The 72,089-nt window shown below is 37.4% G+C and overlaps 1 protein-coding gene across 1 annotated transcript; it reads right to left on the reverse strand.

Annotated features, from left to right (window-relative positions):
• Positions 1-16,427: 16,427 nt before the first annotated feature.
• On the reverse strand, positions 16,428-43,561 carry LOC145983689 (uncharacterized). Its single transcript, XM_083116744.1, has 5 exons — positions 43,446-43,561; positions 33,465-33,566; positions 22,645-22,840; positions 18,071-18,301; positions 16,428-16,502 (listed from the first exon to the last, which is right to left on the reverse strand). Exons 1-5 carry the CDS (start codon positions 43,493-43,495, stop codon positions 16,428-16,430), a joined length of 654 nt encoding a protein of 217 aa, XP_082972870.1. The 5' UTR covers positions 43,496-43,561.
• Between the last annotated feature and the right edge of the window lie 28,528 nt (positions 43,562-72,089).

The raw sequence follows: 72,089 nt of genomic DNA on the forward strand, positions 1-72,089 counted from the left end.
AATGTCTTCATTTTCGAATCACTATATCTTATAAAGCAATCAGAGAACACTGACTGATCTGATCACCAATCGACTGTATGAATTGTCACACTTACCTCTGAAATCTCATTAACCGATTCTTTGTACAGATCAATCGAAAAATTGAATCCGCGTATTTATATCCTCATAATATTGTAGAACGTTCCCCAGATAAAATGATTCGTTAATATTGCCAGTAGTTGACTCCTTTTCTCATTCAAGAACGTACCCTCTCCCACCTTCCAGAGATTAGAAATTACAACGAATTGCCCTACGTGTGGCGCTACCTTTGTTGTGCAGCTTCCAAATGCTGACAAGTCTCTACATAGTCCTCAAGTGCGCTGAGACAACAACGAAAGCGCAAGAAAAGTGTACGTGCAATATTATCAACAACAGGGTTACAGAATATTCTCCGTCTTGCCTCGATACTTGTCTATCTCCTTAAATCATCGTCACATTATTCAAAAAGCCAAAAACCTAATTTTATCTAGTGTAAAATAAAAAAATCCTGGGGGGGCTCGAACCACCTCAACCCCAGCTTTTATACGTGCTATTAACAATAAAAGGGTTATAGAACATTCTCCATTTTGTGTCGATAATTATTTCTCCCAAATTATCATGACATTATTCAAGAAGCCAAAATCCTAATTTTATCTAGTGTAAACAGAAAAAAATCCTGAAGGGGGGCTCAAGCCTCCTGATTCCCACCTTGGATACGTGCTATTGACAATAATAGGGTTATAGAACACTCTCCATCTTGTCTCGATAATTATTTCTCTCACATTTATAAATTTATTATCTTCACATTATTCAAGACGCCAAAAATCTAATTTTATCTAGTGTAAATTTAAAAATTTCCTGTGGGGGGGTGGGGGGCTCGAGCCACCTCATCTACACCTTGGCTACGTGCTATTAATAATAACAGGGGTATAAAACATACTCCGTCTTGCCTCGATAATTATCTCTCTCCTTACATTATTTTCAAGCCCGACCCTGTGGCCGAGTGGTTAGCACATCACGCTGCGACACCAAGGGTCCCGGGTTCGAATCCCGGTCGGGCTTGGTTGTTTGTGAACGTCCATTCATCAATTTCATCATTTCATCACTCATCCCCATCTTCGCAAATTAGCCAAGAGGCACAAAACGCGAAGTAAAATAAACTAAATCAAATCAAAAAAATCAAATCAAATCAAACATTATTTTCACATTATTTAAGAAGCCAAAAACCTAATTTTATCTAACGTGAACTGAAACATTTCCTGGGGAGAGGGTCGAGCCCCCTGTGCCCCATCTTGGATGCATGCTTTTATCAATAACAGGGTTACGGAACATTCTCCGTCTTGCCTCGATAATTATTTATTTCCTTAAATTATTGTCACATTATTTTATTTCACACCACAAGAAACCAAAAACCTCATTTTATCTAGTGTAAACCTAAAACTTTCAGGGGGGGCTCGAGCCCCTTAAGCCCCCCCTCTGGATACGTGCCTGTCTGATTAATTGCCATTCTCTTCATAATCAATTAAATACATGGATAATCTAATAGTAAAAATAATATAATTAATAATAAAGTTTGATCTTAAAGAAATGAATGTCCCTCACTGGATGATATATGAAGAAAATTTAATTGTGTGGTGTTGGTGGAGGCACAATTCAATTTTCAATCTGGATAGGTTTACGAGATCGCTGTAAGGGAAATGTAGGATATGCTGTCCCAAAATGGGACATTAAGTCAAAATGTAGGACACAAAACATTCTCAATAAATAATACATATTTCTATAGAACATGTTAGACAGTAGTTGAAAATGACACTTTTCAGATTTCGAAAAATGAATTCTTAATGATTTTTCAAATGCAAGATTTCAAAACTTGTAATCATGCTAATCAATGCTCCTCTTACTACATGATTTGAGTGGTACCTCTCAGAGGAGACAATTTTTTTCGAAATTTCAGTTTTAGTCAAACTATATTATATTAGAATGGACAGTCAAACTCTTTGAAATTGTAAGGACCAGTACCAAACATTTTGCAGACTTTATGAACATATAATTTCTCTCGTGAGTCTGTTGTGCTGATGGTAATTAAAGTACTCTCTCAACATTTGAATTATGACCTGAAATGGCAAACAAATATTCAGCAATTACCGTAATTTAAAATGGTTTGAGAAGTTTCATCTTGATTAGTTTATACTTTCATAACAGGGTGTCTACCAAAATAACACATCCAGAATTCTTGACATTTTCTGGACTTTTCTAGACCTTTTCCCCAATTTTCTTAGTGTTTATTTATTTGACCCCTACTTAGGTAAAGTTGGAAATTAGTAATTAAGAAAATAAACATTTATTTAATGAAAATCCCTACCAAAGGGCCAGTTAAGATAAAAACTAAAGCTGAATTTAAGAAGAGAATTAGACCTACTTTCTCATATTAATGCATCCTGAACTGTGTTTGGCAGACAAGCAAGGCTTTGGCATCTGGACTCGCAGCCAGTATAATCTTATGTGAGGCTTGTGCCAGTTGTCCCTATATGTTTGTGACTGTCCCTTCATCCATTTTATCTTACCACCATTCATCCTCATCTTTGCGATTAGCCAAAGGGACAGAAAAAAGTGAAGTAAAATAAACTAAATCAACCAATCAGTTATTATGATAGCAAAAATTCTTGACCACAAGAATAATTTACTGCTTTTTTATTGACTTCTTGAGCTACTTGTCGATTTCTTTACTTTTTCTTGACTTCCACGTCTTTCTAGACTGTAGGACACCCTAAATAACTTTGTTCTTTATACTCCTGCTTTACAATCAAATTATATTGAATATTGATAAGAATGGGCTACACCTTGTTCCATCAGTCTAAACCCTAAGTCAAAAAATTCTGCTTAGGCAATGAACAGTGACGCTATCAGAAAGTGGTCCTCAAACTTTGTTCATTAATTGCTTTCATTTTCCCGTTTGTTTAATAGGACATTTTTATCTTCTTGTGCAATGAATGAATCAAAATAAATTTCACTATTGAGTTTGGAAGCACAGTCCATAGACTTGTAACTTGCATGATTTTTTTCTGTTACGTATTTTCCTAATTAATATTATGTGACGCTCAAAATGCAAGACATTTATGATAATTCTCAAATTCCTCCCGGACGCTGGACATAAGGCTAAAATGTAGGACATGTCCGGGAAAAACAGGACGTCTGGTAACCATAAATCTGGAGTCACATTCTACTACTGCCAGTCAGTGCTCTGGTGGTACTATCTGGACCATAAGTTCACCAGGTGTTCCGACACTTTACCTTTTGTGGCTTGTATGTGCATTATTGCTGGTCAGTGAAATGTGGATGCGGTCACGATTGTTGACTCTGGGAAGCTCAAGGGTTGATTAATTGTATAATAGGTAAAGTTCTCTAGTTTAGTTCAGTTACATTGGCATGCTGTGCAATGCAACTCCATGACCTTTTCCCTCTGATGAGAAATCTCAGACCCAAAAGGATAAGTCTTTCCTTTCGTTTTTCTTGGAAAGCAACAAAAATGAGGCAACTGTCTGGCCTGGTTCTTCGAGAGGAGTGAGATGAGATGAAATTCCAAGTATTCGATCATTCCCCTGTTCATTGCAACACATACACACACACACACACACACACACATAGCTGCCATGCATAGGACTGTCTCTTCTTCAGTTTCATATCATTTTTTTACAATTAACATTTTCATATTCTATGGAAGAACAATTTCAAAGTCTTGAAGTCAAGATAATTGAAGGAACAGTACACAGCAAATAGGAGAAAACATGACTTTGGATTTTTTTATAAGCATTATTATTATTGATCATTTATGATAGTGATTCAAATTCTTTATTCAATATCAAGTGATCTTACATTAATGATAAGAAACCTTTACACCAAACCAAAGCATTGTTTACATTCCTTCTCATGCAGGGAATGGCAATACCATATTTCATGCCTGTAGAATAAGAGAACATGCACACAGATATAAACCAAATCTTCAAGAAGAAAACTATTGATTAGAAATTTGATTTTGTTCAAAAGTTCATTAACATTAGCAGCAAGAATAATGAACATATTTGAAAAATGCTTATGCAATTTAATTCTTGCAGTAAATGTTAAATCTTCCTTTCTTTATTTGATTTATTTTATTTTACTTCGCGTTTTGTGCCTCTTGGCTAATTTGCGAAGATGGGGATGAGTGATGAAAGGATGAAATTGATGAATGGACATTCACAAACAACCATGCCCGAGCAGGATTCGAACCCAAGACCCTTGGCCACAGCCCGATGTACTAACCACTCAGCCACAGGGTCCGACTAAATGTTAAATCTTAAAGGACATTTTGACATTTTTTTCATGTCACGATATCCAGAAATTTCTAGAAGTTCAGAAGGTTCATTTCTGTCTTAGTGACCACTGTACCAAATATCGCATCAAGTTTTGCATTTATAGAAATGTTACAGGGAAAAAATTCGGACATTGCAATGAAAATTATTAACTAGCATTACAAGCATATTAAATTCTAATCCTGGAACTCAAAACAATGCCTCTAGCAAACAATTTGGGGCGTGACCCACTGCTGGAGGCTAAGTTGGGCTCGAAACTTTATTTTCTCTGTTTTGAAAACCTATTATATTTAAATTACTAAAACGTATTACTAACAATTTAAATTCAACTCTACATTTAAACTACATTTAAACTCAACATTTCAGTTATTCACGGTCTATTATTTCATTTTACTGGCACCTCTGATGTTTAACTCAATGGAATTGGATATCTGTCATTTTCGTTTTGGTCGCAGCAATGAGATCTTAACTATCTGTGTCACATACATGTAGACTTAAAGTGTCATTTGTTATTTTAGACTGTACTCAGATTTATTATTTACGTTAACCACCATTGAACCCTACTTACCCCAGCTTATGTGAAAAAGGCAGCCCTGACCGCCACATTAGTTTAGTGGGTAATTTTGTTTTCTAAATTTCAGCATGTGTGTTTAGTTAGATATTAGACTAGAGTAAATTAGTCTTTTAAATTACATATTTACTTTTCTAGAATGAAGTATGTGTCATTTGTTTAAGCAAACATAAAATAGAGCTTCTTAAGTAATACTCAGTAAGAACTTAGACAGTGACCACAGGCCACTAGTAGATGTGAGGAGATGGAAAGAAAAAGATAGAAGGGAGGAACAAGAGAGAAGGATAAGAGTGTGGAAATTGAAGGATAAGATTACTAAAAGAGAAATATCAATAAATATTGCAGACAAAAGTGCCAAGAGATGAACCCAAAGGAGTAGAAGCAGAATCGACAAGATTTAAAACAGAATTAGTAGAGGCAGCTGAAAGGTATTTGGAAGGACAAGCAAGAAAACTAAGAAGAAAGAAACACCATGGTGGAATGAAAGAACTAGAGAGGCAGAGAAAACAAAAATGATGCATTTAGAAAATGGTTTAAAGTTAAATCACAAAATGCATGAAAAGAGCACATGGAAAAGAAGAAGGAGGTAAGAACAGTAGTAAAGGAGCAGGGAAGAAAGTGGATGGAAGAATGGGCCAAAGTGCTAGAAGATGTACCGTGGATAGGAACAAGAAAGTATTTTATGGATTAGTGAGAGAGAGGAGAAGAGAAAGAGGAGACAACTGTAAGCTAAGGGATGAAAAGGGAAACGTTGGAGAATAGGATGAAGAAATAAGGAGAATGTGGAGAAATCATTTCAAGAAATTGCTGAATGTGAAAAAAGGAAATAAACACGAAGAAGTGAAGGAAAAAGAAAAGAGGATGGGAAAAGTAATTCTCACATGGAAAGAAGTGGAGGAAGCTCTGAAGAGAATTAAGTAGTAGATGAAGTGGAGTACCTGGAGTAGATGAAGTGCCAGTGGAAATCATACTAGGAGCAGGAGTGATTGGTGTGCAGTGGCTGTACAGAGTGTTGAAAACAGTGTGGCAAGAGAGAGAAGTGCCAAGAGATTGGACAAAGGGACTAATAGTTCCCATATTCAAGAAGGGTGACAGAAAGGCATGTATACTGCTTTTCCGGATTCTCTGGAGTAGCGACGCGCAGAGGGGAAAGCTTGTGGGTGGGGTCAGACTAGGTGGAGAAGGGTGCGGGATGAAAGCAACGAAGTGCTGCGCGGTGTAATGACCGTAAACCAAAACGCTTTCTGCTGCAATTTCTTCTTTTATTCTTAACAATGGCCAGTGTATTGTTTTACACAAATACCAAATAATATTGCACGTTTATTTGTCTTTTGATGCTACGAAGAACAGAAAAAAAATTAAAACAAATTTAAACATACATTTTGAAAAAAACATGCAAATAACCACAAGCTATGAAACATCGTGTATCAAAATGAGTTTTAAACAAGTATGAAAAACATGTTTCAAACACTTTGTTTCAAACATTTGTAAAAAAAACAAAGCCATGTGTTTTAAACTTTTCAAACAAGTTGTTCTCGAACACATTCAACACTATGAGGTGCTCTCCTGAATGCAGAGTTCCCCTAGACTTCCGAGCTGACATGTGTACTACGGAACTACTGAACCGCGAATGAGCCCCCTCCCGTGGATGCCTCTCCCCTCTGCACGTTCATTGGAAGAGGCGCACACCCTTCCACATGCGCACAGAACACCTTCGCGTTCTCTTACTCCAGAGAATCCGGGAAAGGAATATAGGAACTAAAGAGGAATAACACTTATGTGCAACTCAGCAAAGGTGTATGAGAAAATATTAGAGAAAAGAATAAGGGAAGTAACAGAGCTGAACATGAGAGAGGAACAGTATAGATTTAGAAGAGACAGATCAACAGTAGACCTGATACTTACTATTAGGCAAATGCAGGAAAGGCACTACGAGTACGGAAATGACTTTATTATGGCATTCCTATATATAGAAAAGGCATACGATAGAATGGACGAACAAAAATTTGGAAGGATCTAAGAGAGAAAGGAGTTGAGGAAGAGATAGTATGCAGAGTGCAGAGCACTTACAAGGCCAACCAGAGTTGTGTGCAGACACCAGTGGGTAGAAGTAATGGAATAAAACAGGGAAGTGCTCTTTCCCCACTGCTCTTCATAATCACAATGGTTTGATTGATTGATTAATTTGGTGTTTTAAGTCCACTTTATGCACAGTAAGGCTAATTGGGACTGGACCTACAGTTTAAAGTGGGATCTGAACCACTTTTGCCTCCACTGGGTATCGAACCCGGGACCCCTTGATTACAAAGTGACGAAGCTACCACTGCACCATCGGGGAGGCCCTATATATAATTACAATGGATGTGTTAACAAAGAGGTGGGGAAGAAGATAGGAGAGGAGGAGATGAAGACCCTGTTGTTTGCTGATGACTTAGTAATATGGGGGAACAGGGAAGAAGAAGTACAGAGACAGCTTGATAGTTGGAATGAGGAAATCAGAAGAGCAGGAATGAAATTCAGTGCAGAAAAGAGTGAGGTGCTAATAACAACATGAAACAAAGCCAGAAATGAACCTAGAATATAGATGGACACGGAAAAGTTGAGGGTAGTGGAGAGGTTCAAATATCTAGGAAGCATAATTGAGAGAAGTGGAAGAATAGATGAGGAAGTAAACAGAAGAGGGCAAATGGGTGGTGGACTATATCAAAGCATTTGAAGATTAATATGGAACAGGGATGTACCTATGATGTGCAAAAAGGTTATATATAACACATACTATGTGCTGATAATTATGTATGGAGCAGAGACTTGGACAATGACAGAGAGAGAGACAAAAGAAAGATGCAGGCAGCAGAGATGAAATTTTTAAGGAGTATATTGGGGAAGACTAGAAGGGATAGAATAAGGAATGAGGAGATCCAACAAACAGTGTGTGTGGTGAAGCTTCAGGACAGGATAGATCAGGCACAGATGAGATGGTTCAGACACATGAAGAGGATGGATGCAGAAAGACTACCAGTAAGAGCTTACATGCACAAGGAGTGGGAATATGGCCAAGGGGGAGACCAAGATGTCCATGGAAAGAGCAGATATCGGAGGGTGTTGGGAGGAGAGAACAAGATTGGAACACTGTGGAAAGAGAGGAGTGGTGGAAGACCAGGAAAAAATGGAGAGGCTGACCTAGCCAGAGGCAGAAAATGGCAAAGGATGATGATGAAGTTGTCAATATTAGCAAAAATAGTATGATTTTAAAATGGGTGCACACCACTAGAAGTATTTCTGCCAGCTCCCATACCTATGGGCCCCATGAAGTATCCTTCAAGGTGGGTCCTGGACTGAAAAAGTGTGACAATCACTGCTCTAGCAGGTTTAATCCTGAAACAGAACTGCCAGAAAATGAATTATCATGCTACCTAAATTTTAGGCACTGTCATCAAAGAAATAGTAATGAATTTACAGAACTTTATATGTTGAAAACATTTGAAGTTCTACAACAGGAAAAAAATCATTCATGCAAAACTACACCTTCTTGACTAAAACATGGAAATTTATTTTTATTAGAGCACTGCAGTTATACTGTGAAAGAGAGTGGTCCTAAAGTATGACTGTCATACAACAGATGAGTACATGGTTTGTATAGAATGTAGACAATCAGTATTTATAGAACATATGATTCAACTAAATTCTCAGCAATACAAGGAAGAAGAAGAAATATCCCCACCCAACACATGGCATACATGGCAAAATGGTTAGGATAAATTACATCATTTATGATTAATACTTACACAGAATCTGGGCTCATACCAAATTGAGAAAGGTTTCCAGTCTAGAGCAGTTATTGTCAGTTGTCTCACAAGCAGCACATGCAATTCAGTCTAATAGAAAGGGAGAAAAAAAATTACATTTATGATTGGGATGGCACCAATTAATAAGTATACACAATATTATTATCGAATAAGTGCATATCAGTATGCAACTTTTATTATCAAAATCACTGACAAGTTTACCAAACAAATATATTTTCTCTAAATATTGTGAAATTTGCACCAACAATTGAGGCATTGAATGATAGAAGGGGCATTTTATCTCTTCTCTCACTCCACAGGCTGAACACTGACTCTCCCCACATTCAGATCTTGGCCAATACATGGTTGTGGAGCCAAGCCACAATGACACTCTTAGTGAAAATATCAATAGAACATGAAAAGATGTTGCCAGGCACATGCATTCCACCATAAAGCACAATTTTCATACGTTTAATCTCTTACCACATTCAATGCTTCAATTTAATCACACACATTGTAATTATTTTTGTGAAATGATGCATTTCGAAAATGGTTTCAACTTGAATCACAAAATTTACAAAAAGAGTACATGGAAAAGAAGAAAGAGCAGTAGTAAAGGAGAAAGGAAGAACGTGGATGGAAGGATGGGCCAAAGTGCAAGAAGAACATGTAGATGGGAAAAAGAAAGTATTATAAGATTTAGTGAGAGAAAGGAGAAAAGAAAGAGAAGACAGCTCTAAGTTAAGGGATGAAAGTAAAGGATGAAGAAATAAGAAGAACGTGGAGAAATCATTTCGAGAAATTGCTGAAATGTGAAAGAAGGAAATGAACATGAAGAAGTGGAGGAAAAATTGAATTTCACATGGAAAGAAGTAGAGGAAGCACTGAAGAGAATGCAGAGAGGTAGATCACTTGGAATAGATGAAATGCCAGGGAAAATGATACTAGGAGCAGGAGTGATTGGTGTGCAGTGGCTGTACAGAGTGATGAAAATAGTGTTGCAAGAGAGAGAAGTGTCAAGCGATTGAACTAAGGGACCAATATTTCCCATATTCAAGAAGGGAGACAGAAAGGAATATAAGAACTATAGAGAAATAGCACTAATGTGCCACTCAGCAAAGGTGTATGAGAAAATATTAGAGAAAAGAATGAGGGAAGTAACAGAGCTGAACGTGAGAGATTAACAGTATGAATTTGGAAGAGGCAGATCAACAGTCGATCTGATATTCACCATAAGGCAATTACAGTAAAGGCACTACGAGTGTGGAAATGATTTGATTATGGCATTCCTAGATGTGGAAAGGCATATGATAGAATGGACAGATAAAGGATTTGGAAGGCTCTAAGAGAGAAAGGAGTTGAGGAAGAGATAGTGTGTAGAGTGCAGAGAACTTACAAGGCCAAGCACAGCTATGTGAAGACACTAGTGGGAAGAATGAAGTGGTTCAGTATAAGTAATGGAATAATACAGGGAAGTGCTTTTTCTCTACTGCTTCTCATAATTGCAATGGATGCAAGTAACTAAGAGGTGGGGGAAGAAGATAGGAGAGGAAGAGATGAAGGCCCTGCTGTTCGGTGATGACTTAGTAATATGGGGAAACAGTGAAGAAGAATTTTAGACACAGCTTCATAGTAGGAATGAGGAAATTAGAAGAGCAGGAATGGAATTCAGTGCAGAAAAGAGTGAGGTACTAATAACAACAAGAAACAGAGCCAGAAATGTAGCAAGAACAAAGGTAGACACAGAAGAGTTGAGGGTAATGGAGAGTTTCAAATATAATTGAGAGAAGTGGAAGAATATATGAGGAGATAAACAGAAAAGGACAAATGGGTGGTGGACTTTATCAAAGCATCTGAAGATTAATATGGAAAAGGGATGTACCTATGACATGCAAGAAGGTGATATATAACACATACTATGTGCCAACAATTACATACATTGGACAATGACACAGACAGTTAAATGAAAGATGCAGGTAGTGGAGATGACATTTTAGGGAGAATATTGGGGAAGACTATAGGGCATAGAATAAGGAATGAGGAGATCCAACAGACAGTGGGTGTGGTGAAGCTTCAGGATAGGGTAGATTACCAGCAAGAGCTTAAAATGAACAAGGAGTGTGAATAAGGCCAAGATGTTGGTGGAAAGAACAGATAGTGGAGGAGATGAGGACAAGATTGGAACACCATGGAAATAGAGGAGTGGTGGAAGACGAGGAAAAAATGGAGAGGCTTGACTTCTATGCCAACCCAGCCAGAGGCAGGAAACAGTGAATGATGATAATGATAATGCCTATACTCGTTTAGTACATAATTTGTACTTTTTCTGATGAGTGAAATGGTAAAATGTCTAATCTCAGAAATGCAGCAAGTTAATGAAATAATGTATGTACACACACAGATGATGTTACTCACATAACACAAAATACATGTATAAATGATAAACAGCTGTTATGTTACATGCACAGTTACGTTCTTGGCATTATAAATTTGAAAGCAGAATTACCTCATCTATTTAAATATCTTCATTATTTCTGAAGTGTCATCTAATACTGACAAACACTAGAGTAAAAGTATTATTGCCAAATAACTCTCTTTAAAGTAATTAAATTAAGCTTCTATATAATATAGAACTACTGAGCACAGTATGGATTACTGATGAGACAGTGCTATGTCCAATCCACCCATCCAATTTCTAGCAACATTTCTTCTCCTACCATATCCAATCTGCCTCAACTTGTCAAAACCTCAACTTTTACTAGCTTCAAACTTCACCTCACCACTTTGCTGGAAACCTGATTGTTCATGAGGATCAGCAAACAAGTAATCACCATCAAAACCTGTGGAATATTCCTTCATAGAAAGAACCCTCATGAACAAAACAATGAGAATGAAGGGGTAACAAATGTGATGGGACACTCTGATTTCAGTATTGACCTAACAGTTTTGAAGAGCATATCAACTAGCAAGTAGTGTGACATAATCACTTGCTGGACAGTGTATATTGATGAGCAGGACACTTGTGATGGGTGAAATATAATGCCAAAATTGCAGCTCATTGGAGGAAAAATAAAGAGAAGACATATGTAAAGCAGACTGCAGAAAAAAAACCAAAATCTCCTTCATGTTCTACCACACTATAATTTCTTTGTAAGTTTTCCACTATTCCAACTTGAACCTTCACATTTAGTTCAGTGCCACCTAGTGATAAGTCTTTCTGTGTGATGATTATCATGACACGAAAAAACCAGTGTTGCAGTGCAATAATCATTTCAAAACAAGTTTAAGAAAAACTCATCATCTACGGACTCTATTCTAAGTGGTGTAATCATTTCACTGAAGGTAGGAGCATTTGCAAGTGTATGTCCAAAAAATGTTGATGTAACATTGAAATAAGTGCAGAAAGTATCAGGAGACCAAGTAAATAAAAACAAAAGACAGAGCATGTAGGGTGATTGTATTTCCCCAATCAACAATTTGGTATATTCTCAGAAGTGACTCTCACAGTGACTGTACAAATTACAGATGGTGTGAACCCTCTGACTCAAAGTGATTTTGCCAGGTTTGCAACTTCAATGAGGTGCAAGTTTTTCTCAGTGGGAGTGTTCCATGTCACTGGATCTTTCAGCCAAGAACTCCAGACTTCACGCCAATCATTTTCTTCTTAGGTGAATGACTTGGTGTTTGCCCCACTCCTCAGTACTACCTTAGAGGATAAAGAGCTGAAACTGTCACACAAGTGGATAGTGGAGAATGAACGGTCTGAATTTGACTATCACGGCATGTTTAGGATTACCTGTGGTAACTTTTGATTGTCATCAGAAGTAAATTCTCTGACACACAAGTTTCATTTCGTACCTCTTTTCACTTAAATAATTACAAAAGTCTGTAACAAGAAATGTTTAGAGTAACCCTGCACTTACTGGAGTGCACATGGCTGCAAGTGTTACATTTACAATTTCATTATAAGCTTCTAGAGTCACTACTTACGTCAGTGATGTCAGTTGGTTTATAGAGACCAACAAAAGGGTTATTTTCAACATTAGCTGGTAGGGGATCTTTGAAGAAATAGATGTCATCGAGTCTTCTCTTCATATATCCTGGACATGGATGAAACAATATGATCCGCATCTTGCTTAGCCGATTCCAGTCAGCTTTAGGATTTACATTCTGAAAGGAATATATAATTGTATTTAAAGATATCTGTTTGGTGGTTACGCGGAGATAAGAAATTAACTCTGATAGACTTACTTTTCATTTTTTCGCGTAAATTTCTTTCGCGATCGTTTCGCCACCTGTCTGGTGGCTTCGTCAGGCATGTACTGTCTTGCTGCGGGCAGCGTGGTTCCTTCTTCTTCTTCCGTTTGTGCTCGTGGCAGTGCTAGTTGACACAGTCATGCAAAATCCACATTGGAAAGGTTTTCAAAGGAAACTTATGCAATAGTGACCACGTTTGCCAACCTCAACACTAACCCCGGGGTCCTCAATAAAACCTGGCTTCCCGCTATCAGGAATATGCGCACCCACCCAACCTGCTCTTCCCCCACCACAAGAAACCAAGCACGGACCTCAAGCATTCGCAAAAAAGCCAACCTACACTTGTGAACAAGTGCTGCTCCATGAAAGCAGACGATGAGAGCGGGAACCAACGATTACAGCGGCAAAATCCCGTTGCACGGTAAAAGAAGAAAACACTACGGCCACACGGGAATGGCAGAAAGTGAAAGGACTGCGTCAACTAGAGCCACCACAAGCAAAGCAGAAGAAAAAGAAACCACACCAACTGCAGCAAGAAAGTAAATGCCTGACGAAGCCACCAGACGGGTGGCAAAATCGATTGCGAAAGAAATTCACGTGGAAAAATGAAAAGTAAGTTTATCAGAGATAAGAAATATATAAGTCAAACTCAACATAAGACTACTCAAGTTGTAAATACCTTGTACTTATTATCAAGTACACAAAAAATAGATAAATAAATAACTTCTTGAATATTTTATATTTCTAGCAAAGTGTGATTCAATTCAATGAATCAAGTTAGAATTATTTCTACAGCCTGGATTTTTAAGTACCAAAAACTGCCAAGTAAAATGACTGCAAGTAAAATGACACTGAAAATGTTTTAAAAAGGCATGCTAATAGGCACTAAAAATAGAAAAAGAGTGTATAATAGAAATGAACACTAAATAGTGTGAATAATGAAAAGTCGAAAATTCAAAATCTCTCATCCAATTTGAAAAAGAAAGAAGTGGTTGCAATTAAAGGCAGCATGATGAATCTATGGCAAAGATTCTTATAAGGAAAGGAGACTGAGACTACCTTACCATACTTCTAATTTGATTACTCACAATTTCATTGGCATTTAATAAAATTAAATTAAAATTCTATGTTTTAGTATAATTGCACAGCCTTCCAACCCTGACAGAGGGCTCTCACCATATTATTTGGAGATCACGTGGAAAGTATAGCTTCCATGAGAGCAGATATATTTATATACATTTTGGGGTCAGACTCATGGATTTCCATACCAGAATGAACAGCATCACATGCAATTTCAGACATGGTTGCATATTATTATTACATTGTAAAAGAAAAAAGAACATTATGCTGTTATCAATATTAGATTTCATTCTAATAAGAATGATTTATGATTAATGGAGTTCTATCATATTATTTTGTACTAATCATAGCAAGGTGGATGTACCTTATTCTTCATTCTCAAACACAGAATCAGAATGAGGTGACAGACTCCACAGAACTAAAACTTGCTGGACATAAATAATTATTCACCATTAAAATAACAAAATTTCTGTCCATAGACTGTCATAATAGGTGGCACTGAGTTTGGGGTTAAATGAAATCAAATCCTACTTAATGGGATTCTGCAAACTACTTTGATTTCAACTAGCACACTACTTCATATGCAAACTATTAAAAGGTAGTGCATAATGTACTACTGTGATGAATTTCTTAAGGAGGTATAGATAGTCCTGTTCTCATTTAGTCTGTCAACTCTTAATAGTTCAATCCCTTAATGTATTCAGTGCTCCTTCTTCTCTATTTTTAAATAAAATGTAGTGCTCTTTCCTCATTCCCTCCAGGCACCTACTCTGGGAGACACCTATACTTCCTCTAATTTTATGAAAGTCAATTTACATGTCAATATTCATCATTAGGGCCAGACTTTATGTCCTATAAAACTGTAAAATATGTATGTTATTATGTTATAAAAATTGAAAAATTATGTCATAAAAAATAAAAATATGTCAGAGACATACACAAAACTTGTTGTGTCTGCAAGTGCTAAATCTTCTTCAATGTTTTCCAGAGTTGATTCACTGTCCCCACTGAGGACACCGGCGATGTTGGTCAAGGTGCTGTATCCAGGATTATTGTTCAAGATATGTCTGAGTTTGTTTCTTACAAGTTCTGCAGTTTATTCCTTTGCTCTTGATAACTTAGTTTTCACTTCTTCAATGCTTTCAAGGGAATCATGTACACTGAGACCATTTGTCTCCAGCCGTTCAATAAACTAGCACCAGGAACCCAGAATTTACAGATTGATTGAATGATTTGGTTTACATTACTTCACTTTTCATCCACTTTTGGCTAATTGCAAATATGAGGATGGGCACTGATATGATGAAATTGATGAAGGGACACTCACAAACACCCATGCCCAGGCAAACCCAGCACCCCTGGCATCATAACACACTGTGCTAACCACTTCGCTATGGAGGCCAGGCAAAAATTTACAGAAATGTAAACTATATCTTCTTTCACTCTTGAATCTTGAACTTATTGTTGAACAACACTAACAGATGCAGCACTCTCAGTTTCAAAACCACCAACTACACCAGCAAGAATGTGAAGATTGGAGGAGTTATACTGAATTGCTTGAAGCCATGTTCCCCACCATGTGCCAGGCAGATGATGTGGACAATTTTCGGATGAAGAACCATTAAGGCTTTTACTGCCTTCAGCATATACCTAGCAGCATCTGTTACAAGTAGAAGAATCCTGTCATGCAGAATAACTTCTGTATATAGTAGCTGCATTGAGTTTTCAATACAGTCAGTGATTGTTGAGTGGTTCACAATCTCCAACTGTTCAACATGCACAAGGAATATTTATCCAGCCTGTTCCACTTCCAGAATACCCAGCTCATCATTAACTATGTAATGTCCACAACAGTCTTGTCATTTCGTCAACTGATAACTATGCATCTTTTTCTTCACTTTATCTTGAGTGTTATATGTAGATTCACTTTATATATTTCTCACATAGGCTTGCTAAGTGTGGCCTCATGAGGGATTTCCTTGTCACAGAAGAACTCTTGAAGAATAGGCTCTTCCAGCTTCCAGAGATGGATACCAGACACAATAAATGCCTTGCTCAGATCTTTGGAGAAAGAGGTCAGTCGATTGCTCTGGCCCAGCACCACATTTTGAAGTAGTGCCTGAACTGCATTGTTTTTCTCTCTTAACAACTTTCTTTGTTGTTTCGGCACGTCTAAATGTTGCAATACTGAAGACATCTTCAAATATCCTACCCCCTTTTCACACAACTTACAAAAGAGAATCTTGTTTTCTGTTGAGAACATATCACACCCTCAATCTCACAACAAGAGATTCCTTTACAGAAGGCATTCTATTCACTCACACTGCTACACACTGATATGTGCCTGGCTCAAACGACAAGTGATCTTCAAACTCCCATACTCGATTGCTGATAGAGTGAGGGCTGTAATGTACCAAATTTATCTGTACTTGTGACTAATTGCTGTGAGAAGTGGAAAAAAGGTAAATAAATTAGAACAATTGAAACTTGTTTACTTCCTGCCTGGTGGTTCTTGCGCCTGCACAACAATGATGAAAAACATTTCGCATCAATAATGTTCGCATGGCTATTAATTGTCAATGGGATAAAAAAAAAGGTTTGTATTACTGTTCTGTACTAATTGGTAAGAAAATACTGCATCTGTTCTCAATTCTTTCATCTCTAATTTCCTTATCCTTCCATTGATAATATAATTTATCCATTGCACTAAAGTAACAAAGGAAAAAAATATGAAATAACCAATTATATGAAAGACAATTACGAAATTATACAGAAATATGTCTTATTATGAGAAAATTGAAGAATTATGTTGTAAAAATATAAAATTGGTAAAGCATGTCAAAATATGCATTATTAAGTTTATCTATTTTGGCTGATTCTTATTTGATACATAAAGATCCCACCCCAGTATTTGATCTGATGCCAAATAAATAATATGTTATAACATCAAGTTCCGGGCCCACCTTTTCTCTGAAACACTTGTCCATCTGTGAGACTTTTAGTATATTAGTCAAGTGACTAAATATTATGTACATACCAACGCCCTTGCTTGTAAGATTGTTTCTTTTTCATAGATAAAATTTAATTATGAAATGCACATTTGCCACACAATATTGGTAAAGAATATAATAAAGTTATTGACATAATTTCCAAGTTTGTTTATTAGATTTTGAAAAGCGTAATTCAAAATGTTTGCGAACTCAAGATACCCAGACTACAAAAAGGTAATAGCTGGTGTGGATGATTAAAATTCAATCAATAATGCCACTCGTATCAGCCAATACAAATTTATCAGTATTGGTTGAGCTTTAATGAGAATGTATATAACTGTTAGAGGCCAATAAAATCTGAACTCTGCTAGAAGGTTCTTCCCAGAATGTAAACATGTTGTTACACCTGTTGAATGACAACACTTCAAGTCATTTTACATGTTTTGTGTATTCTTACTTTTAGGACTTTTAACCACTGTGTTAATTTTAAAATACCAATGTTTCAGAGGCTGCATCTGCCTCCATCTTCAGGGTAGCGTGTAGTCTGTTAAATCATATGGTGTCTATAAATGTTTGCCCTGGAGGATTATTCTCGGTGCCAAGGCTCCAACTCGGCTGTCAGTCACAAGAACCTCTATGTTGCCCTGGCAACCTACATACAAAAATAGGTCTTGACGTGGCCACCTGACAAAGTGGAGCCTGGGCCACTGATAATCCTCCATGGCAACTTCATGTACATAGAGGTCCTTGTGACCGACAGATGAGGTGGAACCTTGGCCACAGAGAATAATCCTCCAGGGCAACCATTTATAGACACCATATGATTTGACAGACTACACGTTACCCTGCAGACGGAGGCAGATTCAGCCTCCAAAACATTGGTATTTTAAAATTAACACAGTGGTTAAAAGTCCAAAAATTAAAAATGAATAAATCACCACTGATCAGCTACAAAGAAGAATATTTTGTGTAGTATACAATGAAATAAAAACAAGTGAAGCTGTGTATACATAAACTTACCTCAGATGCACTAACTTTGATACACTGACAACCATCCTGTTCATAAAATGGTGATTCCATGAGGACTTTCTTTGGAATACTCAGTCTCCATCGGGATGGTCGAAATACATACATAGAGTCCACACCAGGATAAAGCTCATGATCCACATACACCTTCTGTGGCTCGTACACTTTCACAAACACCTTTATCCAATGTGTGAATCTGTTCCTGAAGACAAATTCTGAAATACGCTGTAAGAATAAAATATACACATTTTATAAAATCAATATTATTTATCCAGGGAGAACATGCATGGCAATATCTTATTCGAGGAGGCGCATATGGTCAAAATGACTGCACTTGAATATTTAGGTCTATTGGGTTTGTTTAGTCATATTTCAACATTAGTTTGCTTGTATTTTTTTGATTCCTTCTTTCTTTTGTATATCTATATATATATATATCTATATATATATATATATATATATATATATATATATATATATATATATATATATATATATATATATATATTATTTTTAATGCAATAAATAAAACTGGTGAGAGTTTTCAAAAGTTTAATACACTTTTTAAAGAAAATGTTTTGTTCTCTATTTTTGTAAGAATATAGTAGACAAAAGAAACATGATTTTACAAAAGTTAAATAGGTGATTGTTCTTGTTCATTATATTGTAAGAATACAATGTATTTATGAAACAAACATAATTTTACTTAATTTGATACAAAGGTTTTAGAGAGAACAAAATTATGAAAGTAAAAGGTATTTACAATTGTATTTGGTCTAGGAATTAATTCGTGCAGTTCTTACGCACACATTGAAGCTGTAGTGCAAACACAAAATACATAAATACCTAAAGAAAAATATTGTCCATCGCGAGCCACCACTTCCGTCCATCTGTCAGGCAAGTTACGGATTCCGTGGTGAAAGAAGTCCTCATCCTTTGAAGCGATCCAGTCAGAGACCCATTTTTCGATATCTTCTGAAGAAGTGAACCGCTGTCCAATCAAATCGTTGTTCATGCAATTGAACAAGTAGTAGTCCGAAGGAGCAACGTCTGGTGAATATGGCGGGTGGGGTAAAACTTCCCATCCGACATTTTCTAAATAGGTTTTGACCGGTTTTGCAACATGTGGGCGAGCGTTATCATGTCTGTTCTCCCATTCTGGTCGTTTCCTGGCCAGAGCTTGCTTCAAATGCATTAATTGTCGTCGATAACGTTCTCCATTAATAGTTTCACCCGGTTGCAGCAGCTCATAGTACACCACACCTTTCATATCCCACTATATGCACAGCATAACCTTTGCACAGTGAATATCTCGTTTCAGTTGTGATGGACCTGGTTCACCTGGCTTCACCTGGCTTCACCCAGGCCTTTTTTCGTTTCGGGTTCTCGTAATGGATCCACTTCTCATCGCCAGTAACAATGCGATGCAAAACCCCCTTTCTTTTCTGTCTTTGAAGCAGCAATTCGCAAATGTTTTTTTGTCTTTCAACGTCTCTGTCTTTCAATTCATGTGGAACCCAATGTGACATCTTTTGAATCATTCTCATGTCTTTGAGGCATTTGGAAACAGTTGTTTGATCAACACCTAATGCTTCTGCAAGTTCTTCCTGCGTTTGACATGAATACTGATCCAGCAATGCTCTCAATTCTTCGTCTTCAAATTTTTTTGGCTGTCCAGGTCGCTCCTGGTCTTCCAGGCCGAAATCACCACACGTAAACCGCGCAAACCACTTCTGACACGTTCGCTCAGCTAGCGCATGGTCACGATACACTTCCAACAAAATACGATGACTTTCGGTAGCACTTTTCTGCATGTTAAAGTAATGAAGCAGAACACCCCGCAAAAACACTTTATCTGGCACGAACTGCACCATGTTCAGTTGACTACAAAATGCTGTTGTTGACACGTAAATCAACTGCCCTATACTACGAACGATGCAAGCTGACAGGAGTTTTCAACGCATGTGTGGATACACGGAACTGTGGGACGATATGCTCGTTACTCCATCTCTTGTCCAGGCGCACGAATTAATTCCTAGACCAAATAGTATATTTTCTACATTTACCACTTGTTCTTATTTTTTTTCTATATGTATTTCATTTCTTTACTTTACTTTACATCCACTTCATCACCATCAAGATTTCCATTTGGACATTCTACACATTAAAAACTGTGTGTTCATGGCAGACATACAGTGAACAGTGGATGTATTTTCATTCTTTATCTGATTTACATTCTTCATCGCTAAAGAGGTGTCATCTTACTCTTTCAAATTGTCTTCCAAGCTCTTTCATCACGTTTTTCCTCCTTCTTGAAGCCTATGAATTTGATTATCTTCTTCCAGGTTCATAATTATAGGGAAAAATCCAATAATAATTGATTGTTAAATCTATAACACGAGAAAGCATGCATGGTCAAAAACGTCGCAGATGAAACTGAACTGTGTCTTTTAAATGGTAAAAGGCCACTGTTAATTTTTTTTGGCTGGCCATATCATCTCCCACATGTCCAGCACAGATAAGGGTGGGGGAGAAATCCAAACAAACACGTATATGCAAAAGGGTAAACAAAGAAAGAAATTTGTTGTCAAATCCCCTCCACACATGTTCTCCCGAGTAAATGTATCTTCAAGTGTGTCAGATGACAAGTATGAGTGTCTGTTACAATCAAGTCAGAGACACAGGATGAAGATATTAAAATATGCACAAACATAAAATGTGAGTGGAAAAGAAACGTTTCGTGAGTCAATATTCTCCACTTATAAGAGAAAAAGCTATTTTGCAATTAACTGTTGCTTACTTATTGGTAAATTCACAACACTACAAACAAAAGAGAATATGCACTTCAACCATGCATTCTTCTCACAACTGTGAATAGAAGATCATTCAAGAAAGCTTCAAACTAACGGAAAAGTAATACCAAACTCATTGCACAAATTATTGCTCATGCAGAAGTAAAGAAACTTAAAACTTGCAAAATGACTGGGTGTAGCCTATTGCACAAGTTCAGAAGAAGCTAGTGTGAGGGTCAACATTCAGCTTCAATTTGATTTTAATTTTTGGTATTTAGTGTTGCCTTTCTGCCACTTTTGGCTAATCGTGACGAGCCATCCTGCTTCAATCATGATGTGGTTGGGGTGAGTTATGATGGCATCAACGAGCTCCATAAAGGGGAGGGAGTGGGGGGACATCAGTCAGAGTGTACCAGGATACAGTCCTGGAGACAATGGTTAAGGATCTCTGCAACACTCTCTTTCATGGTAGGGATTGGAACTTTCAGTAGTATTCTTTCTGCATCTGCTTATAAGGCTTGAGCTACTCAGCAGTGGCTTGAGACAAATGTGCCCAATGTTGTCGCCTTGTAATCAAGGGGTCCTGGGTTCGATACCCGGTGGAGGCACATAGTGGTTCTCATCCCACTTTAAACTGTAGGTCCAGTCCCGATTAGCCTTACTGTGCATAAAGTAGACCAAATCAATCAATCAATTAATCAATCAAACAAATGGGCCCAATTTCATTTCCTTCTCACATTGGCCATCTGATAGTCCACACCTGAAATCTATGGACTTAAAATTGTGTGGTCCATGGTTCAAGACATGGCTTGCAAAAAGAGACACCCAAGTATTGCCCATTTGAAGCACTATCTCATGAAAGCGATGGGAGATTTCCTTGTGGATTCAGTGTGTAATTCAATCAATGAGTGGTTTCGTTTGGTTTGAGTTGGTGTTTTAAGTCCACTTTATGCACAGTAAGGCTAATCAGGACTGGTTTAAAGTGGGATCCGAACCACTGTGTCATGTGCCTCCACCGGGTATCGAACCCGGGACCCTTTGATTACAAGGCGAAATCAATGAGTGGCAACAGAGTCTTATAGCATGTGTGCAGGTCAAAGGTGGTAATTTTGAACAATGATTAATGCTTTGTGTACACAATATACAAATGTAACACATATGCATGGGGTATTATTATATATTAAAGTGCCTGATGTTATTCCATTCAAAACCTTGTGACAGTAATTATGGTAAGACTGGATGCATATGGATGGAACACTTTCAACAAACGGAAGTTTATAATATCAATTATCGATTGACTGATTAATTTGGTTAATTTTACTTCGCTTTCCTACAACTTTTGGCTCATCACGAACATACAATATCAATTAATCTGTGATGCAAACTAAACATATATGTAAAACCTATATCTCCAAAATAGTTTATGGAAAGCAAGAAGCGAAGATAAAAGCTTGAATTGCCTGCCACCTCTCTCCTCCCACACACACTATCCAATTGGTAAGGATCTATTAAAACTCTGTTTACTGTTCTTGTCTACTGAGGTAAAATTAATAAAAAGTTATAATTAATTAATAATAAGTGCAATAATACTGTTAATTATATAATATTTCATTGCTCAATTAAAAATATGTGAAGAAACAACTGATCACAACTTAAGCCACCTCCAAGTTACTTCTTCCAATGTCAGTAACATTTTATGGTGTATAGAATGCAATGAAAATCATTTATTTATATTATTATCAGTAGTAGTAGTGTTAAAAGTAAAAAAGCACATACCTGGCACTGGCTGTCAAATTCAATATCAATATACCTCAAAGGCCTGTCATTCTTGCGCTTTGATTTCAAACCAAAATTGAAGGGGCCTTTCATGCTGTACTTCACATGCTCCACTGAAGGTTGGTGTAGGTCTTCCTGTACATCTGCATACAGAGTATGTCTATTTTCAAAACCTTCAACAAATCTATTTTTGGCCCTGAAACAGAAAACAATTATTTGTATTAAAACATACACACACTTTTCTATCTTCTCCACATTCACTCTATTGCTCCACAATGCTACCCAGAGGATTCAACATGATATAAGACATTGAAACACACATGTTAAATGATTATCATTACTTTATATTGAATGGTGCTCACAAGACTGCACTGCAGTTTTGAAAAATGCACTGGAATACCATCTTATGAGAGTGGTAACATAGTTCCCTTGTAATCAAGGAGTCCCGGGTTCAATACCCAGTGGAGGCACATCTCACTTTAAACTACAAGTCCAATTCTGATTAGCCTACCTGTGCATAAAGTGAACATAAAACAACTCAAACCAACTTGGAAAGTGTACATCTAGTTCATTTTTCTATCGAGATAAATTTCTGTGAATTCTATTATCGTCACAAATTTATGATTGTTTTATATTACAGGTACTGACATATTGGTATTTGAGAGTATTGGTTCCAATTTAACCCAGATATGCAGACACTTCTCATGTATTTTAATTTTTCTCAGTTACATGTAAGTTTTCTGGGTATGTGAAACACATGAATCATGTTGGTGTGTTTGTTGTCACTCCAAAAGCAGTAATGCCACACACAATTAGTGCTGAATCAACTGAGGAATCTCCAAGCAACAAATTTCCTCTTTTGTTACACAGGTTAATATTATATTCATATACAGTGTGTTCCATTCAAACCTCCAACATTTCAATTCATCATTGCTAAAAGGTTATGAAACATAATGGAATGTGAGTGATACTAGACGAAAGAGAAAATCAAAGAATTTTATTGACTGACCTCCAAGTGCACACAATGCAGCGCCACAATCACATAAAGCACAATTTGCGAATCTGCAGCAGTGCGCACATTCTGTATTCTGGTATGTAGAGACCAAATCAATCATTGCAGTGCAAAGAAATTATCGGAGAGAATATGGAGGTGAAGCACCTGATGGGAAAACCATTAAGGCATGGCGTGCAAAGTTTTTGGCAACTGCAAGTGTTAATAAACATTCGAGAGGTTCTCAGATTGGATATTATTCGTGCTACAAACGGTGTACACATAGAGTATGCTTCAAGCAATAAAATTCTTTGAGTTTCTCTTTCATCTAGTACCACTCACATTCCATTATGTTTCAGAACCTTTTAGTAATGATGAATTGAAATGTGGGAGGTTTGAACAGAACACCCTGTATATTATCTTCATATTATGTTAATACAGGGTGTCCGCCTTAAAAGTATAATAAAAGAAAAATTAATAACTTGAGAAGTAATTGAGATATTTATTGGCGGTTTGCTTCTACAAGTATGTTAACACAAAATGTTTTTTTACATACCTAATACACCTCGATATGTGCACCATTAGTGGCGCGACAGACATCTAATCTGTATTCCACTTCTCTCCAAGTGTTTTGCAGCATTGCAGGTGTAAACATTAGCGATAGCTGCACGAATGCGATGGTGTAGATCTGGTAGATCACGAACTGGTGTCTGGTACACTTGATTCTTGATAAACCCCCACAGAAAAAAATCAAGTGGCGTAATGTCTGGGCTTCTAGGGGGCCAAGCAATCCATGGACTACATCTCCCAATCCAGCAATCTGGGAACTCATGATCCAAGAAATCCCTCACAATGTTCGCAAAATGGCATGGTGCGCCATCTTGTTGAAAGATCACTTCACGAGGAAGTTGTGGCACAACATACAGCTCCAACATGTTAATGTACGTTCTTGCATTAACTGTAGGCTCCGCGAAGAAGAATGGGCCTATAACCCTGTCCTTCAACAATACACACCACACAGTCACTCTCGGAGAGTCACGTTCCCACTCCATCACTATGTGGTGGGGGGGGGGTCACTTCCCCATATGCGGCAATTGTGCGTGTTTACCTTGCCAGAAGTGTGAAATGTAGCCTCATCTGAGAAACAGATGAAATCGAGGAATGCCTCATTTTCATCAATGTTTGCCAGATTTGTCTCCGCAAAGTTCTTCCGTCGTTGCCTGTCCTCGGCCTTGAATTTGTGATGAAGCTGCATTTTGTATGCCCATAGGTGCAACCTTTTATGGACGACATCGTGTACTGTCGAATGAGGTAACTGTAACTGCCTACTTGCTTGTCGGATTGACTTACGAGGTTTCTGCTGGAAGGACGCTCGGATTAATTCAACGATAGCCTCTGGAACTGCGTGCTTGGCATGGCGGCCCGACATCAAAAGCAAACTTCCAGTTTTCCGAAGCTGCTTGTCCCACTTCTTGATTGAAATGTAACTGGGAATATCGTCGGTTGGTCGCAGTCCATATTCACGCCGAAAACGACGTTGTACCAGTGTAACAGACTTTAGTTCCGCGAGAGAAAGCACACAGAACACCTTCTGCTGTGGAGTCCACATAGCTACTGACGCACGCGTTTACGTGATCAAAGCAGTTACGTGCAGTTACGTGCATGTGCACGCGGTACTAACTGCCGCAAGCATACGTAAAAAAACCTTTTGAGTTAATATACTTGTAGAAGCAAACCGCCAATAAATATCTCAATTACTTCTCAAGTTATTAATTTTTCTTTTATTATACTTTTAAGCCGGACACCCTGTATTACAAATCCAATTTTACCACATCAACCTAAGATATGTTTAAAATATTCAAAGAATTACATGCATTAATTGGGATATTAAAATAGCTAATATTTATACATACATGATAAGTGCTAACATATCTGTGTACCTGTTGTTGAACTACTACAAGTTCCAATGTGGATGGTGACAGTGGTCACTGAAATTAATCAAATATATGAACAGGTACTATATGTCCACATAGTAAATACTCAGTTGATGGTAGCGTTGCAAGCAAAATTTCAAATATGAAAAATTTTAAGGTCAAATGTGTGACTGAACACACCATTTTTACTTCAAGCTTTTTGAAACTAAGATACTATTCTTTTTTCTGGGAGTTGCATCCAAATAATGAATTCTATAAGGGTGGCAGAAAGAAAAAAATTGTAGCTGTTTAGAAAAACAACTACATCTGAAAGAAAATGAGAGAGAATCTGAAAACTCTTTTTCCATATAGCTTCTCCAATACTGATTACTTCGTACAGGAGGCAATAGGGTGAACAGGGATATTGGTGAAAAATATTAATTCTTTGTGGCACAACTGTCTGGTAAAATATAAGTGGATTGTTTTTTTTTAAATAGTAAAAAACACAACAATCCATATTCCTTGTTTACAAATTCCAGGGCAAGCTGCTGCAAATCAACCAAGGATGGCATCGTACTGCAATAATTCTACTAAATAAAAAGTCTGTTCTACAAGAGATTTTAACCTGCGATATTCATATAACTGGGCCAGCTTGTTACCACTTTCCCACTTCATCAAACCAAGTTGAAATTTTGTCTTAAGAGCCATCAGCAATCTTGCAATCTTGGTTAACATATCTGCTGTTTCTCACTAGTTTGTTTTTACAAGCTGAAATAGACTTGAGGTCTGCAACTCAGAACTACACTTCTGTGGTAACTTATTCTCTTCCGTCTACTCTAATGTGACATATCTCATGTACTCATGTATTGTAAATGCAAAGTGGTATTTTTATATGTTGCAAATAATTTCTCATACCAACGTTAGTTCCAGATTTGGCCACAACCACCGAGCATTTACTATCTGGACATGTAATACAGGGATACATTAGCACTTTTCATGTGTATAATAATAGTTTACCACATCTAAAGTCCCATGACATAAAAGCTGATATTTAATTATGAAGTTCACTTTTGCAACAGAATATTTGCACATAATTAAATGAAAATGTATTTTAAACAATTTATGCAACAATTACACTACACAAAATCATTGGAAGCCATTTTTGTGTCCCACAAGAAACGTCAGAAAAATGTTGGTTGGTTTTGGTGGTTAAATTTCAATAGGTAATTTCTGACACCAGCATCATTGTTATCAGCTGATCACAATACATCAAAATGGAGGTATATTAGTTGGCATGAAAAAGGGCCCAAAAAATATGGTGGAGGTCAAAAGTCAATTTATCCCTTAGATGCCCAGGCTATTTTCCCAGTATTCGTACTAATGTCCATCATGTTTTCAGCAGGACATTTTAATTCCTGCAATGCTTTAAATAAAAATTAATATCTCAGAAACTATGAATGATAGAGTTACGAAAAATACCTTGTTTTGTTCAGCATGAAGCAGGCTATAGGTCTATACCAGAAAAATTATTTTTATCTTTATCCAGTAGTAGACGAAGAAGAAAATCAAAAAAACTTTTCAAGAAATTTCTAATTTGGTGGCCCCACTTAGAAGCCAAGACAGGAGGGTTGAAAACTGTACCTATATGTTCCTATGTGTAGCACTCTCATTGCAAATTATCAACTTGGTTTTGATAATTATGGAGAAAAAATATTTTGCGAACTAAAGCAAAACAATAATAACAACACAAATTAAATATTTATCTTACCATGACCCCGATTCACTGTCTATGAGGCAACATCATCACTGTCATCATTACCCACACTCATTATGACTTCGATGTCATCATGCCCTCCCCTTTGAATCCATGTTTACATTTCTGGGAAGAATCTTCTAGCAGACTTTGGATTTTAATAGCCTCTAACAGTTATATACATTCTCATTAAAGCTTAACCAATACTGATAAATTGGTATTGGCTGATATGAGTGGCCTTATTGATTGAAATTTTAAGTCCACACCAGCTATTACCATTTTGGAGTCTGGGTATCTTGAGTTCCCAAACATTTTGAATTACACTTTTCAAAATCTAATTAACAAACCTGGAAATTATGCCAATAACATTATTAAATTTTTAGCAATATTATGTGGCAAAAGTGAATTTCATAATTAAATTTTAGCTAAGAAAAAGAAAAATTCTTACAAGCAAGGATGTTGGTATGTACGCGTACATAATATTTAGTCACTTGACTAACATGCTAATAGTCTCACAGATGGACAAGTGTTTCAGAGAAAAGGTGGGCCCTGGACTTGATGTTATAACATTTTTTTTTTATTTATTTGACATAGGATCGAATACTGGGGTGGGGTCTTTATGTATCTGATAAAAATCAGCCAAACTATTTATATTATTATTATAATTGTTAATATTTTTATTTTTATTATTATTTAATTTATTTTGGGGAATGTATTTCAGTCTTCTAAGTGTATTGTTTAGTATTACTGTGGCTACAAGTGTGTATTGAAATAGGTCAAAATTATACTTTTCGTATAAAAATCTAAATAATCAATCTCATGTCAATTGTGTGGACCCGAAGTGTTGATTTTTTCCTAAACCCTTAACTAGGCATGAGGTTGTAAATTTGACCTCCAGGTAGGTATTTTCTAATGCCCAGACACTTGTTGGTTGTCCACGGTGCTAGATTATCTAGTACCTTCCTAAAACAGCCTGATTCAAATGTCAAGATCACTTTCTTCATAGTTTGTGTAACTGCAGAAAGCAAAACTGTTCCAAAGTTGGTGGAGGTCAAATTTACAACCACGCGCCTGGTAACATATGTTATTGTTTGATGTTAATTTTTTAGAATTTTTGCTTACTGTGCTTCGTGAGTGAAATAATTTAACAGTCTTTACTTGTTCTGTGTTGTGTGACCGTGTTTTAAAGTGGATGTTTAATTTTTCTAAGAAATCGTTGAAAAGCTCGGAGTATGAAAGACAGCAGGAGTGTATACAGCGGCTGTTGGAGGAAGTTTAGAACCTAGTTCTTCTGAAGTGATTCAAAATGAAGAATTTACTCCGAAATCAAGTCATGATGTAGAACGTGATACTAATTCTAACACAAATCGTGATGAAGAGAATGATAGCCCGGAGGAAGATGGAAAGTATTTCCTGGGAAAAGGCAAAATAACTCATTGGAACAAAATTTCCTGCTCATGTTCGCACAAGTATTATGAACATTATTTTACAGCTTCTTGGACCATGTGCAACTGTAAAAAATGCCAAATCTGATGTCAAGACTTTTCACTTTTCATAGATGTGAGAATCATTGTGGAAAATACCAATACGTACAAAGAAATTATACAGGGAGAATTTGTAAAGGAAAGAAATGCCAAATTGACTGATGAAGATGAAGTTAAAAAACAAAACAAATTTATGCGACATAATTTATGATCTAGAAAAATAATACAGTGGTCCCATTTAGTTAGTTGTGAAAAACAAATGACAATTTGAAAATTGATATGTATTGGAACTTCAATTTTTTCAAGGGAAAATGTACTAAAAAATATATTTGTATTTTTTTTAGAAAGTGGGTATTGTTAAATTTACACAATATTTGAAGTGTATACTCAACAAAAGAAATATTTTTATTATTTCTTATTTCGCACTTTCCTAATTATTATCATTTTATTTAACTATTGCAAGGAAAGATTTTGTAATGTTCAAAATGTAAAGTCTGTCCATATCAACTTTGAAACATTAATTGCAATCCTTTTCTACATTCAAAAACTATTTTAAGTTCTTGAAAATAGTAAATTTAATTGCATAAAAGTTCTCTTTGGTTCATATGAATCTTACTTCATTACAAATAATATTTTATATTAATGGGGTCAAATTTACCCCCACATGCCTATTTAAGGTGATGAAAGATGTGTGCTAATCTTACACATTTACATTGATTTAGGGGTCAAAATGCGAGCTCTTGATTTTTGCAGATTTTTTTGGCATTCTGGATCACTGTGTGCTGGAGGTATTTTCGAGGAGTATGTTTCAATCATGCTCCAACGTTGTCTACTTTCTCCTCAGTAAACACATGTCATTTTACCCTTTGCTTCTTATCAAGAACATACCCTGTTTCATAAATTTGTTCACAAGTATCCAAATACTGTTTCTGTGTGAAACAGGAACATCTGGGAATTCTGCTGGAAAACGCATTCTAACTTCCCTACAAGATTTCGTAATAACATAAGAGTCATACATACAAATTCACTATTTTAAATTGTGTGGATAGCGTGGCAATATTAGACTGCAGAAAAAAAACACATGCAAACTGGACACCAGCTATCTGGATACTGAAGCACTGACACATCCAGTGCCAAGATCAGTGTAGAGCTGTGGGTCTAATGTAGATGCACTCTTACATCCAGCCACGCTAGCTGTCACTCCAGGACCACATCAGCTGTGAAAGGCACTCTATAATCGAATATAGTATAACACTTTATCCTCCTTTTAAATCCTGCATCTTCATAAAAATGTTCAACATCAGCTGAAACCTGCCTTCTGGACACAGGTAGTGTTCACAACCCCTGAGAATATGGCATGTTCACCATTGATAATACTCACAGCTTTATTAAAATGTTAATTTGGTGAAACATGCAGAGATATTTATTTTATTGTTACCACTTGTAACTATCTATCCTAAAATTATAAGACATTGTTTTCTCTATATCACTACATGTTTGTGTGTGTGCATGCATGTATGTGAATACTAGCAATTGCAGTGGAACCCTGATTTCACATTCCCAGATTTTACATTTTCCCACATTATACATTCAGGGTGGCTACAAACAAGCAGAAATTAAATTCCCTGACTTTTCCAGGTTTTCCAGGACAAAATTTAAATTTTTCCCTGACAATTAAAAACTAAACTAAATCGATGTTTTTGCAAATGGAAATAATAAACTGATACAGATCCAGGTATGGATTTGTTAAGTACCAATATTATCTTCAATGAAATTTACTTAATTTCTCTATTGTCCATGATTTGAATTCAAACTGCAAGTGAATTTGGAAAATTATTACAATACACAAGCTAGTGAAGGATTACTGAATTTTATCATACGCAGTAAGTTTAAAATAAAATACTTGATTATTTTTAAAGTTACGACTAAATGAGATTAGAGTGAAGAGTGATTGACTAAGAAATTGTACATTTTGTAATTTATCAGTCTCGTTATACATTGTCGGTATTATACGTTGATATTTCCACTGAGGTTTGGAACTCTCTGATAGCAAGAACAATGAGTGTGGACTCATTTTTCTCTGTAAAGCAAACAACTTAACTCTTGCATGTAAGTGGAAAAATTGAATTGTACAAAAAAAAGTGTCATATTTCCCTACATTATCAATAGGATTTCTGCTTCAGTACAGTATATCCAAGTGAAGTACTGTGAAACTGACAACATGCAGTTATACCATTATTGTTCACGAGAAGGGTATGTAGGTATTTAACACAAGCAATTTATAGAATTGCATTGTATAGGTGCCAGATTTAGCTAATCAAACATTAAAATAGGAACATTATGTTAATAACAGCTTCTGAAAGTTCATATGCGAGGGGCATCTTGAAAGAAGCTAAAATTGTACTTGTATGCAGCACTAGTGGCCGGAGAGCTACACATACATGCAGGCAGGAAGAAGTGGCATGTAATCTGGTACAGTCGCAATGCAGCCATTTTACGGCAGTTCAAGATTAAAGATTGCAGCTCTCATACAGTCTCCTACCGACTGTGATGTAGCCTACGTGTAGTAATCAGATTTTTGTATGCTCAGAATTTGGCAGAGAACCAGCAGCAATCGTGTGAGGTGTGCAGACCAGATGTCATGAGTGATAGTATGGTCAGACGATGGAGCAGGCAATTCACGGAAGTCCAAACGAATGTTCACAACCCCATACAGCTGAGTACACGCGAGCCTTTTGCATCACTTCAGGTGAGAGATCTTGGACCACTCTCTGTACAGCCCTGGCCTGATGAGGTTTTTGGCAAGACAAGGATTTGACAGCTACACTGTGTCTTTGCTGTCAGACACATATAAAAAAGGTAAAGTGCTCCCCTGTGCTTAGCACCATGCCATGAAGTCATATAGGGGGTGTGGGGGTAACACTTTCTTGATCTGGTCATGAGTGGGGGTGATGTGATCAGCATCACGCCCCTAACCACCTTTACCTCCAGGTACCCATGTCATTTGATGCTGGGTGGGTGCCGGGGCAGCTTCCAATGTTAGAAACGTTCCCGGATTTGAACCGGCCGGGGATCGAATTCGGTACCTTGAGCATGGTAGTCAGACGCATTACCGACTGAGCCACCGCGGCCACAACACTCATATTAACCTTATACATTATTAAAAAAATGAACCAGTGCATTTCCATCCTGTTGTAATAACCTATGATTCCAAAGCTTAATTTAATGTTAAGCTTCAAGTTCAGTTCTTTTGCTCTCCCATGAACAATAATTTTTTTAACAAGCTTGGTATCACTTTTCTGTTAGTTTTGGAGCATCTTCCATTTGTGTGGGAAGAACATATGGTTAAAGTGAGTGTTCTCTTTTGTTTGGTGTGTTGCGAATTTACCAAATCAAGCATGGAGATTTTAAATTGTGAACAGGAAGCTGTAAGTTATAGCAAGTATTTTATTTTATTATGTGAATAACATGACCAAGGCTTTTGAAATAAGAAGCATGGCCGTTGAGTGAGGAGTTGGAGGGTATATTATTATTATAATATGAAAGGTTCTTTCTTTTCTAGGAAAACTGGGGCAATGGACTGTATAATTTATTTACCACCACCCTTTTTTCTTGGAGTACTGCATTGCTTGCCTCCTCCTTAAGGCCGTGCTTCACCACTGAATGTATTTATAATAAAGTAAAACATGACAAAAACATTTCTTGTTCATATTAATAGTAAGTATTATATTTAAATACACTAATTTCTTGCCCACAAGTTCAAGAGCTGATCAATACATTTTGATAAGCCTAACAATCTGAAATATATGTTTGTGTGGTGGTGAGGGGGTGGTGTACTGTACTTGGTCTGTGGTAAATTAATGGAATAATGTTCCAGTGAAAACTGCACAGTTTTTTTGCTGTGCTAATTTGCATTCTTGCCATTTTACACACTTTTCTGTTTCTATTAATTTCAATTGTGATGTGATAATAAAAATGGATAACGAACTCATGGTAGTGATGAGGGGCAGTCATGAACATGCATACTCAACTTGGAATTTGAATTCAATGTGTCCATTATTTTCAGAGAGCACTTTCCTAAAATTACTTGCCTTTCTCTCTCTCTCTCTCTGTCTGTGTACTTGCATGAGGATTCAGGAGGACTCTTTCATAGAGGATTCAGGTATTTGCAGATATGGATAGAGATATATAAAATGCAGGTTTCATGCTACATTATCACTTCCTAAATTCTTTATTCTGTACTGAAACATTGCAATCTATGCATTTGGGTGTGTGGGCATAGGGGAAGGGGGTGCGTGATGATTTAAAGATTACCCATAATCAGTTGTTACCCCAAGTACATAGGTCACCCCACATCACAAAGCACAAGTGTTCAAGATAGAATATGCATGTCATTTCTAAGCCTGTCATTCTTTAAGTTCATTTATTTTGAACAGGAATGCAAGTATAGCAATAATGTATCTCAAATAGAGGGGCTCAGGGGAAGAGTAGAGGACTGTAGTATGAGAAATCCCATGATAGCAGTACATAATTTAAGCATAAGTAGCATGTGTGAAAAATGAGACAGCAATACGCTCTACTCAATTGCAACAGAAATATATAGCTCCTTCTACTGCTACACTGATGCATTTAGCGATTACAATAGTGAGCCAAATTACAAAAGGATTAGAATTACTAACCATGAATCATAATCCTCGTAGTACTCTGTAAGGTAAGTGATCTTTGGTTCTTTGGGCTTCAACTCTGTAAAGACATATCCTCCTACCCATTCTTCACCATAGCTGAAAATGAGAGTATCGCTGTCCACAAATTCTTCTAGCAGAATTCAATTGATACACACACATGAAATATATATATATATATATATATATATATATATATATATATATATATATATATATATATATATATATTAAAGCAAAAAAATACAACATGTCCATAAATATTAAAAAAGTGTACTTATAGGTGGTAGATTTTCCTTCCAATGTTTGAAGTTCCTTCTTCAAAGATGTACAGGAATTAAGACATTAAAAGATTAAAATGGGCAAAAAGAAAAAAGAATAGAATCATTCTGGCCACCATAAAAGTCAGACTGACAAGACAAATCAAAGACCCTGTCAGTTGTGTTCAGATTTCCTGCTTCCGATGGGAAGCAAAACTACCTGAAGAAAAGAGGACCACTTCATCTGTTTTCCCCTCTTTTCTGCTCTTCTCTCATTTCTTCTACCTCAAGGGAATGTTTGTTGGGAAATATTATTGCTGTGTGGAGGATTATTGCTTTTTTCACTTCAAATGATATTAGTTCTAAAACACCACAGTTGTGCCGGCCACCATAGCAGAGTGGTTAGCACATCATGCTACGATGCCAGGGGTCCCGGGTTCGAATCCTGGCCTGGGCATGGATGTTTGTGAGTGTCCATTCATCAATTTTATCATATTATCACTAATCCTCATCTTCGCACATTAGCCAAAAGTGGCACAAGAAGCGATGTAAAATAAAGCAATTCAATCAATCAACACCACAGTTGCAATACATTTTTCAATTGTCTTTGGTTCTGTGCCCATCCAGGATCTAGGACCTGCCTTTCAATACATTTCTCCTATACAACAGTCTCCATCCGGGAATTGCCTTCCAAAGTGCATATCCACAAAATATTCCTTCAAAACTCCTGCATCTGATTCTGATTTTATTTTAAAAAATGTTTCCACATTTAATTTAATCTACACTTGGATATTTCATCACTTTACTTTTCTCAGGTGCTTGTGCTTGTTTAAAAAATTTTCCAATACTGGGAGTGATTTGCAAGCAGCTGTTAAGCCATAATTACTGTATAATCCATTCATGCAGAAATATGTCCTATTATAAACTATTCCTCTTGGACTCATTCTGGTTACTTATATCACTTTTCTACTTGTTGGTTTAATTGTGACAATCATGGTTAGTGACACACAATTAAAATGGATCATGGAACAAATTGAAATTTTATATTCTAACCTTGACCAAGGTTTGAACCCAGATCCTCTGGCTTCACAGAGAGTGATGCTGACCTCTCTGTCATGGATGAGGCATGATGCTGTAGGTACAGCTAACAATGCACTTAAAGAAACATTTCCCTTCTAATAGTTAATATATGTAGTTATTAGATAATTAAATTCATTCTTGTGTAAAATAGCTCATTTTTGCTTCTCAAATATTTAAAGCAGAATTAATTAATTATCTGGGATTCCTGAAACTCACAGGATAATTCAGACTTCAAAGCTCCATGTCAGTAAATTTCTTGTTTAAGAGTTTATTTTGCATTTGGCAGTTCTTTTCGCATTATTTCGTAACAATATATAGTAGGAAAATGCAACTCATACCTTTCAAACACATGAAAAATGAATATTACAATGTGTCATTTCGCATTTTTGTCAGAAAAGAAATATGCATGCCTCTAGAAATAAGCAATAAAAGACATGGATGTTTTAAAGCAAAGTGACAAGTGACAAAAGCACCAATTGCACACTGTAATAGAGCCTCCTTGATGGTGCATTGGTAGCATCGTCATCTTGTAATAAAGGGGTCCCAGGTTCAATACCTGGTGGAGGCACATAGTGGTTTGTATTCCATTTTAAACTGTAGGTCCAGTCCTGATTAGCCTTATTGCGAATAATTCAATCAACCAATAATAGGCACTATCCTTCCAGTCTATAAAAATATATTCACTGCATATGCATGACCAACATAGATGACTCAAAGCACACTATTATGAAAACTGCTAAGTTGAAGTGACAGGTGCAGCTTGTTATGTCACTCCAGTATGAAAGGTTGTATTTATTTCTTACACTTTGTTTGATAACCTTGCAGCACGACCAGATGCTCATCTTGTAATATGAATAAATTGGATAAAAAGCACACCAGGTTTCAGATCAAATGAATTTGATACTTTCCGGTGTCAATGCTGTAATAAGATGTGGGTAAGAGCATGTTGGGCATTGATCAATGATACTTGTCTGTGTGACCACTGAAGTGTTAATAAAAAATCAGAAATTTATTCAAAACCAAGTTGTATCATATTAGCTAATATAACAAAAGTATTATCACAAGTATTGGGTGTAGACAGTGGTAATGCTGTTGACCTTAGCAATCCTGTATTGGAACAAATTATGCTGCTGGTGCCATTATTCCTGCAGCTGAAACAATGTATTCTTGTAGTGGAGAATTGGGGCATGGGAGATGATAGTGACCATGAAGTTGTTGCATTGTTCTGATATTTTTGAAATTGATGAAATCTTCAATACATATTTTCAATGGAGCTGTTCACAGCCAAAGTTTTCTGGTGGCATTTCCAACATATTTGTGTCCTTAGAGAATTTAGTTTGTCATTTTGTTACCCTAAGATTGACCAAGATTGAGTGACTATTCAAACCTTACTTTCACAAAAGTTACATGTTTCTGATTTAAATCCCTATTAAAACTGCTGATCTCCATTGAAAAGTGATTAGCCCAGCATGTTACATTGCCAGGGGTCCCATGTTCGAATCCCGACCCAGCCATGGTTTTTTTTGTGAGTGTCGCTTCATCAATTTCATCATATCATCACTCATCCTCACCTTCACAATTAGCCAAATGTGGGAGGTAAGTTAAGTAAAATAATCAATCAACCAATCCCTCACTCCCACATAGTACACATTGGAGTGTATTTTGCAGACGAAGGAGGCTCTGTCCACTGGCACTATGGCCATTATAATTTTGTGTGTGTTTTCCTGTTTTTGTCCTTATGTATGCTGAGTGCCTCTTTACAGCCCCAGCTTTTAACAAAAGTCAGAATAATTTAAGATTTTAGTAACACAACATTGCAATTATGCTATTTTATAAGGTAAGGGGCTGAACCCTGTATAATGTGATGGGTGCAAAATAGCCTAAGTGCTGATGCACCCAAAATTTTAAATTTTAAAAAATTCAATCAACCAAACCTATTAAAACTATGTTTCATAAAACTTCCAGATAGTATAAGTCATAAGTTTCTGAAAGTAGCTAATAATTAATATACTGTCTAACACTGTGGCCATGCAATCTAAGGTGTCACACACTGGGCTCGGACTATGGGATGCATGCTGGTTCAAGTGCAAGGGGGAAGCTTAACAACTTTTCTCCAGAGATTTTGGCCAGTGTATGGGAGTGATGGCCACCCACCATCGTGAGGAAATTGGGGAGCTACAAATGAGTAGTGAAACTTGGTCATGGAAACCTTCAACAAGAGGGGGTTCATCGTCATGGCTACTGGTCACCTTGTAACTGATTAGATGAATTCTACCTCTGCTGTGGCATATGGGAATGAGGACAGAAGTCAGTAGGTAGGCCCTGGCCCTTATGGGCTGTTGCATCATGGGCAAGAAAAAAATGATTAATATATTAAAGTGCAATGGCAGGGTAGCTCAAAAAAGCTAAATGGCATATGTTTATGCACAAATAGCACTAATATTGGTGTCATCTGTGTCATTCCCAGCAGCCGTGGGTTCACAATCTAAAAGTTAAGATATACACTGCACTGCATGTTATGTTCTTTCTAGTTGCAAGCATGCGGAAATTAATAGCGAGTGTCAAACTTGGAGTAACTCAATAAATAATCCAGAAAAAAATATATTTATCATACACAATGTCTCCCCAATAATTTGATGATCAGGTATGTCTTCTTCATATTTGTATTAGCTTTGCATAATCAAACCAATTATATATGAATGTACGTATATGATGATTGTCTTTGAGATGTGATCATTTTTGCTGCATTAGGGAGGTTAGGCTAAATGCTTTTAACATCTTCACATTTTTTGGGGTTTGTGTGTGTGCATACAATGATATTTCATGATGAAAAAAACTAATCCAGGATGTGAAGCATCTCATGGATGCTGCTAAATTTAAGAGCCAATCATTTCATCTACACATTAAAGCAAAGAGGATGTTGCATAAAACATCGAAATCTATGTACTAATAAAGAAGAAATCAATGTAATTTTCACGAAGGCACACCTTGTTGCCAGGCTTATTTGTGGTACTCGGTATCATTATCTATACATATGCTACATACAGATATGTATTTCATATAAAACAGTGGCAACACTGTTGAGCCTTGTTTCCATGTTAATAAAACATTAAAATGCTGACCAAGGCAAAATTTATTGTATATAAAAAATATACAGTAAAAACGTAATGTTTTGACCCTCTAACACGGTCTTCTTCAGACAAAGATACACAATAAATTATTACGTTACATTTCTAGTGTATATTTTTATATACAATAAATTTTGCGTTGGTCAGCATTTTAATGTTTTATTCATTTAAAAGGGTGAAAAACTGACCATTTCCATGATCACAAAAAGTCAATGGATGGCAGAAAGTCACATGCCAAAATTAGAGTGTATGGTTCTTCCTACAACCACACAAATAATAATAATATTATCCAAATACATGGAAATATACTTAGTAAAATCTATTGACATAATCACTTCAAAATGCTATGATATATCACACTCCAATGTTGATGGTGAAAGCAATACCAGGAGTATCCTTTTTGGCATTCTCCTTTTTTAAGACGTGTGTCCCGGTGTGTGTATGTCGGCAGAGGGAAAACATCAGAAGACAAAAATGGAAAAAATGCATACACTCACACTCACTAACCATACACAATCTATGCACACTATACATCAGTGGAACTTACTTTCATTTATGTTTCTGCTCCAGGCACATAACATGTAGAGTAGAGGAGGCAAATGTCGAAAAGCATTTTTGTTTTTAACTGTAATTACTTTAATATTGCACATTTTGATATGAAAATTCAACAAAAAAGTACAATACACATTTCTTTTTTGAAAACACTCTTAGAATATTTGAAATAATTATGGGAAGTTGGGTCGGAACGGGAAAGCAGGGTGGAACGGGGTACCCCCTATTTCCACGTTATGCTGCTGCAGCCTAGCAGAAGCATTATGAAACGAACAGTGGCGTAGCATGGACATTTCGGGTGGGAACGCCAAATCCAAAGGAAGGGTTGGCCCTTTCTTGCTTAATAATTTACTGATGGTATTAGTCGCCCCAGGTATTATTTGCCTGAAGTCAGCTGGGTTTTCAATAAAACATCATCCATGCATGTTTTTTTAGCTAGAAAATTAGATGCCTCACTAAGCCAGAGATATTTTGAGTTTGGTTTGGTTTGAGTTGGTGTTTTAAGTCCACTTTATGCACAGTAAGGCTAATTGGGACTGGACCTACAGTTTAAAGTGGGATCCGAACCACTTGTGCCTCCACTGGGTACAGATATTTTGAACTCTGGTGTTTTATACCTTTTCTTTTTTTATACCTTTCTGCATGACGCAAGTCATTAAAAAACCTACCTGAATCACAAGCGCCTCTGAATAACAGTAGACGTCATTGTTGTGGATGATCCAACTACTGATTGATTTGGTTTATTTTACTTCGCTTTTCTACCACTCTTGGTTAATTGCATATATGAATCACAGAACACCCGTACTCATTCCGGGATTTGAATCAAGGACCTCTGTCATCTTGGCGCACTGTGCAAAACACTCTGACACGGAGGTGGGTGGATGATTCAACTCAACTGACGTAACAGTGCCGATTAGTAATTCAGACCACTGTTTATTACATCTTGAGAATGTTGATAAACATTTTGAAATAATTTTGTCCAGAGATCATTCGATGTTAAGAGTTTTCAAATGAATGCTAAACATTTCCATTGACAGATACTAACAAACTAATAATAATAATAATAATAATAATAATAATAATAATAATAAAGAATAGTTTTGAGGGTTAAGTGGTAGATCAGCCACAGTCTGAACTTCTACCACGAAGACTTCACCAACTAATTTGACAAAAACTGTGTTGATCTTCAAGTTTCTAATGCACATCGCTGTTCGTGAGATAAATTATAAAATGCAGTGGCCATTATGAAGTGGTATATATGAGTTTGGTAAAGTTACGTCAGTCGATATTGCATATTGTAGCATCACATAGCACGAGTTGCATGAGCGCAAAGAACCGGGTAGAAATTTGAAAGCTGTCGTCTGCTTCAGAAGCATGAAGGGTCACATGAACCAATCACGTAGCCCTCTGCTCCGTACGCTGCCATACGAGAGATCATTTGCACGCGTGCTGTAGAGATCCAAGCTTTCCCTCCAGATAGACACCAAGGAATATAGAGACCTTTACGCTGAACCTGCCCGGCGTCTGGCCAGGAAAGGCATTGAAAAAAAATCCTGGAACGAGTGTTATTACTGGAGCATTGCAAGCGAATTGCAAAAAATAGCTATTTCAATGCCATGAAGGTCAAACATATATGAAATTAGTCAAGTTTAACTTTATATTTACAGCATTTACACATTTTTGACATTTTAAATCGGGGAACGCCGGGCGTACGGGCATACTATAATGCTACGCCACTGGAAACGAAGTCTTTACTCCCTGTCCATCAGAGGATAAAGTGTCGTCGGTGCTACAGAAGAAATGTGGCACGTGTGAATCTTTGTTCTGTTTTCTCCCTGTTTTCGAAGCGAGTTGCAATATCAGCATCAAAAAATCTCAAGGTAAGCACAACAGTAACACAAAGAATGTATAAGTTCTAATTATAGTTTGACAGTAGCATATATGTGGCATGTTTTAGTGACTATAGTGTGTAATCCCTTGTGGCCAATTTTCGCTGACATCATGTGCAGTTCCTATATGTGAATCGGGGTGGAACGGGATAGTACCCCATTCATTCAGCAGAGGTGACAACAGAAAACGGGAAGAGATTGAGCACTAGTTCATCAGCGGAGGCCGCATGTCTTTATTATGATGAATGGTATACCCAGTCCAACGAGGGATGGATTGCGTGTATGCAGTGCAACAGGTGGTCACATAACACATGTGCAGGTGTCGATAGTGACGACGAATATGTGTATGTATGTGAGTTATGCCAACCTTAAATCTGAGTACCAAATTGTGCCCCATGTGTTCAAGTGAAAACCAAAAAAACACTACTTTCGAAAAAAAAAAAAAGAGTCTAGATGTTTATGTTTGGACAAATATACCGCAACTACTGGTGTTTTTGTAACTAAGACATAAAATAATATATTCCATTCTGTTTCAGTATTCTCTCATCATTATAAGTGCCCTTATATTGCCTTTTATGTTAAGTTCCCTGTTCTGCCACAACTTCCCCTAATGTGCTTTTGAAGAATAAAACATTATTTAATAAAGTGCTAAATGTAAACTAAATGAAAGTAGAGGGTAATGTGGAATACAGTATTCCACATTACCCTCGTAATTGGAGAGTGTCTTGGACCTCTAGAACGCCCCACCCCATGACCATGAATAGACTATTAATAATGTTTATATTAACAGCACAATCGTAATTTATCTTGAATTACGGGCTGAGCAATTTATTTATGCATTTAAATGAAGCTGTTCATTAGTGCTTTGAAACATAATTTCAAACTTTTTCAATAGGCAGGCGAATGTTAAATACCAGTATTTATGTCACACACAGGGCAAATACGTATAACCTATAAATAGACATTTTATTTCCCATAGACTAATAGACCATCCTAGCACAAATTGTTACAAGAATATAATTTTGAAAATTAGATCGGAAGGAATACTTTAGGTCTATGCAAGGAAAAACATTTACTCACACATACACACACACACACACACACACTCACCTGACAACATGATGATAAACATTCTCTGTCATTTAGCTGTACCTTATAACTGCATGCAGAAAGTCATAAAACTATAAAAATGTGATTTTCAAAAGATGTATCAAGGACTGAGAAAGAGAGTGTAATGTGGAATTTCCACATTAACCACACACCTTTTCCAGATTACCCGCCAACTATTTTTCTTCTTTTATCTTATATGAGATAGGAACGGAAACTTCCAGGATACCTAATTGATAATGCTTATTTAGCTACGACATTGGTGGAGAATTATAAATAGAACACTTGCAGAAATCTTACCTTGTGTTTGCTTTGTGTGTACAAAACAACGGTAACGAAAAAAAGTCCATTCCCTCCAAGATTCACAGTGGACGGCGTAGGTTGCATCAGCGCTACCATTTGTACACACCATCTGATATTTCCAAACTACCCCGAAAGATGGTAGATGTATGTAGTTGTAAATATCATGGTTTTCCACTTTTGCCGAACATTCCACATTCGCCACCTCTACTCTACTGGCATTAATATTTCATGTGTACTTATAATTATCTATTCCCATTGCAAATTCAAAGATGTTTAAATGTCACATGATAATGCAATATGTTCATTCCAAAAGCAACCTTAATTTTTTGAAACTATTTCAGACATTTTCTGTTCATGTATTGAAGACCATTTTCAAATGTTTTAGCAGAGTTACAGCATTTGATAGTCATTTGAACACATAAGTCACTAAAAACAATAACTGTACCACAATGTGGAATAATTCATTTTTAAGTACATCATTTCATATCATAAGAACTATCGACTGATGCCACTTGTAAAATAAAAGCAACCCTAGTGTCTCAATGTAAAAATTTTAAAACACACTACTTTTTCCCTTCAATTTGAAGGATTGTACTTAAGCACTAAAATTTTGACTCTTCATTTTACATGATGATGAAGTGTAAATAAGCAGCTGCAGTATTAATTACATGAAATAAAACTATTAACCTGTGGGCACTGACTACATGTTCTATGACTTATGAGAGGTTTGAACAGAACATGTACTGTGGTGCCTTTTTCTTTCTTTAATGACCAAGTTTGCAGTATCTCGCAATTTAAAAAAAAAAAAACATTTTATATGAATGTGCAGTCACGATGGAAGCACACATATTTTGTTAAGATACAACTTGCAATGAAGCCTTAAAAAAAAAACTGACGAAACCTAACCTTTTCATGTTTTCCAGTTAATAAGTGTAGAATTTTCTACAAATTCATTAGCGTACAGTGTGTGAATCTGTTTTGCATTCATGACTTTAAACTTTATGTTTTCTATTATAAGTATGTAACCTTACAACCCTGTTTGCATTACAAACACTTGTGCGGTCATGGTAACAAACATGTTTTTCGAATGTGAAAACAAGTGGAAATTAGATTCAATAAAAAAATTAAAATTTCACTCCGACACGCTATCTTGAACATCATATTTCTCAGAACCAAAAAATGACAACTCATACTCCTTAACAGAAATTTAAAGAAAAAAAATCCAGGCTGGTATTACGAAATGCATTTATACGATTATGTGAATTTTGAAGTCAATCAAAGCAGATAATACAAAACTTGTGCAAAACTTTCGGAAATTAGATTAGTTGGAAAAATAATCCTACAAATATTAAAACAAATAAAGACAAATTCAAGAAGCTTACAGGAGTAAAACCAAAAGTAGGAAACTGAGAAAAACGCAGGTGAATGTACATTGATTACATTGTACTTAACTAATGGGTTACCCAGATGTTCTCATGCATATCTGGCTATAACTGGTGGCTACTGAAGGAACTTCATTCACTATAGTACAGTAACTTAAGACTAGGCAGCAAATAAATTCTGTTAACTAAAATTTGAATGGAGTGTGGGTTATCAAGTTTTACTTCCTAGCCCCTCAAATCATAGCTCAAATGTTCAAATACTTTCTAGCATACTTACTAAGGTAATGGAGGAAGTGTGCTTTTTGGAGACGTTATTTCTGAAGACATTATTTTTGAAGCCTTTCCTTTTGAAGACTTTTTTTTTGAACATTTTGGACACTTCTTTGCTGGAGATTTTGGACACTTTCTTTCTGGAGATTTTGGTCTCTTTGTTTTCAAACATTTTGGACACTTTCTTTCTGGCGATTTTGGACGCTTTCTTTCTGGCGATTTTGATCTGTCTGTTTCTGAACATTTTTGACAAATTCTTTCTGGCGAATTTGGACACTTTTTTTCTGGAGATTCTGGACGCTTCCTTTCTGGCGATTGTCGACACTTCCTTTTTGAACATTTTGGACACTTTCTTTTTGCACATTTTGCACACATCCTTTTTGAAGGCATTCTTGTTGAAAATTACAAATTTCCCTTTTTTTGAAGTTGATCTAAAAATTTAAATATGGCTCCTTATCAATCGCCGAGGAAGAGTTTATTGATTTCGATATTCCACTGTTACCATGGCAACGATATATCGACAAGTATTTATGATGGATGTTTCCGTGTTGATCGACTCCAAATAAATCAGAAATACAATTTTACAGGTTATCTGAATATTATCAGAACACGCAGTAGCACAATTTTAATTAAATTAACTTGTCTTAAGAATTTCATGAAACTCTTTTGCGGAAGTTTCTCTAGTTCCTGTTTGGTGAACCAAACGGAAGTGACGTAATGACATCTGAGTAGTGTTTTTTTGAAAATCAAACTTAATATTCGTAACCAACACACATGCCTTATTTACACAACTAGAATCTACTTCCTAATCGTATTTGTCGTACGATTAGGAAGACAATCTATTTTCCAATCTTAACAACCTATTTTCGCGACGTGTTATCAGCTGGGTGTGCTTCTGGTCGAGTGACTTGTGCTTGTCATGACTTTTGAGAATTGCAAATGCTGAGAATGTCAAGCTAGGACTCGAACCTGTGACCGTCGTTGTCGATGCGCAAAGTGATGGAGGTTTGTATTTGTGTAGGTAGTATCTGTCTTTAAAGAATTAATTACCTTAAAAAAGTTTGCTTCTAGTCCACGTTATGATCACAGGTAAGAATTGACAATATAGAGAAAGTCTGTAATTTTGTTAATTTTCGGTATACTAACTAATTTTGGCGGGTCGGGTACCTATTCTACACCCTCGAATTTTGAATTTTTTTCTTTTTCATTATGAACATTATTTGATCCTATTTGTGAATAAAAAAAAAATGGAGCGCGGAAAGAAGTATTTACGACTGTACAGCCGTTTAAAGTTGAAATTTTGTCGTTTGAAATGGTTCGCAATTATTTCCAATTTCTAGATCGTGATACTAACACGACACCAAATTTTAACTATCGATCTCAACCTAACTGAACTAACCTATCCACGCGCCAATGGTTCGTGGGGCTAGCGTCAATGGTTCGTGGGGCTAGCGCCAATGGTTCGTGGGGCTAGCGCCAATGGTTCGTGGGGCTAGCGTCAATGGTTCGTGGGGCTAGCGCCAATGGTTCGTGGGGCTAGCGCCAATGGTTCGTGGGCCTAGCGCCAATGGTTCGTGGGGCTAGCGTCAATGGTTCGTGGGGCTAGGTTCCCTGTAAGTCAATTACAATGTCCCGTATGTCTCGTCGAACAAAGTCCTCTATGTCCTTCATCCGTTGAACGTGTGTCAATCTCATATTTAGTCCTTTTGTCTTAATTCAATGTCACACAAATCAATTCCAATGTCTAAAGTCGCACAAAACAATTGCAATGTCTCAAATATCCAATCCGCCAATAAATTACATAAATAATATATTGAAATCGCAAATTATCCCATTGCACAAGTCATTCATAACAAGAAAAAAATTGCAAATTATCCCATTGCACAAGTCAAAGATAAGAAGAAAAAGAAAATGTTCAGACGTGCGCCTGTGACATGAATCCAAGATGCGCCATGATCAAATCCCTGCAAAACCGTTTCGACGTTACATAAGGAATCTAAATATTGAAAAACGTAAGTTTCCTAGCACGTAGATCTAAAAAAATTACTTTCCGCGCTATTTAGAAACATCGTTTCTTATGAAGAACTAATTTTCGTAACGAGAATATTTGAAATGTGCGAAAAATCGAGGGTGTAGAAAAGGGTACCCGAGCCATTTTGGCCTCCTAATCACGAATCTGTTGTAAAAAACCGGGGGTCACGTCTGGAAATTATACATTTTAATGAAACATTGTTCGTTAGCCCCAAAAACCATCCACGAGTAGCCCCACAAATCATTGACGTTACCCCCAAAAACCATCCATAGGTAGCCCCACAAACCATTGACGTTAGCCCCAAAAACCATCCACTGGTACCCCCACGAACCATTCACATGAGGTTAGGTTAGGTTCCATTAGCATTCATTTCACCCTTAAATTGATCGAAAAAATAGGGTTTGTACTAAAATTGAACATCATAAATCATTTTCTTGTAAAACAAGATAGATACAATGAGAGGAGATGACATTTTAGTTTGTAAAACTACACACACACACACACACACACACACAGACACGCACACATACATATAAATTCAATCGACTTTTTTTCAAAGTTCCAGATGTGACCCCCGGTTTATTACAACAGATTCGTGATTAGGAGGCCGAAATTAGTTAGTATACCAAAAATTAACAAAATCGGAGACTTTCTCTATATTGTCAATTCGCTCCTGATCACATAAGACGCCTTGGGTTCGTACCACCATGTTACACTGCGACAGGGATGTTGGACTACCAGAATACTTCATGTGCTTTTATGGTGTTTATGTTACTTTGCATGATTTTGTGGTGTTTTTGAAGTGTATTTAATTTGTCATTGATATGGCTCATCCAAATGTTATCGTTGGTAGGTCAGGTCAGTTAGTCAAAATGTGGTAAGCTTGTTCTGAGTCCACTTGATATACTGCCGTTAACTTAGCCTGATGTAACCCAGCCAGAAAGCTTTACACACATAAATATAACACCCAAACGACAATCCAAAACATGATCGCTGCATACACGCAAATGTACATTGCATAGTTCACTTTTTCACGACCAAATTTGGCCCAAGTTCCGATTGTCTAATTCAGATTTCGGTAACGATTAGCTATACCGGAAACACATTTCTTGAAATTTACAGGAGAAAAGACGAGAAGGTACTTACGGAATTTAGTTCTTGTGGACTTTCTAAAGCTGGGAAAAGTGTTTTTTTTTTAATTGTGCAAGTTATTCGGCCTGTAAATAAGGTATTTTTCGACATTCATGTATCTCCGTTGCACGATAGCTCATGCCACCATTACCATCGACTACGTGAATCAAATGTTCCATACGTTCGATTACGTAACCCCCTGTCAGTGTAGCAACCACACGGTAGTTTTAAAAGAAGACATGTGAGCGGCATTTTTTATCCAATTTAATTTTCTATGTTTGCCTAACCTAACTTTCCGTGAATGGTTTGTGTATTAAAAACATTCATTTTTCGGTTAATAAGTGTTAGTGTAACAGCCACGCGGTAGTTTTACAAGATGACATGTGAGCATTTTTTTTTCATTTCAATTTTCTATGTTTGCCTAACCTAATTGAACCTAACCTAACCTTCTGTGAATGGTTTGTGGATCAATTTTCACTTAAAAACCACAACGTGAGTCAAAATTTGGCCGCCAATTAGCAACCACCAATAAATACTTATAATGTTAAAAATAATTCTCTTTTCATTGAAAAAAAAGTAATCCCTAGTTGGAAAATGTTCCGCTATGCATGTGAGGTAAGTAGAAATAAATTTTATTTCAAAATAAATGAGTTAAATGTGTTTTCAGTATATCTAAAACTGGTACCCCACCCCGATTTCATCATGGTAGGCATGCATTTCTTTCAACGTTAGATTTCGAATTACTTCGAAATTTTAGCAATTACGTACTGTGTATTTCTTTGAGAATATTTTTTCACATACATATACTCCTGTATGTTTCTTCTCTTGCAACCAGCCATTTGTTTACTGTCGTCTTAGTTATGAACTGCTGTTGCCATCTAAATCATATTTGTGTGGTGTAAAATGGTTGGTAAATATGCGATATTGCCCAAATGTATTTCTTCAAATTTACAGGAGAAACCATTTACTGAAATCAGTTTCTGTGGCATTGTCGAAGTTCTTTGAGGTATTTTCTTTCGCAGAAACTGAAAACTTCACCATAGAATGCTGCAGAACAAGAAATAATCACTTTTTATGTAAGGAACTTTCATTTTCTGTAAAGCGACATTATGCCGTTGTTTCCATTATGTACCTGCATATGACGCGAGCGTCGAAAGTCACGCTGTCTCGCCAGTGTTTTCAAACGTGTCTTTTTTTTTTTTTACGAGAATTTTTTTTTAACTATGCTTACCTAACCCAACCAAACCTAACCTTGCCGGAAATGGTCTGTGGGGCTATGGTGAATGGTTTTTGGGGCTATCGTGAATGGTTTTTAGGGCTATCTGTCAATGGTTCGTGGGGCTATCGTGAATAATTTTTGGGGTTATCCGTCAATGGTTTGTGGGGCTATCGTGAATAATTTTTGGGGTTATCCGTCAATGGTTTGTGGGGCTATCGTGAATGTTTTTTTGGGGCTATCCATCAATGGTTTGTGATGACATAATGAACACGAAAGTAGGTATTTTTTGGTGAAGAAGGTTGAAACACTGCATACCCACTTCAAATCGACAAAACACAAGCACGACGTGCGATGATCCATGACGAGTGCACGCCATATTGTCTGTTACCCAAGCGGAACAAGGAAGATAAATAATTACTCGTAATATGAAAAGTTGGCACTATTTTATGGAAAAAGGCATAACTTTACCTTATAGAATCTTCCACAATGCAGAATAGGTAAGTATCAATGCTAAAATTAACTAAATAAACGAGTGAGAGAGGTGTTCGGGCCTTATTGCATAATTACCAAATTGTTTTGTAGTTTGGTTAGGCAAGTCATGTTTAGAGCTCCCAATATTCAAATAACATGTGTCAATGTTGTCATGGTTAAGTTAGGTGGGCCAAGTTTAGGGCTTTTAGCATTACAATAAGTTCCTAAATGCATTCAATACATGGCCATGCGCTATACCCCTTTGAGCTTCGTGTCAGCCGTAGTCTGTGGAATGCCTTGTCGATTGTAAGTTGGGTACCTTTTACATCTTCTTTTCACCAATAAGTAGAAATTTTCAGAACTACAAACAGTGGTAATTACTTTTAGAAAGCTTTAAATTTATTTTCCCAATAATTTCATGCAATACTTTCTCTTTCTTCTATGAACGAAAAATGCCTTGTCGAAGGGAAGCACAGATGTTCGTGTAAGGTAGTTTTTATGTATATTTTTTTATACACTGATAAGTTGCAATTTTCTGAACTCCAAAGAGTGGTAATTACCAGTGGCGTAGCATGAGCATTTCAGATGGGAACGCCAAGTTAGAAGGAAGGGTAGGCCTTTTTTTTTTTTTTTTTTTTTGCTTAAGAGTTTACTTATGGAATTAGTCGACATATGTATTGTCTTTTTAAAACCACAATCTCGTTGTGTTTATTACATTAAGTCAGCCGGGTTCAGATAAAACATGATCCATGCTTGTTTTATCTAGAAAATAAGATGCCTCAGTGTGCAATAAATGCTTGAAGCACTGGTGTTTTATACCATTTTTAATTAGATTGCTCAAGTCAGAAACACCGTACACCATTCGGAGTATTTTTCTCCACACGTAACACATGTGTGGCAAAACAGTATTTTATAATCAAGGAAATCTTTCGGCATGATGCAAGTAATTAAAAAAACCTACCTGAACCACAAGCACCTCTAGAACAACAGTAGACTTCATTATTGTGGATGATACAACTATTGATTGATTTGGTTTATTTTACTTCGCTTTCTACCACTTTTGGCTAATCGCAAATATGAATATGAGAGATGATATTGATGAAGTTGATGAAGAGACACTCACAAAGAACAAACATGTGTAGGCCGGTATTTGAACCGGAAACCTCTGGCATCTTAGTGCACTGTGCAAAAACACTCTGACACGAAGGTGGTTGGATGATCCAACAATCGTACACTCTACTGACGTAACAGTGCCTAGTAGTAGTAATTCAGAGTTTCAGACCACTGTTTATTGTATTTTGAGAATGCTGATAAACATTTTAAAATAATTTTGTCAAGAGATCATACGATGTTAAGAGTTTTGAAACGAATGCTAAACATTTCCACTAGCACAATATGAGGCAGTTAGATACTAACGACAAAATATTTTTTTAAATAAATAGTTTTGTGGCTTAGGTGGTAGAGCAGCGACAGACTGAACTTCTGCCACGAGGACTTGATCAACTTGTTTGACAAAAACTTTTTTGTTCTTTTAGTTTTTAATGCACTTTGCGGGTCTTGCAATAAATTACACAATGCAGTGATCATTAAAGATACATCAGTCAGTATTGCGTATTGTATCATCACACAGCACGAGCAGAGGCACGAGCGCGAAAAACTGGTTAGGAATTCTACTTCTGTCATCTGCATCGGAAGTACAGCACCTTGAATCGGAAAGCAGGAAAGGTCACATGGCCCCTAGAACCAATCAGGTGCTCCGTATGCCCACATATGGCGAGAGCATTTCGCCTGTGCCCGTCCAAGCCACAAGCTTTCCCTCCTTCTTTCTGCCTACAGGCAGGCATGGTCCTGTACGCCAAACCTAGCCAGCATCTGGCAAGCAAAGACATTAGAGAAATGCTACAAGGAGAGCTGTTAGTGGAGCGTTGTGGAATAGCTTTTATATAGCTTTTATAATGCCATTATGCTCAAACATGTATATAATTAGTCAGGTTTTACTTTATATTTACAGCATTTACGCATTTTTAAAATGTTAAATCAGGGAACGCCGGGCATATGGGTGTATTAGGACACTACGCTACTGGTAATTACTTTCACCAAGGTTCGAATTTACTGTAACAATCTTTTGTGCAATTCTGCAATACTTCCTCTTTCTCTGATGCAGCTGAAAAAAAATCATAAAACATTCAGAACTGTTACCCAGTACTTTTGTCATATTTGTGTTCTGCATTTTTAGTGGCTTCCTGTGATTTTCAGTCTTTTTCTATCTTTTGTTCTTTTTTTTTTCATGTAAGTGATAAAAATTGTGCTTCATGGTCAGAAATCTGGAATTGTTTTTACAGTGAAATTCTTTTGAGTATACACTTAACATGTGGTCTATGAGGGAGAGTGTTTATTTAATTATCCTTGTGGGCGGGTGGGTTTATATCATTTTTCTTAGGTGAAAAGTGTTTATTGTTGTTTCAAAGTGCAGTTTCTGTCCTGTGTTTCATCACACATGAATGATTGCAAATTTACAAATACATCATAGAATGTAATATAAAATATGAAGTTAAACAAAAAAAAATAATGAAATTCTACCACTTAAAACTAAGAACACTGTTGCTTGTAATTTGAGTTAACTTGGAGAGAAATATAAGTTAAAAATATGTAGAAATGCAAATACTTATTAAAATGATGATCATTTGGCTGGTTCTGTAGAGCCCTGCTGTCCATAATTCTCTGACATTTGCAGCAAAAACAAGTCACTACGTTATCAGCATGATGTGTGAAATGATACCAAGGTATCAGATATGATATGCAATTTATTATTTCTTCCCTAATATATGGCCGAAAATGTGAGAAGACGTAGTAGCCCACCTATTCTTTGATTATGGAATCAGATTTCACAAAATGTATTTGAAGTGAGTCTACACATGTCAGACAACACTATTATATGTAGCTAAGAAGCATATAGAATAAGCTATGTGCACATAACCTTATGCATAAGAAACATAACAATCATCTACACATCATGGACACGTGAGGACCAATATGAACTTATCCTGAAGACAAAACATTTGTAATAGAAACCCAGCCTATCTTTTCTTCATGAAATCAAATTTCACTGAACAAAAATGACATGCGGCTCAAGACATGTTGACTACAACACTGTTGCTATGAAATATTTTGTATCATGTATCTACCCTTCATGATGTAAGGCTTAAAAGGTGAGACCTACATATGTTGCCTGATTCACACAAGTGAATGTAGAATCTGACACAACAAGCCAAAAAAGAACATCAGATGGGACGTTGTCCATTGTTAGGAGTGTTAGGTTTGACTCGGATATGAATACTCGGCTTTTCTGTTAGATTAAGGGTGCTAAGTTTGGTGACTTTAGCATTTGAATATTTTTTATTATTATTATTATTTCAGTGTGCAGACAACTGGCATTACAAATAAAAAACTGTGGAACTCTGAGATAGGAGGTTTCTAACTGAAGCAGACAGTGGCATGCCCAGGATATTCGAAAGGGAGGGGTTATGTACACTAATTTTCGTAGTCATCCCTCATTTTGCCATCTTTTCCTACATTTGACTTTCTTTTTTTAGGAATACTAGGCTAAAGGGGGGGTTATAACCCCCACCAACCCCTCCTTGGGCACACCACTGGAAGTAGACCATACTTTCGGGTCAAATATTTCTGTTATTAGTGGTTTTCTCACCCTGAAGCACATTTTCTGTTACATGAAACAACGAAATCTCTTGAGTAATGAAAAATTCAATGTAATTCTCATATGGAATACAGTCACCAAGGTACCATGGTGCACAGGCATTTTTAACATGTCTCTTATTTATATTTGTGTCTCTTAACATGTGCTTCATTGGCTTAGTGAATATTTACTGCATGTTTGATGGAGAAAGATTTTTACCTTCTGTGTAGTACTATATGATTCTTTGTTTGGTAACTGATATGATGGTTCAATGATTTTTTGCAAGTTTTTATGGGATGTAAAAACATAATGGAAATTATTGTGGAAGTACAACTAATTATGAAGCTTGTAGGACTTATTGACATCACTAAGTGTTTACTGGAGAACTTATGATTTGAAAAGGAAGGAATGCAACCACCAGCACTTTGCAGCAGGGTTTCGGAGCGGAGCGGATCAACGCTCCGACTGTTGCCCACACTCCGGAGCAAGAAGTGAGATTCGAAGAAATGGTTCGCTCCGCTCTGGAGCGGAGCAATGTCTTAGCCCACTCCGCTCCAGAGCGAGGAGCAAAGTTTTAGAAAATGGTTCACTCTGCTCCAGAGCGGAGCGCTACCTTGACACACTCCACTCCGGATTGGAGCAGAGGAAGTTGGAAAATTTCTCGCTCCGCTCCGGAGTGAGGAGCGAAATTTTAGGGAACAGTTCACTCTGCTCCGGAGCGGAGCAATACCTTCTGACGCTCCACTCCGGAGCGAAGAGCGATATTCTAAGAACTTGCCCACTCCACTCCGGAGCGCTCCGAGGTTGGATAATACGAGTGTATACAGAAAACTAACGATCAAAGGTTCCGAGTACATTAGTAATTTTGTTTGTGGAATTTGTACGGCATTTGAAAATCAGCCGTTATTGTTGTTATAAAACTGATTATTACTAAAGCTAACGCCACGGAAACAGTCCAGAAAAGATTATGTCACTCACCTACAGTGTTGCCAATAATAAGCAAGGAATAATCTTTACACAATACACCAGGGAAGGCACAATCAACGGCATACGTACGGTCACGGACACTGCCGGCTTGTGATGAATACATTGACTTTCAAAGGAATCGTTACAAGCCGGCAGTGTCCGTGACGTACAACGTGCAATGTGTCAACTGTGAAGCGTAGAAGAAGTGTGGCAAACCTGGAGGGCCAGTGGTGTGGAGAAGGCAAGGGGAAGTTTCGATCTTCACTGGACTGTTTTTGTGAAGAGAGCGATATTATTATTATTATTATTACATTCTCATTATCACTTTTACTACTCTACTACTACTTCTGGGGACAATATATTTCAATAGCAGGTGTGCCACCTGTGGTTTTATAAGTTGAAAGAATGGAACAACTCTCTCATTTCCTGCCACCAGGGATCGCGACTGAAACTCATTTCGGTTCAACTTCGGCATATCAGTCCAACGTTACAGTCCACGCTCCGGGAGAAAAGTGAGTTATTCCGGAATATTGGTTCGAGTAAAACTGGCGAAACTACTGCAGAAAATCCATTCGACCTTCTAAAAGGCCAGGAGTGCGCAGAGGAAAGCCGAAGCAACTTGTACGGAGGAAGATAAAAGGCAGACAGGTGTTCATGCAAAACACTCACTGGTGCTGGTGCTTACTTTCTTTTACGCTGGTTATGTATGATACTTTGAATGTAGCGAAAGTGAAAAGTTTAAAGTAATTGGAAATTCAGGTTGCTAATTTTAACTTTTCGATTTTTGAATGTATGAAGTTGAAAATCGGAATCATGCTTATTAATGTTACCGTCGGCCAATAAGGAAACGTTTTAATTTGAAATAGCTACAGAGTTTTCATATGTAACTTTTTAAAAATCCTGACACTAGAAAGTTGAAAACCGGCTTAACCAAAAATGTAAGTTGCCACATTTGGTTTACATTTATGAAGGTATAAAGTCGAAAATCGGAATGCTGTTTATATACAGCCGAACAGGGGAATTTAAATAGTATAAAATACAGGGTTGTCATATCGATTCTTTTTCCCAATTTTAAAGGCAGGAAGTTGAAATAGGTATTTAATGGTTACATACGTATACTACTGCAAAAATTACAAAATGTCTGGTTGCCATATCTAACATTTCAAGTTTGTAAGCAGTAACCTGGAAATAGGCATGGTGGTTATAAGAAAATTGCAAAAATTTTGGAAAACCACGAATGGAATGTTGCTATATTTAACTTTCTGAGTCTAGAAAGCCAGAAAATGTATACGTATAAAATAAATATTTTTTGTATTGAGTACGTTGTACATCAAACTGAAAGCAAGTTTTCAGTAATGAACAATGTGTAGTCAGCAGATAAGTCGAAACAAGATGGCTAATCGCGAAGATGGAGATGATTGATGTTATGATTAAATTGATGAACGATATACACAAAGATTGTACACTCGCCTCACTTTGTACTCTGGTAGTTTGTTTCTTTATACAGCATATTTGCAGAAGATACAATTCAACATACAAGTGTATAAAACAAACTTATTACTAACTTCGTTGACCCTGTACAAGCCCATGCCGGGTTTTGAACCACCCCACGGATCCCTGACGTCATAGGGTGCTCTGCTGTAGAGCGAACACAAACAAAAAAGCTTCGGCCAAAAGTTCCCGTGCACCTCCCCCTTCACCCGTTCGACTAGGGCCATAAGGAAGCATGATCCACTCTGTCCCTCCCCTCCAAGCGGGGACGATCATACAGACCAACAACTAGAGTACATGGAAACAGGACTGCAGGCTCTTTTCCATGTGGTTCCACCATAACAACTCCATGACGGAAGTAGGCTTTAATGCGCACATTCCATTATTCATAGTTGCATTACAGCATTCGTTTTAAAAAAAACAACTCCTAACCGGATTGGAGCGTGCTGTCAAAAGCACCATGCACCAGAGCGGAGTGCTGTTGTCTCACGCTCCGCTCCAGATCGGAGCGTGCATCTAAAAATTCTGACCCACTCCGCTCCGGATCGGAGCGTATGTCTCAAAAAGCTGAACCACTCTGCTCCGGAGCAGAGTGCTCTTATATCACGCTACGCTCCAGATCGGAGCGTGCGACTCAAAAAGTCGAACCACTCCGCTCCAGATCGGAGTGTTGTCATACCACGCTCTGCTCCGGAGCGAGGAGCGGAGTAGAAATGACGCTTCGAAGTCACTCCGGAGTGCTCCTTTAGTACGTTCCGCACTCCGCTCCGAAACCCTGCTTTGCAGCGACCAGCTATTCTTGGTTTACATTCATCTCTGACACAAATCCTGGTGGATTTTCATGTGAGGCTAAAGGGAGTTTCCTTCTCAAGACCCCTCGCATCCGTCTTACTATACTGTCTCCGACGAAAGAAGGGGTATGTACCGACTATCCTTGTGCCACAAGACCGTTCTTTGTTTGTGCAGACGAGATCCTATAAGCACTTCGTATTGAAAGTGATCTATCTGCCTGGCGTCTCACCACTCTTACCACCTTTTCCAAGTTGAGTGTTTCCTTCATTTTCCATTATGTTGTTCCTTTCTGCTCTCCCAAAGGCAGAAACGCCATTGGTTGAGTACCAGCAGCGGTTTTTAGAGCTTTGTTCTCAGTAGCCTAATGTTAATATGTTTTACACAGATCGGTCCAAATCTGTGGAATCAGTAGGATGCACCTTTGTTGTGGACTCTCAAAGTCACAGTTTCGTCCTACATCTTGCCTGTTCCATCTACATGGCAGAACTGTACTCTGTCCTAAAGGCATCGGATTTTGCAGATATTCATGTTCTAAAGAAAGTCCTTATTTGCACAAATTCCACCAGTGAGCTCCAGAGTCTGGAATTACAGAATTCCAGACATCCTGTAATGCAGCGTATCTTTCTACTGCTAGTGTCCTGTGTTCACTGAAGTTCATTTCTGTTGGATCCCTAGTCACATGGGCATCGAAGGGATGAAGCAACCGTTGCTGCCTCCCAAGTCGGCTGATGCAGACGGCAATGTTCCTGTCCACCTTTTGCCAGCTAGGGACCTTCAGAATGTTTTTCGTTGTTCCTTTCTTGAAGCGTGACAGGCAGAGTGGGATGAGAAAAGAGGCTTGATAGCTTCGAGCTATGAAGCCCATCACTGGTGCTTGGCGTTTCTTGTCCCATTCCTCATGCCGAGAAGAAGCGACCTTAACATGGCTCCAAATCGGACATAGCTGTCTAACGCATCATCATTTGCTGCAAGGACTGGACCCTCTGTGGTACCATAGTTGTGACATTGTTATAAATGTTCGACACATTCTTCTTGAATGTGCTGATTATAATTACCTCAGATAGGGTAACGATTTGTCATCCATGTTGGGCGACGATGACAGTGTCTTAGCCAATGTTTTAGATTTTTGAGAAGAGCAGGCTCTTCCACTGTTTCTGAGGTACTTACTTCTCAACTTTTTTAAAGTGTTGTGTTTATCCATGGAAGTCCTTTAACAACTTGCATATTTAAAAATTATCAATTAACTTTTATTTCAAGGTAAGAGTTTTATTTAAGGGGATCTTCCCCATATATACTGGAGGGTGCAAAATGGCCTGAAGTGCAGACACACCCAACAACTTTAAATCAATCAACTTGCTCAAGACCAGATGTTGCATGAACAGGTGTTGAAAGCATTTAGGGATATTATATTGTTGCTTAGAGCCCTAAAACTGACCTACCTAACCAAACAACAAAAGCATTTAGGAACATAATACCATTCAAAACTGCATGCACATGAGGTAGATGGCAGCAGCAGTCTGTATCCAAGGTGACAATATTATAAGATTGGCTGCTCGCAAACAAAAGGCCTGAGTTCAGATTCTTTAATTCCAAACACCTGATCAAGGACAAAACATCTTTCAAAACTGTTTGAAAATCCATTGGAATTCTTTGTCTGAGACGACCATAAACCGCCGGCCCAGTGGCGGAGTGGTTAGCACATCATGCTACAATACTAGGGGTCCTGGGTTCGGATCCTGGCCTGGGCATGGATGTTTGTGAGTGTCTATTCATCAATTTCATCATATTTTCACTCATTCCCATCTTTGCAAATTAGCCAAAAGTGGCACAAAAGCGAAGTAAAATAAAGCAAACCAAACCAAACGACCATAAACCATGAACTTCCAAGTGCAGATGCTTGCATAAGCTAATTTTTTGATCATAATATCTCCCTAAATAATATCTGGAGAAACTTTAAACTGTGCTTAGTAGCAGTGATTAGATCTACATTTTAAAAGTAGATTCACTATAGCTACTCTTCCAAATATGTAGCTTCCCTACATCCACATTTTACAAAAGTCGCTTGCTATGCTATTCCTGTGCACTATTTGCAACTTTTGCACTAGTTTTGCATAAACAAGAATTTAACAACCACATGGATATTAAATAAAGCCCTCAGTAATTGTACTTACATGTACTATCTGTCCAGAAAGTAAATGCTTGGTGGATGTGGCCAAATCTGGAACTAACGTCTGTATGAGAAATTATTTGCAACATGTAACAATGCCACTTTGCATTTACAATACATGAGATTTGTCACATTAGATCAGACTGGAGAGAATAAGTTACCACAGAAGTCTAGTTCTGAGTTTCAGGCCTCAAGTCTATTCCAGGTTGTAAAAATAAACTAGTGAGAAACAGCAGGTATGTTAACAAAGTTTGCAAGATTGCTGATGACTCTTAAGACAAAATTTCAACTTGGTTTGATTGAGTCATGAAGTGGGAAAGTAGTAAAGAGCTGGCCCAGTTGTCTGAAGGTCGTAGGTTCAAATCTCTTGTAGAATCTACTTTTTTTTTATTTAGTAGAATTGTTGCTTTTGGGCATTTATAAGAGGGAGAATATGAAAACTCTTCTTCTGATAAATCTAATTACTTGTCGATATGACTTGGGATGTGTTTTTCCACATAACTTCTCCAATACTTAATTACTTCTTAGATGAGGCAATAAGGTGAACAGGTAAATATTCGTGGCCCAACTGTGAGGTAAAATGGAGGTTGATTATTTTTTTTTAAAAAAAAAGTCATGAAAACCCTACATCTCATTTACAAATTCCTGGGCACTCTGCTGCAAATCAACCAAGGATGACGTCATACTGCTGAGAGAACATTCGCATTGACTGTGTGAACAGGCAGAAAGTCCGATGCTTGCCAATCGTTGCTCAGCTCGCAGGCTTCTGTAAGTAAGACTGTTGAATCATGCACGACATGGGCTATCCTGTCTGTGACCGAATTCTAAATTCCCACCTATTCAATATTTAGAGTTAACAAGAAAACATAATGTTTCATAGTTTTGAAAAACACCAGTTTAATTGTAATATTGTGTTTGAAATATTTTCTATGAATGAAATATTTTCTATGAATATCAGATAACATAGTGCAATATGGTTTGAAGACATGAGTACGAGCATATAAGCGATAAATCAAGAAGGATGGTGTGGTCCAGTCATTACGATACCTGCCCACCACATGAAGGTCCCCCGGTTCGATTCTCCCCGTACAGCAATTTTTTTTAAAACGATAGAATGCGAATTAATGTAAGTCTGTGAAATATTTATTGACGAATGTTTTTAATTTTTAATACTAATTGCAAATTCTTTTGAAACTTCTCAATACAAATCTACTATAATAAATTTGAAAACATAAAATGAGATGAATAAAATAAATGTAATAACAAAAACAATAAACAGTGTATAATTAAAACTAGTGTTTGCATGGAATTGATGGAACTATATTTTATGCTTAGTGCATCATTGGTTTACTGTGCTATTAAATCTTGCCTCTAAATCCAAACACAGATGCAAGTGTGTTAATGCTGGATTTGTTGGTAACCCAGTGTCAAGCTGTCATTTCAAAAAGTGATGTTTCTTTCAGTTTGCAATTTATATTCCTTCAGTTTCTATTAAAATAATAAATGATTTATATTGATTCATACTTTGAAAGATTGTGTAGTGTCAGGCGTTGTATGCATACAGTTAGCGAAGAAGATATCGACTTTGTATCACTGGACTCATCATTCCCTATCCACATACAAAAGTTTCTTAAAAATTGAAAGAGTATCATCACCTCCCTTGCTTACAAAATTACTCGTGTCTCCATTGCAAGGATGTTTCAATTGTGGATCCATGTGATTGAACCAATGTGTGATGTCATATAATCATATATTGTTTCGTGGATGCTACACATTTGGTAACATCCTATTGCAGAGCGATCAAGGAACTAACTTCCTGTGTGTGAATTGTATCCCGGGAAAACAGGCTTTTCTGTGCATGATCTCTACTGCACTACACTTCCCTTAAATACCTGAACTTGCATTTATTGTTGAATACCATATAAGCCCCATCTAGTTGGCTGCACTTTTTGACATTCGGTGCAGTGCAGGTGTATCCAGTGTCAGTGTGGTGCAAGGAAATGACGTTCAACCAACTAGACGAAAAGCAGTGTTCAAGTTCAGAATATTCAACAAATTCCTGTCTGCTGCTTTAACCCCTTAAGCGGGGAGCCGAAGTTGTGCTCGTGCATTTGAATTTGGTGGCTTTTTGTGCATTTCAGATCCAGTCAATGTTCCCGTAGGGGGGAATTATTGTCTTTAAATGAATATATAGTAGTACATACATAGATATATTTCGTTTTGTACAGTTTGCTTGAATGTTTGTGTTCATTCACCTTTCTCTCATTTACAAGACATGTATTGTTATAATGTTATAACGTTGTCCAGAGCCATGTAGCCTCTGGGACAGGGGCGGACTGGGGCTCCCTGAACTGGGGTCTAAGATACAACATACGATTTACTTTAAATTATGTGTGCAGTAGTTTCAATTCAATTTTAGGTTTAAGTTACTCTCTCTCTCTCTCTCTCTCTCTCTCTCTCTCTCTCTCTCTCCTTGACAATGTAGTGAGAAAGTTTACTTTAAATTATGTGTGCAGTAGCTTCAATTCCCATTTAGGCTTAAGTTACACACACACTCTAACTCTCTCTCTCTCTCTCTCTCTCTCTCTCTCAATCTCTCTATCTCTCTCTATTTCTGTCTCTCTCTCTTTGACAATGAAGTGAGATAGTTTACTTTAAATTATGTGTGCAGTAGTTTCAATTCCCATTTAGGTTTAAGTTACATACGCACACTAACACTCTCTCTCTCTCTCTCTCTCTCTCTCTCTCTCTCTCTCTCTCTCTCTCTCTCTCTCTCTCTCTCTCTCTCTCTCTCTCAGACACTCTATCTCTCTCTATCTCAAAACCAACTGCACATAGGATTCCGCATAGTGTACACAACAATACCCGAGAACAATTCGCGTTACCCGATCTGAAGTTGGAATAAACTTTCCTGCCCGAACTTAGCTCGGGCAACCTGCTTAACGTTAGACATTGCAACCCCGAACATAGCTCGGGTAACCCACTTGTAACTCAATTTATAAAATCGAAACACCCACTTAAGGGTTAAACAGTCATTTGATTAGTAAGCACACACCATGTGACCATACACCATTCATGCACCGGTCCGGAAGGTAGTGCAGACGGTGCAGACACCAAATACACTACTTGACTTCAATCCAACAACCTAGACGACTCAGTGTTGCACCATGCAACCAACTAGATGCTTCGGTGCAAAGAGAGTTAAAGCGAGTCAAAAAGTGCAGTCAACTAGACAGGGCTATAAAGTCGTATAATAGTTTTCCTTTACAGAAGCCTAAGTGGGCAAATGAAATGCTTTGTGAATGTGACATTGTGGTCAAGTTGGTATGATAACTTCCCAACATGTCAATGGTCCTGGGTTCGCCTCTCGTCAAAGGAAGATTTTTTTTGCAATGCAGTGCCAACTAGTATATACCTAGGATGGCATTAAGTACACATATCAGCACGACTGTTATATTTTAATAAAAATGTAATGGGTTTGAGAGTAACTACTCGATGTTAAACTTCTTACAAAATGTGGACATTCTTGTGAACGATACATACAGTTCTTGCTTTGCAAATCACGCAAGATCAATTAGCAGTGGAACGTTAATGTGGAAATTCTTAGCAGCCACGTCAAAAATTCCAGCTTTATTTAAAAAAATGTATATATATATTCGTTGAGTTATGAATAGAATTTCAATTTTTAAAACAAAAAGTAGCTAAGCACATATTAGGTTATATGAGTTGACAGAATTAGTGTTGTAAAATCTGTAGCTGTATATAAGAATCCGACTGAGGGATGGCATGGCATGGGTTCGAGTCTGCCTGGGTTCAATAGCTGGGTTCTCGGCCTGTGTATACGGCCGGTGGCAACCCACCATTGTGAGGAAATTGGGGAGCTATGAGTGAGTAGCGTAACCCGGTCTCGGATATCTTCTAAACGGCTGGGGATTCGAAGTTCTCCACACCTCTATGTAGGACTGTGGGAGGGAGATAGGCCAAGAACCTTCGAGGTCTGTCACACCATGAGTTATTTATTATTTATTTATTTAAGAAGGAAAAATGTAATTTGCTTTTCAAAATTAGCAGGTGAAACCATGGATTCAAAATGCAGCACTTCTCACATCCCATTATCCCATGTATTCGAGATTCTGTGGACACAGATATTAAAAAAATCACTGTATAAATGCGGAATCGAACACACACATGTTGGTGCCTCATTGGCAACTAAAAGAAACAAAAATAAAAACAATACTGTAACCGGGCTCGAACATGCTTCCTTCAGATCGTGAAGCCGTAACACTATCCACTCACCTACACCTTCTATTGGCAAGTTTTTATTTACTTATCATGTAAGTTTTCGAATTGTTTCACTACTGGCGACGTTAATTTCTTCTCGCTTATTTTCTTTCAGATGTAGTTGTTTTTCCAGACCGATACACTTTTTTTTACCTTTTGCAACCCACAGAGATCCTTATGGAATACATTATTGAAACGTAACTTCCAGAAAAGAGAATATGTTAGTTTCAAATACTTGAAGTGGGAATGGTGTGTTCAGTCACACATTTGACCTTAATATTTTTCATATTTGAAGTTTTGCTTTCAACGCCACCATCAACCGAGCATTTTCTTTCTGGACAGATAGTTCTAGATCAGCCATGTCAAACTCAATTCGTGAGTGAGTCTGCATAATCTTAGTGTCATAACTCTCCAGGCTGTACATCTTGATGTCCAAAACTAAGGGGTACTCCCCTGACAAGGGGAATTCCAGCTATTACTATTTCAGCATCCATTCTTATGTTTTATTTAGATAAAAATCAAACAAATTTTTTTTGTAGTCATACTTATTTACATGTTTGTTTTATTTCAAGTATATATTGGTTACAATTGTGAAAACATTTTGTCAAGAAACCATTTATGGATAGAAACCACTTTTTAGCTAGCTTCTCAATGTCCATATTATGTTTTTGTGAGCAAGGAAGTCTTATGCAAACTCCATTCTTGATCGTTGGACTGTTTTATTAAACTTCATAATGGAGAACAACTGTTCAGCAAGGTAAGTGCCGCCAAAATCACTAAAATTCCAGCAGAAAAATGGATTTTTCAAGCATGCTACTCTATGATATATGAGAAATATCTAGGAACAACACCTTGTGATATTTCTCTTTCAGGATGAAGACCCGTGTTCAAATCCCGGGGCAGGTAATCTGGACCAGGATTTTTTTCAGTCATGTCCCTTTTTTCCGCATGGCCCATCCAACCTCGTATAATTGGGTACCTGAGAACAACCCTGGGAGGTAAAGACTGCCGGGTGTGATGCTGATTACATCACATCCCAACTATGGACCAGATCAAGAATATGTGGAGAATATACGTATATCACCCCTCATGGCATGCACACACACAGGGTAACTTTACTTTTGACTTAATATTTGAAGGTGGATTCATTGATTGATTGTGTTTTAAGTCCACTTTATGTACAGTAAGGCTAATCAGGACTAGATCTACAGTTTAAAGTGGGATCCAAATTACTATCTGCCTCCACCAGGCATGGAACTAGGAACACCTTGATTACAAGGCGATGGCACTACCACTGTGCTATCAGGGAGGCCCTATATTTGAAGGTAGAGACTTGCATCAAATGAAAAGGAAGCAAAGCAGTGAATTTGAAAATTTTGCCCTTCACACTGTTTGAAGTTTTGAAACCTGTTTTCAAATCATCAAGCAGTACTTACTTTGGGTGAATATTGGGTTAAATCAGGTTTACTGATTGACCCCTGGTATTCCTAACAGTGGGAAATGACTGAAATTATAACATAATATAAATTTTATGTATTTACTAACTTAGATAAAGAAAGACTGTACATTTGCAAGATATCCTCCACTTCCTTGAAAATATTATATGTCAAGCAGTTATTCTGTCACATTCACAAATGAATACAGCTAACTCGGCTACCCCACGTAAGTCTGTACTTTCATCTATCATGAGTGAAAATGCAGTGAAACCAGCATACTTTCAAGTGTTCATTGATATCGCCTGATGAGTCATCAATCCTCATCTAAATTTTATTTATGATTTTTGCTATTTAGCATCATTTTCGTACAACTTTTGGCTAATGGTGACTGTGAGGATGAGTGATGATATGATGAAACTTATGAAGGGACGCACACAGAGAACACCTATGCGCAGGCTCAAATTCAAACCCATGTCATAGCGAACTGTGCTAACCACTATGCCACAGAGGTTGGCAACTGTATTTATTGACAAAGAAAAAATTCTGAATGAATTTTCTTTACCAGGGCATTAAATTTCTAAGCTTTTCACTATTCACTACACAACAAAAGTAAGCAATGAAAAAAATTACATTCCTCTTCCATAGTCGTTTTGTTACTCCCCACAAGACTTTGGCAGTGACATGGTTGTCTGAAACTTGTCCTGAAATTGACTTTCCTCTCATGCAAATCCTTCACAGCACTGACTCATGGAGGATAGAAAGTATGCATGCTCCCTTCCCCCAGCCAGCAAGATGTTTTCGTACTTCAGAACTAACCAGTCAGTCAACTTGCTTACTCGACATTGCACGTACCTCTTATAGGAATGGAAGGATGTAGCAGTGAATATAGGCCAATCTGGTGAAGTTTGTGTGAGTTGAGGCTTCTTTCATGCGAAAAATAAGAATAAAAGTGGCATAAATACAAATGTATGGATAGTATTGTACACAGGACCAATGCAGGCACATTAAGGGTTACTGTGAGCAGCCTACAGGCTGCAAGTTTGACATGGCTGTACTAGATAATAGGATAATAGATATGATTATTTATTATCACAATACCCATCACTCGATATTTATTTATTTATTGAGAGAATTTCAGATAGGGTAGGTTCCTATAAGAGTACGCGGTCTTGAAAGAGTATGCAGTGCCAATTTCCAAAGTTGGCAGCATTGAGTGTTTGGTAGCTTCTAGACATTAGCAAGTAACAATAGGGAAGGTTGTGTATGAGCATAAAGGAAGTAAGAAGTGAGTGGCAGCAACTGAGTAATTAGCAGGTAAGTACTTTAATGACATTTCAGTTTAATATTACGCTTGTAGGATATAACGTCTGCACAATAACACTAAAACTGGAAGACAATGACCTGTATAGTAAATATCTGTGCACGCCTAGAGAATACATAGGTGTGGATTTCACATGTCTAGTCTGATTGATTCTGCCGTCTGATGACCAAACATTAAATGTGACTTTGTCCTCAAAGAGTACACATTGAACACGACCCAAAGAGTTCGCATGCGTACTCTTGAGGGACAGGGCAGTTTCTACATAGTAAAATTCCTTGAATGTGTGATATTTTTAAAAGATGGCTAAGGTCACAATTTCTCAATAATTTTCTGTAAAATTAGAAGAATTTACATAGATTGAATCACAAGTAAAATGAAAGTACTGTATCTTATGTGCATAAATTTATACATAAAAGACAAACTTTGTGACAATAGTTATTATTTCATCTACAGGAAAGATGTCATGCCACAAAAGGAAAACAAACCGTAAATTGGTGTTCACGGAGGAAGTATTGAAAGACTGCTACAGGGAATTACAACTGGGAGAAAGCAAAAGGAAAATTGCCACATCACTGGGAGTAAATGAGTGCACACTCCGGAAAAGAATGAAGGCTGTAAGTCCGTTTTCTTACAAAAATTTCATTGTTTAAAAGAATCTTTGGCATGTTACAAAAATTAACTAGCCTATTCCTTTTCAATCATCGAGGCATAATGACATCATCCCCATATCGAACAATATTGGAGTGTGCATCATCCCAAAGTACGAGGCCTAGTAAAGGAGGCAAGCATTGCAAAGGGAAAAAGTGCTTGAAATTTGATGCTGCTGTACCTTCCACATCTACAGACCTTGAAGAAGTTGTCAACTGCTCAGGATGCCATGAAATCTACTGGGAACCAATTACAGAAGACTGGATTCAATGTGGAGGTTGCGAGCAATGGTGGCATGAAGATTGCTCTTCATATGAAGGATAGGGTTCCTTTCAGTGTGACATGTGTTAGAGTAGAGGTTTTATTGCCTTCATCTCCACAACACTTTCAAGTGAGTACTTTTATAGAACTTGTTGCATACTCTTTAAGGACTAGTCCCCTAAGAGTACTATTTTACATCCATTTAAAAAAGATAATTGTATATCCTATATTTTGTTTCCATTCATTTTATTTTTAGTTCTATACGAAAGTAAAGATACTACTTAAGAAGTAGGTGCAGTTGTTTTGTGTTTCTGTTTGTTTACGTTCCTTTAATATGATTTTAAACTCTAAGTGCGTACTCTTGTAGGAACTTACCCTACAGCACGTAGCCATTTTACACTGAAATCATCAACAATTGAAGAACAAAAATAAAAATAACACAAAGGATTAACATAAATAAGTCAAGATAGAACAATTAAATATTATTTAGCAACATATTTTCTGATGCTAGACCAAAATGCGTACATACTCTGTGGAAAATGCATCAGCACTTGATAGGAGGTCATTATATTGGGTGGGAATTCTCTGCAAGAGCGATCTTTTTTTAATTTCCAGTCTAGGCTTTTCTGTGTAAAATAGATCTGTGTTGCATGTTGTGCGCATGAGCACTTGAAAGTGAAATTCCTGGATGAGCATGTTGCATCGGATTTTGCCATTGGCAATTTGGTATAAATATTTGAACCCTGTAACGAACTATGGCCAGGAAAAAGTATAGGACAGAATCGATTCTAGAAAGCTGAGTGGGACAAGCTATGGACCAGACTGGAGAGCAGTATTCTATTATTGGGGAAATAAACGACTTGAAGTATAATATGAGGGGTGAGATGTCACTAATTTCAGTGAAACAATACTGTAAACCTAAGATATGCATGGACTTTTTTGATGTGCCTGTAATGTGTTCTTCAAATGTGAGTTTTTTGTCAAAAACAATGCCTAGGTTTTTGTGAGAGGATACTGCTTTGATGTTATTGCCAAAGATGGAGTAAGATGACTTTAATAGGTTCCTTTTGAGAGAGATGGTGAGAGTACTACATTTTTCATAATTTAATGTAAGTTTCCATATCAGGCACCATGAAATAAATATTGTTATGTCATTCAGGAGAAGATGAGTATCGTTGGAGATGGAGATTTATATGTAAATTTTACAGTCAGGAAGAAAGTTAGATAGAGTTCCTGGAAGGACTACATGTTGTTGGCAATCCCTTAGGTAATCTGTGAGCAAGTTAAGAAAGTTACCATAAATGTTGAATCTATTGCATAATTTGTGAATCAAAAGACGATGACTGACAGTATCGAAAGCTTTGGCTATATCAATATATATTACGTCCAGTTGTGAATTGTTTGAAATACATTCCATAGCATCTGAGAGAAAGACAGACAGGTTTGTAAGACTGGAACTACCAGAATGAAAACCATGTTGATTTGAGCTTAGGTATGGCGAAATAAATTTATATAACCTGTCTGTGATTATTTTTTCACAAATTATGGACGAAGGAGAGAGTTAGGAGATTGGCCTATGGGAAGAAGCAAGGTTTTTGTTGCCACTTTTGTGAATGGCAGTAATGTAAACTTGCTTCCAAGCCTGAGGAAAGATGCCCTCCAAGAAACATCTATTCGGAAGAATGCAGAGGGGATAAGACAGGGATTTCCCAGTTTTCCTCAGGAACATGGTGTTACCCTAGGGCATTGTGAGCTGGGAGAGATGACAATAGACTTTTCACATCATTTAGACTGAAGAAGTTCTTTGGATTTTCCTGGATTGTTGCATTGATATTGTTTATGTATTCTCTGTATTTGTTTCGAAGAAGGTACTTTGAGTGCTATCGAAGAGCAGTGAAAGTATTGTAAATGTGCTCTCTCGGGAAGTCCTTCCAAAGTTGTCATGATCGATTCTTGTTAGCCAGTATATCGTGCACTTCGGAGTCGAACCAAACATAGAAATCTGTGAGATTGTATTTTTCCCAAAGGGACAAGGTCGTTTACTGTTGCATGAATGACAGCTGTAAATAGGTCAGCTGCATCATCAATGGTTCCATTTTCGATAAGGCCTATTGAAGGAGTTGAGGGTATGTTTTATCTCCTCCCATGGCACAGGGTTCCACAGGTAGCCCTTGTACTGGATCGAGGGGCGATGATCTCCTTTAGTAGGTGTGGGAATGGAAATGGACATGTACAAACTTTTGTGGTCAGAGCACAGGAGGTTCTTAGGTGGCGTAATGTTTATATTGTTAAATGTGGATACAACATAATCCAGATTACTGTCCTTCCTGGTCTTGAATAAATTATGCTGCTTTAACTTTAAACCAGAAATGAAAGTTGCCAGGAACCAACCATAAGTCATTTTCACACTTCGCGATTCCATTACCAGGGTCTTGCCAGTCAATAGACAGGTTAAAGTCATAGGCATGTGATTAGGGGCGGCAAAGCCTTCATGAAAGTTCAGTTGGAAAAGAAAAATCTCATTTTATCTCACTCTTTTAGTTTTATTGCATTGATGAGTATATATGTGTGTGTGTGTGTGTGTGTATATATATATAAAACATATTATTTAAATACATTACATAATCAATTCATCTGCCCCATAACAAACCAAATGCAAAAATGATATAAATTGCCTTTGAAATGTGTGCACTCTTTTTTCCTACAAACCAAACTGTTAGCAGCAACTGTCTGAAGTACTTAGTTATTCTTACTTGTCAGAAAGAGTTACAGTATTACAGAAAAGAGCCAAGTTGCGAGCGAAGGGCTGAAGAAAATTTTTCCATCCAAATTTATATAAATTGAAAACAGTATTGATTTAATAGCACACAAAAAAATCATGGGATGCTATGGCATTCTCATTTAGTTTACAATTTTTCTCATTCAGATCGGTCAGCATAGAGGGCCAACTCTCATAGCCCTCTAGCTACTACTACTCTGAACTTGACAATACTGCAAGAAAAGCAGAAATTGCGAGAGAAGCGAGCAAGAAAATTTTACGAAATATATTTTTTTTTGTATAAAATTTGAAGTCGAGGGGGCAATTGCTCCTGGCCATCTGGAAGAAATAATGCAAGAACGGCATGAAAACTAATTCCATCTTCAGTATTCTTTTGTCCTGCTACTCTTAGATTCTGCTAGTCTTGCATTCTTTTACTTCAATGTTTGCTCCCCTAGAATTGATTTACGTCCAAGGTTGGGAAAATGCAATGCCCCCCTGCCCCCTTGTGGTTGTACTACTGAACCCCCTTCCCCCATAGTTGCTTCGAACTTTCATCGGCTTGAAAATACTTCATTTTCTTTAAGAGTATAATATCGTTTAATAATAGCAATAAGATTCCTCTACACCAAGTTTCTAAGTGAAAGTATAATGAGCATGGAAGGAAAGGAGGGGGGCAAGGATGGCCACATCTCCCCCTTCGAAAACAAATTTCAACATATTTTACACATATAATTTGATTTCAGTCATAGTAGTATTTACATGAATTGTTTTGCGATAATTTCAAATTCAAGTGGTGTTTTTTTTTGAGGGGGCAACACTATTATCGGGTAATATGCCCCATGGAAAAAATACCTTGTTTGTCCCTTTCTGAAAAAAAAATATGTGAACATCTGTGATTAGGCGAGGCAACTGCCCCCCCGTGCCTATGGTTGAAGTCTCCCAAAAGCATGTGCCCCGGACAATTGCTGCGAGTAACAAATCTCGACATTCTTCATGAAGGTAGAGTGGACAATTTTTATTCAGGCTGTGGTACGAACCAAGGAGAAGATTATTTGCATTGGATACTTAAACTTCGATCCACAGTAATTCACAGTTCCGCTTTAGGTCATCGCGTACTTTACTTGGCCATTTTGTATTAACACATATCATAATACCACCACTGTGAGTCACATGATTTTTTCTATATATATTGAACTGGCTTGCGAATAGTAGTTCACTGTCACTAACATTTTCAGTTAAGCACACTTCAGTAAATATTACATTAGTTCACACACAAAAGCAGCACAGTCAGTAAGCTTGTTCTTAATGCTCTTGTGTATTTTGGTAATACACAGAGAAATTTGTCAACGATTTTACAGGTCCCGGATTCACTTGTATGTCCCCACAGATTATAGCCATGCATAGAAAGTGAAAGTACCAAGCTGTTTGTTACCTCTGTGACTTAGTGTTTGAGTGATTGATTGATTGAGTTGGTTTCTTAAGTGCACTTTATGCACAGTAAGGCTAATTGGGACTGGACCTACAGTTTAATGGGATCCAAACCACTATGTGACTCCACCAGGATACATCCTTCGTTCAATACAAAATGAAAAAAATCGTAAATACAAAACAACAGAAAGTACTTCGTGTTTTGTCAAGGAAGAACATTATTTTTTTCCGAATTCTGTATTTGAACCGCAGGATCTAAAAATTAAGAGGAAAAATACCATCAAGCATAAACAATGGATCCAGTGCTGCTCCTTTTCCAATTCTTTCCAGCACTAACTGTGAGTAAATTTGTGATTTTGCTTACTTATAATTTTTTCTATGCACCATCACATTCATGTATTATGTGTAAGGTGTGTTGTGATGCTCTTCAATATGTGTTTTTCTCTTAAAAACAAGAGCGTTGAATGCTTTACAGTGTTTGAAATAGCAGACCCTTGAACTCATCCTGATGACAGCACAGAGACCCTGCCAGGGCTGTGAACATGCGGGCTGAAAAGAAGGCGAGTTATGACCAGACCTTGAAGAGCGGGGGAAACTAGCAGTCTACGGACCTTATATACAGGGTATATATACATGATTCATTGGGTTTTAAAGTAAAATATTTCCAAAACTATAATATGTGTGTGCTAATCATGAAATGGAAGATCACATCTGAATGTTTAATTTCTCATATTTGTAATCTTAGCACCTGCCAACACATGGCGGGACAAACCTAGTTTCCAAAATGGCGTCTATGCAGCAGAAAGCATTCTGTGTTTTGAAATATGAGAAGTGTTTTTTCCGTTGTTACCATACAGCATATATTCCGGAGACACTTTGCAACTGCACCGCAAAGTCACCAAAGCATTCTGTGATGGCATCAACAGTTTAAGGATTTTAAACCTATAGATGAGAGAACTCCCACACCGTTGGATTGCACAATGTGCTGAAGATGACTTAGCACTTTTCCCATGGCATCCTAGATCCCCCGACCTAATGGTTTGTAATTTTTTTTCCTTTGGGGACATGTGAAAGATACAGTGTATGTGCCACCACTACCAACAACTTTGGTTGAGCTGTAGGATCGCATTACAGCTGCATTATGACCATTAGTAGGGATATGCTAGAGTGTGTGTGGTGCGAACTAGACTATCACATAGATGTTTGTCATGTGATGAAAGGAAGCCACATTAAACATTTGTGAAAGCATGTCTGAAACTTGGACAGTTTCTGTATATTTTCATGTATCATTATTTTTTGAATGTGTTATATAAACTGCTCACAAAAAGTTTTGCATCACCAACAAAAACTGTATTCCTGGGAAGAAAATAAACATACAATTGCTCAATCAGTACAAGAAAGAAGAAAACGTGGAAAACATGGGAATGGCATGAAAAAGAACGTTCACACTAATCCAAAAAAAGAAAAAATGACACACTGCTGAAGTAGCAAAGGGAAACAAATGGCACAACAATGCTATCTGCCTATTTGTTATGTCAGACAGGATGTTTACCACCTGGTATGTTCCCCTCGAACTGCAATGAGGTCTTCAACACGCCGGGGCATGCTCGCAATGAGATGATCAAGGTCATCCTGTGGTAAACGATCCCATTCCTCCTGTGCTGCCAAAAGAAGCTCACGTGGAGAGTCTGGGAGCACAGGACGGTGTGCCATTGCATTCCTCAACATGGCCCAAGCATGCTCAATACAATTCATGTCTGGGCTTCCTGGCGGCCAGGGCATTCTGTTAATTTGGGCCTGCTGCAGATAATCTTGCACCACCCTTGCACGATGTGGGCGGGCATTATCATCCATGAACACAAGAGTTGGACCAATGTTCCGACGGTATGGTTCCACAGTTGTTTGTAGGATGTCTCTGATGTAACGCGGTCCTGTCAGTGTCCCTTGAATTGCAATTAGGGGCGTTCGGCCGCCGTGCATAATCCCTGCCCAAACCATAATGCCACCTCCTTGGAATGGATGAACAGGTTGCACATGACGAAGTCTCTCCCATGGTCCTACGCCTCTCCACACTCTCACACGTCTCGAATCAGGCCTCAGACAAAGCCTACATTCATCTGTAAAGAGTACACACGACCAATCTGCAGGTCCCCAATGCACATGTTCGCGTGCACACACCAAACGATCACGTTGTTGGTTTGCACTTAGAGGTTTCCGACGCATGGGTCTTCGGCAACGTAAGCCTCTTGCTCGCAGTCTATTGCGAACAGTCTGGGTCGAAACACGTACGCCTGAGGCTTGTTGGAGGTCATTTCGCAATTCATTTGCGGTTATGGTATTGTGCCGCAGGGCTGTGATTCCTAGCAAACGGTCCTGGGCTGGTGTTGTTACCCTTGGTCGATTTAGACGGTGGCGATCTGTTACTGTCCCACTGTCTGTGTACCTTCCCCATGTTCTGCTGACATCGCTCTGTGCGATTCCCATCGTCGCGGCTACCGCCCGTTGTGACATCCCACTCTGCACGAAGGCGATAACCCTTGCCCGATCGAACT

The sequence above is a fragment of the Lepisma saccharinum genome, chromosome 2 (assembly GCF_977018435.1).
Source record: "Lepisma saccharinum chromosome 2, izLepSacc3.1, whole genome shotgun sequence".
Taxonomy (NCBI): domain Eukaryota; kingdom Metazoa; phylum Arthropoda; class Insecta; order Zygentoma; family Lepismatidae; genus Lepisma; species Lepisma saccharinum.

Bases quoted from the DNA above. Each gene is read 5' to 3' on its own strand.
- LOC145983689 (XM_083116744.1), bottom strand. From the start codon at position 43,495: ATGTCTTCAGAAATAACGTCTCCAAAAAGCACACTTCCTCCATTACCT. The intron at 33,567-43,445 runs GTAAGTATGCTA...TCTCATTTTCAG, and splicing joins ACACTTCCTCCATTACCTTA to CTATGGTGAAGAATGGGTAG. The intron at 22,841-33,464 runs GTTAGTAATTCT...TTTCTGTTTCAG, and splicing joins TACGAGGATTATGATTCATG to GGCCAAAAATAGATTTGTTG.